Raw genomic sequence first — 72,089 nt, 5'->3', positions numbered from 1 at the left:
AGACTTGCTTGGCTTGTTTGAGCCAGCACAGCACCCGTAGCTGCCTGGTGATTGCTGCAGCTGAGTCTCAGCTGCTGCTGGGTTTATTAGCCATTTGGAAACTCTCTGCTTTGCCTTTGCATCGCCTAAGGCCCTGGTTTGTTGGTGCTTGTTGCTCTTCTGCCTAGTCCAGTTTATAGTCTGTAATTCTTGCATGATTCTAGTTTAGTCTTTGTGTAGCTTCTTGTTCTGTATTGCTAGTTTCCCAGTCTTGTTTCTTGTTTGTAGTTCTTAAGTTGTCTGTGTTTCCTGTTCAGTGGCTGCCTGGCAGCTTTCAGTTCTATCCCTTGTCTATCTGTGTTTTGTTCCCTGTTTCAGTGGCTGTTTGCAGTTTTCAGTTCAGTCCCTTGTCTGTCTGAGAATCCTAGTCTAATATTCTGCCTAGCCTCCCTGTGTGTTCTAGTCCCTGTGTGTATCCTGCTGGGGTCCAGTTCCGGCCCTGTCCGGCAAGTCCTGCCGGCCACCTGCACCCAGGGGCTCAACTCCTGAGGAAGGGCAACTAAGTGCAGGTGAAGTCTAGCCATCCCTGTTAGAGTTCTGTCTTAGTCCTGTGTGGGGTGGTTTTGCTCACGATCCGAATTCCTGCTTTTGAAAATGTGACAATAGTTAGTAATGCTTCTTGTGGCCTTGGGTATTGAGTTCTACCATTTGGAGCCCAGGTAGCTAAATCTGGCTGTGTAAATGGTTTTGTAGATTACGTTTCTGCACTTGGATAGGTGGAGAAGTAGGTATCCTCTGGTTTCGGGATTTGCATTTCTTTGGGGATAGTTCTGTCAGCTTTAGTATGTATTCAGGAGACATTCCAAATAGTATTTCGTAAATGAGGGTACTGATTTTGAAGCATAGGCTTGCCTTTATTGGCAACTAGTATAACATTTCGAGCAGTGGGGTAACTCTCTCATATTTCGACTTTTTATATATCAGCCTTGCTGTCGTGTTTTGGACTGTTTGCAACAATTTTAGTGTGTTTTCTTTTCATAAACCTTTCCCTATAGTGATTTTACACACAAGCCTCACTTTGTAGCATAAAATCTCCTTAGTACTAAAGGCATGCTTCTTTTCATTTTGCAGGATTGGCCTAGGCTGGGCCTTTAAGATCAAAGTAGGTTATACTGTTTTATTAGAATTACCCTATGAAGCCTTTTGGAGTCCTGTAAAGTGGGATGTGTTGTGTAATAGAGATTATTTTCTCAGTCATGTGATTAAGAGTTAATTGGAATCTGTACAAGGCAGCTGGATTGGAACTATGCTTTGTATTATGTATTTTTATCTGTTATCTGCTTTGTACTGGTTCCACTTGAAAACGCAGAATACAAGAGTCCCAGTAAATTTAATTAAACTCAGCCTTGTCTTTGTCAGGCAGATCTTGCCTGTGTTAGGGATGCAGTGTTGGCTCCAGGTTAAACTACTACATATTCTTTACTCATGGTTACCATGGAAAAATATTAAACAGCTACCAGGCTATTAGGAGGGATTTTTATTTTGTTAATTTTATGGGCAAAACAATATGATGACTGATATAAACACTTCGACTAGAGGTATATGATATCATTGGATCCAGGCAATATGTTATTTTTTGTGTTTGTAGTTTTATGTAAATTATGGATTTTTATCTTTTTTTATTTTCTGTTTTATGTAATTATGTATGCACGGAGTGTGATCCACCTAGTTTTAGGTAGAATATAAATTAATAAACTATAAACTATCCAGCCAATATTCAGCTGGCAGCAAACAGCGTTCTTTTGTCTGCCACCTGTGCTAAAATTGGGAAATTCAGCCAGGTCCTGTGCGGGCTTTCGGCATTGAATTTCCAATTTTTTTAAAGCCGGCTAGCGCATGACCAGTTAAGGGGGTCTTTTACAAAGGCACACTAGCGATTGTATTACAAAAGAAGTACTTACATATATATGAGCCTTGATTTATAAACTTCGAAGACCTCAGTCAAATGGAGTCGTGGAGCCTTATCATCACAGGCCTTCTTAGAGTTGTTTGCTTGAAATGTTTTCATTTAATTAATTTTTGTATTTTCTATGTGCTTCTAAACAACCCCAAAAGTGTTAGCAGGTATTCTTAACTGTAAAGTCCATACATTTATAGCAATGCCAATAATTTGACTTAGCTTAAATGTATCAGCCTCGGGGGGTAGCTTCTGTCCATAGAAATTTATGGACATCTCTAACATGTTCCGCAGGACACAAGGGGCTTCTTTTACAAAGCCGCAATAGCGATTCCTACGCACTAAATGAGAGGAAGTCCATTCAGTTTCTACGGGCTTCATCTTATGTACCGCGTAGAAATCGCTAGCACAGCTTTGTAAAGGAGGCCCAAAATACACCTTGGAAGGAATCCTTATAGACAGAAATTCCATGTGTAAAGGGGGAAAGGATAGTGATAGGATTATACTACCATCTGCATGGCCAGAACGGATGGATGTCGAAATGTTGGCAGAAACTAGGGAAGCGAACAAATTAGGTAACACAATAATAACGGGTGATTTCAATTGTGCCACTATTGACTGGATAAAAGTAACATCAGGGCATGAAAGGGAGGTAACGTTCCTAGATGAAATCAAAGGGCTGCTTTATGGAGCAGCTGGTTCAGGAACCAAAAAGAGAGGAAACATTCTAAATCTAGTCCTTAGTGGATCACCACAGTACTGGGCCAATTGACAACAAAGGTCATAAAATGATCCAGGGGTGTATCTGGACTTCAGCGGTAGGGGGGGCCAGAGCCGAGGTGAGGGGGCACATTTTAGTCCCCACCCGGCGCCGCTGACCCCCCCCCCCCCCCGGTGCCATCGCTGACACCCCCGCTGCCATCCCCGACACCCCCCGCCATTGCCGACACCCCCTGCCGCTGCCAGCACCACCTCCAACAAGTTTGACCCCCCCGCCATCTGTCGCCATCTGTACCTTTGCTGGCGGGGGACCCAACCCCCCACCAGCCAAAGTCTTCTTCCTGCGTTCGGTTTCTTCTGAGTCTGACGTCCTGCTGCACGTACAATGTGCAGGACGTCAGACTCACAGAAGCAGAATGAAGCCCTGCAGATCACAAGGCTTCGTTCTGCTTCTGTGAGTCTGATGTTCTGCACGTTGTACGTGCAGCAGGACGTCAGACTCAGAAGAAACCAAACGCAGGAAGAAGACTTTGGCTGGCAGGGGGTTGGGGTCCCCTGCCAGCAAAGGTACAGACAGCGATGGCGGGTTGACGGGGGGGTTGAGAGGGGTGTCGGTAGGGGGGTCCTGGGCCAATTTTAGGGGGGCCCAGGCCCCCGTGGCCCCATAGCAGCTACGCCCCTGAAATGATCAAATTTGATTTAATAACCAGAGTAAGTACACAATGGAAATCTAATGCTTTAGCATTTAACTTTCAAAAAGGAGACTATGATAAAATGAGGAAAATGGTCAAAAAACAAAAACTTAGAGGAGCAGCTGCAAAGGTCAAATATTCACATCAGGCATGGATGTTGCTCAAAAATACCATCCTGGAAACTCAGAATAGACATATTCCACATATTTAAAAAGTCAGAAGGAAGGCTAAATGACTGCCAGAATGGTTAAAAAGTGAGATGAAGGAGGCTATTAGAGCTAAAAGAGCATCCTTCAGAAAATGGAAGAAGAATCCAACTAAAGATAATGGGACACAGCATGAGAAACGGCAAATCAAATGCAAAGCTCTGATAAGGAAGGCAAAGAGAGATTTTGATAAGAAGCTTGCCTCAGAGGCAAAAACACATTTAAAGCAAGAAGGCAGTAAATGAATCAGCTGGACCACTTGATGATCAAGGGATAAAAGGGGCACTCAGGGAGGTTTTTTTTACTCAGCGTGTAGTTAGACTCTGGAACTCTGGAACTCGTTGCCGGAGAATGTAGTGACAGCAGCTGGCCTTACGGAATTAAGAGGGAGTTTGGATAGATTCCTGAGGGAAAAGTCCATTGAACATTATTTTTTTTTGGGGGGGGGAGGGGGGTGCCAGGTTCTTGAAGCCTGGATTGGCCGCTGTCGGAGACAGGATGCTGGGCTTGATGGACCCTTGGTCTTTTCCCAGTATGGTGGTGCTTATGTACTTATGTGATAGCCAACAGACTAAATTAATTCTTTGCTTTGGTATTCACTGAGGAAGATGTGGGAGACATACCCATGCCAGAAATGGTATGTAATGGTAATGAGTCAAAGGAACTGAAACAAATCTCTGTAAACCTGGAAGTTGTAATGGTCAATTTACAAACTAAACTAAAGAGCAGCAAATTACCTGGATCAGAAGGTATACATCCCAGAGTACTGATAGAACTAACAAATGAAATTGCAGATCTATTGTTAGTAATTAGTAATTTATGTTTAAAATCAAATATGGTACTGGAAGATTGGAGGGTGGCCAATGTAACACCAATTTTTAAAAAGGGTCCCAGAGGTGGCCCAGGAAATTATTGACTTGGAAGCCTGATGTTGGTGCCAGGTAAAATGGTACAAACAATTACAAAGAACAAAATTACTGAGCATATGCCTAGTGGTGAATTAATGGGACAAAGCTAATATGGATTTAGCCAAGGAAAATCTTGCTTCACCAATCTGAAATTTGTCTTTGAAGGGGTGAGTAAATATACAGATAAAGGTGAGCCAGTTGATAATTGTGTATCTGGATTTTCAGAAGGCAACTCAGTGGCGCTGGAGACTGGTGCTGGACAACGCTTCAGCTGGCGGGGGTTGAGGACCCCCGTCAGCCAAGGTATTTGTTGTGGCAGTGGGTGGGGAGTGGCAAGGTGCGGGGGGAGCAGCAGTGGGGCAGGAAACCAAAATGTGCCCCCCACCTTGGGCTCTGGCCCCCTTCCACTGCAAGGTCTGGCTAGGCCCCTGGTTCACGCGCTTGCCAACTCTTAGCATTTGACGATAGCCAATGTGATCGCTAGGCCGGTGCTAATGGCCTCTAGCACCCGCATTTGCTTCTGAGCATTGGAGCCTCAAAGCTAATGCTGGAAATGTTCAATACCCATCCTGAGTGAATTCACAGCTACACAATTCCTAGCACAAACTCTCTGAATAATCCTATTCTGTATCAATCATAGCTATTCTTGTTTCTGAAAAGGCTTACAGCTTGAAAAAGGTGTGAAGTGGGGAAGAGAGGGAAGAACATTCATCTTAAAATACCTTGATGCCTTTACTTCTTGAACTCAGTTTTGACTAATCTCATTGCTTTTGACCTGGATTCCTCATTCACTGCAAAGTAAGGGCTTTTCAAACCTGTCTACTGAGGCAAAGACCAGATGGGTTTTCATCCTGGGAATATGCAAAATATCTATATGCATATGCAGATTTATTTCAATGCATACCCATGGTGAATATCTTGACAAGCTAAGGGCAGATTTGGGACTCAGTACATGTGGAGGTAATTCTATTAAAGGCTGCCTATGATGAGAAGATAAGCAGACGCCTATTTCAAATCTGCCTTTCTTTAAAGAAAACATACCTGCATTTCAGGTGATTACTTATACAAGTCCTATATGTAATGTAAATCTCCAAGCCTAGCTGTTAGCCAGACCAAGCATAAATTATAGAACACTATAATTAGTGTACCAAAACCCGAAGGGGAGTGGAGATTCTGCATAGATTTCCGCCAGCTTAATAATATCTCGCAAGCCGATGCATATCCTATGCCCTATATTGAGGAGCTGGTGGACAGGCTAGGATCTGCACAATATCTCACCACCCTGGACTTGACAAAAGGGTACTGGCAGATTCCCCTTACGTCAGGGGCACAAGCTAAGACCGCCTTTAGTACGCCCATAGGCCTGTACCAGTTCAAAAGATTGCCCTTTGGCCTTAATTCAGCTGCTGCAAGGTGTATTTGAGTCAGTGTGTTTTTTCTAGTGAAAAAGGTGCCGGTATTCAAATGCCAGGCCACCCTTGAGGGGTGGGGTGATCACTGAGGGACCCACACCACAATAGCCAGGTCCCCTGCAACCAGTCACAGAATCTATGACAAGGCAGAATTGTTGTGTAGAGCCTGAGCTCTTTCATTAAAACTTGGGGACCATGGGTCAATTTTAGCAGACAATGGAAAAGGTGCCGGTACAGAGTGCCCCCTCAAAAAAGGCTCTGATTTGAGTACTCTGTCCATGCATACATCCACCAACAAAATATGTGCTATAAAATCATGGTGCATACTTTTCCACTAGTTGGTATGCTATAGGAGGACACTTACATGCAGAAGTAACCAGCCCACTGCCATTTATACATGTTCCCGACATTTAAAACTAGACAGCTTCTTATAGAATTGATAGGCTTATTTCCAAAACCTGCCAAGTCCATGTTAGTGACACTGGACTTGGCAGGTTTTGGAAATAAGCCCTTCAGTTACCTCCAATACGTTGGTTGAAACACACCTCAGTAGCCTTTAAATAAACATTCACAAGCCATTTCTATCGGTATGAATGAAGATTCTGCCCGTGTATTTTTCCACATCACTAAAACCACAACACCGAGTTCCAATTCACAAGATTTTTCCTTTTTTTTCTCTCATTGTTATTTTGTAAATTAGGACATGCTTTGATTTATTATTCTGAACACAGCATTTATCACTAAAAGGAAATTAATTTTGGAATCCGTTAGGGTAAATTACACTGGCCGGCAAAAGCTTTTAGTCTGCAGAAGATGGAGGCAAGGATGGGAAAATGTCACTCAGGAGCAATTAGAAAGAGACTGGGGCATAAAAGGCATTTCATATGAGAGCAAAACAGACTGAGAATGGATGTGGGTGAAAGATCCACCACCGCACCTGCTTAGGAAAGAGAATAGAGAGTGTTCTGACATCATATTGCAGAGCCTCCACAGATAGGAGGCAATCTTCAAAGCTGTTTGAATGGGTAAATAATTTACACTTGTAATATTGTTCTCTCAGTACAACATTGTTCTACAGTGCACTTAATTTTAGCTACATTCAGGGGAACCACTGCTAGAGATCATGGTGGCCATTTTGAGACTGGAGCAGGAACGAATGGGCATCACCCCTGCCTGTAGGACCCCCTAGACTGCCTAGAATATCCAAGGCAGTGGTGTAGCCAAGGGTGGGATTGGGTGGGCCCAGGCCCACCCACTTTGAGCTCAGGCCCACCAGTAGCAGCACACCTATGATGTGGCTGGCAGAGATTCCCAAGCTGAAAACTCCCAACAACTGTCCCTCCTGCATACCTTATAAATAGCAGATCTTTGCTTGCAGGAAGCAGCGACTGATACATACTGCTTACACTGGCCCCACAGCCTTCCCTCTGACGTATTCCCGCCTATGCGGAAACAGGAAGCTGCATCAGTGGGAAGGATGTGGGGCCTACATGAGTAGTGTGCATTAGTTGCTCCTCACTGCTGGTGAAAATCTGAAATTTAAAAGGTGTGCAGGAGAGGGGGGATAATTGAGAGACCATATGGCACGCAGGGGAGAGGAGAGACCAAATCACCTATGGGATGGGATGGGGTGGGGTTCTTCTGCCCACCCATCTTGGGCCCAGGCCCACTCAAAATTGGGTATCTGGCTACGCCCCTTCCAAGGTAGGCCTGAGGGGGGGGGGGCTACATGGGGTGAGGAGGCTTAGTCAGGGCCTTACTGTCTTCAGGTGTGGGAGGTGAGGGGGCTCACTCAGGGGCTTCCTGTCTTCAGGAGAGGGAGGGAGGAGTGATCCGGATCAGAGGGAGGAAGGGGTACAGAAACCTTGATGATATTATCTGGAAGTTAACTGGGCACCTGCCAATATTCAGACTGGTGCCCAGTTAGCTCAGTGCCTTTTGGCTATTCTAACCTTAGCCCCTTACTTAACCAGTTAGCCACTAACCAGTTAAGTACTGGCTCCACCCAAGCTCCACTCATGCAGTGCCCCAGCACTAACTGGATCAGTGCTGGCATTCAGCAGCACTGTCCAGTTAAGTACTGCTGAATGGTAGGAGTTAGGCAGGCAAAAGCAATTTAACAGGGCAGGAAGCTGTCCTGCCCAGTTAAATTGCTTTGAATATTGAGCAGACTATTTATGAAGGCCACTTATATGAATATAGGGGTAATTCCATAAAGTATGGGCTTACATTTTTACGCACTGATCACACATAAGTAATTAGAATAATGGTATATGCATGAGTATGCACCAAGGGTCTCCGGGATAGGGATAGCAGAACTTTATTAAAAGACCCAACACGGGCCCTGTTTTGGCATCAATGCCTGCGTCAGGAATCGATGTAGTACCATCCATACACACAATACCAGAATGCTATCCAAAAGCAAAGCCACAGCGATGTAGATTCAAAATGCACCAAAAAGTTATCACTAGAGCGTTTATCAGTCCAAACCACACCAAAACTAAAAAGCATATCTTACATAGCGCATATTTTATAGGTAGGCGGAGTCTGGGTGCAATATGGGCGGGACTTAGACATGTGTAACATATAGACTAAGTTACAGGCATACCTCTCTTATTTAGATACGAACACATGCCAGCACTATACAGGAAAGTAGGCACATTGATAGAATTACCTCTTATCTTCATAACTTTTGATTCCACCCACAGAATGTTCTGGCCCCTTCTCAACTTACATGGACAAATTTTGGCTGTATATGATCTTATAAAGAAAAAATAAGTCAATTCTCCAAGGACAAATTTTAAAAGCAAAGCACTTATACAATTTCCCCCTGATATTCAGCTAGTGTTGGGCTGTGCAGTGACTGCCCGACGCCAGCGGTCAGACTGGATATTCAATGGCAGCCCATATCCAGCAACTGGCATTGAATATCCAGTTGCATTTTCAACCACTGCAACTTAACTGATTAAGTGCTGAGCAATTAAAGATAGGCCTGATATTTCTGTGGCCTATTTTAACCGCTAAATATAGCTGGTTTGGCACAGAATATTTACACCTAACTGGCTATTTATTTATTACATTTGTACCCCACGCTTTCCCACACATTGCGCTCAATGCAGCTTACATAGTTAATACAATTACAATTCCAATTAGAATAGCAAGGTCTTAGAGGAGAATATTATAAGCAGTGAAAGTGAGGTTTTGAGAATGAGTAAGTTGAATATGTAAAGGAAAACAAAGGTAGGATAAGGAAAAGGAAAAGAGATTGGGAGGGGTGAGGAGAGAAAGGATGGAGAGGGAAAGATAAAAGCAAAAGGAGATTGGGAAATATAGTCTAAGGTATAGTAAACATCAGGATTAAGAGGAAGGGTTTAAAAGTTAAGTAGAGTAATTCGATATAGCTGGTTAGTTTCACTAACTGCAGATATTCAGTTATCTCCCACTGACTATCCACAGTTAGGTGCCAAAACCTTGTTTAACTGGTGAGGAGCTGTTCCTGGCCAGTTAAATTGTTTTGAATATTTTTTTCCTCTTAGTGGTCCTTTTACTAAGGTGCGCCAAAAAATGGCCCGCGCTAGTGTAGACGTGTGTATTGGATGCACGCAGGTCCATTTTTCAGAGCGCCTGCAAAAAAGGCCTTTTTTGGGAGCTGAAAATGGATGTGCGGCAAAATAAAAATTGGCGTCCATTTTGGGCCTGAGACCTTACCGCCACCCATAGGCCTAGTGGTAAGGTCTGATGCGTTAACCGGGCGGTAATGGTCTATGCACATACAATGTCAATTACCGCTCGCTTAATGTCGCACACAGGAAAATTTCCACCGCGCTTAGTGGACGGGTATAAAAAACAAAATCACTGCCCGGGCCACATGGTAGCCAGGCAGTAGTTCAAAACTGACGTAAGTAGGATGCACGTACGTGCCTATGCAGCTTAGTAAAAGGGCCCCTTATTTCTTTGAATTGTGCCTTGTCCCCCTTCCTTGCTTTTAGTGGACTTGAGATAGGATTATCACTTTACTGATTTCCTCATAAATGTGGAGAAGATTATGACTCTTATTCCTCTGTTCATTTCTTTAATGTATGTAATATTCTCTCTAATATGATCTTGTTTCTTTTCACATCAAGAGTTTTCTTGTAAAATTGTTAAACTGCCTAAATAAAATAATTTTTAAAAATTGTTTTGAACATCAGCCAGTTAGTACCTAATGCTGAGCACGTAAGTGCTTTTAAATATTAACCAGGATTCTTTTCCTACCAATTTAACAATGAAAATAAATTGGAATGAGTTGACAATAAAGGTTTTGCTTGTTGGCCTGTATTTGCATAACTTATTCTTTTGTTGAATTCCGACACAATAAAGCAGCTTTTCCAAAACTAAACATTAAATAGAATGCAAAACAATGTATTTCGGCTAAAATATCTCATGTACTTATACGTAAGAACTTTTCAAGATCTCAGCGTTTTGTTCCGAAAATCCTATTACTCAGCATATCTCTCCGCAGCTGAAACAATATGGCAGGGGCCATTCTAGCTGGTCTTTTCCTGTCTTCATTTTCTAACCCAAACAGAAAACAAGACAATAAAACAATGAAGGCCCTGTTCTCCAAAAGGTTTTGCCAAGAACATGGAATGGGAGAAGACCTTTTGAACACTGGGACCTCTGTGAATGTGTGGTAGCAACAGAGACGAAGCCCCTCAGAGCTCTCTGTTTGAGGGAATGCTGTATTAGGCACTTTCCCAGTTTCTCCTCTGCTCTATCACTGCCACCCATTCCTACTAGGGACGGAGAAAAATCAGCTACCTTTAGATCTCTGCTCAAAGCGTATCCTCTGGCTTCAATTAATCACAGGTGGGTGGTATTCCGCACTCCAGAAAACATTTATTTCTGAAGCCTTTCTTTCTTCCAAATTTATTTACAGTGTAAACGGAGACTTTGCTATGGAAGTCTACCATAGACCTATAATCAGTCATTCTCAAAATTAGGGAAAGAGAGAGAACTGTAGGAGAGCTTTTGGAAAGTGTGTTTTCATTTTACAGTTGATATACAGCCAGTTCCTCATGTATGCATTGCCGATAATAATAATAATTTTGACTTTTCTATGATGCCCTGCCAAGGACAACTTAAAATAAATATCCCATGTAAAGTAAATGCATATCAGTAGAAAAATAAATTATGTCATGGTCCACCGTACATAATGCAGCGCTAAGCTCAAGCAGATCCACAACTGAATCGGAAAATAGGGTAATTTTATAACAGGGAGCCTGGTTTAAGAGGTCATTAAGTGCCTTCTTAGTCCTTATTTTATAACGACATATAAGTATCTATCCAGCTTATTTTCGAAGGAGATCGCCGGCCATCTTCCGATACAAATCGGGAGATGGCCAGCGATCTCCTGAACCCGCCCAAATCGGTATAATTGAAAGCCAATTTTGGCCGGCGCAAACTGCTTTCCGTCGTGGAGCTAGCCAAACTTCAAGGGGGCATTTCGGTAGGGTAGTGAAGGCGGGACAGGGGCATGGTTTGAGATGGTCAGCTTTGCCCGATAATGGAAAAAAGAAAGACGGCCATGACGAGCATTTCGCCAGCTTTACTTGGTCCCTTTTTTTTCAGAATCAAGCTTCAAAAAGGTGCCCCAACTGACCACTGTATATATATATATATATATATATATATATATATATAAATATATATATATATATTTTTTTTTTGCCAGCCTCTATGCCAGCTCAAATGTCATACCCAGCTTCCTGATAGCAGTATGCAGGTCCCTGGACCAGTATTTAGTGGGTGCAGTGCACTTCAGGCAGGTGGACCCAGGCCCCCTACCTGTTACACTTGTGGTGGTAAAGGTTAAGCCCTCCAAAACCCCCCAAAACCCACTGTACCCACATGTAGGTGCCCCCTTCATCCCTAAGGGCTATGGTAGTGGTGTACAGTTGTGGGTAGTGGGTTTGGGGGGGGGGATTTGGGGGGCTCAGCACCCAAGGTAAGGGAGCTATGCACCTGAGAGCAATTTTTGAAGTCCATTTCAGTGCCCCCTAGGGTGCCCGGTTGGTGTCCTGGCATGTCAGGGGGACCAATGCACTACAAATGCTGGCTCCTCCCATGACCAAATGCCTTGGATTTGGCCGGGTCTGAGATCGCCTGCATTAGTTTCCATTATTGGCGAAAACTGATGACGGCTATCTCAAATCCGGCCATCTCTGACATTTGGCCAGCCCCAACCGTATTATCAAAACGAAAGATGGCCGGCCATCTTTTTCGATAATACGGTTTGGGACTGCTCTTTGCGGCGCTGGCCAAATAGATGGCCAACCATCTATTTGGCCGGTGCCATTCGATTATGCCCCTCCACGTATCTTTATAAAATACTAGCATAAGCAGGGGCCAAGATGGTAGCATGATGCTGCCTGCTGTACGATGTGTTTCTTACCTGTTTGATATTCTTCTTTTTCAAAGCCATATACAAAGCATAAGGGGACTGTGAGGGCAGTTCCCCCAACCACTAGATTGTTGTCCCCAGTACAGCAATCCATCATGCCCTATGCAGCCAGGACGCCCTTGATCAACTCGGAGTGGAATTCCCGGCTTTGGCCATGGGTGAAGGAGAACCCGCATTCCTCAGGTTGGACATCACCTTATCTCCTTCGGCTCTCTTTCTGCCTCTATATCCCACTGACCTGGATGCAAAGGGGGAACAACCTCTCACAGTGATGACGCGAAAGAAAGCTCCAGTTGGGGGCGAAGCTGCTGCTGGGGTCAGCGGTGAGAGTCCTTTGGGAGTGAGCCAGTTGGGAGCATTTGCAACAATGGAGCCCCCCATGGAGGCAACTCGGAAGAACATTTAGGAAGTTCTCCGGAAGCTGGATGCAAAAGTTGAGAAGTCTTCAAAAAAGGTGACTTATTTAACTAATAAGACTGAAGGTTTATCACAAAGCTCGGAAGGAATTAAGTCTGATTTTACAACTCAGCTAACTGTGGTTAAGGAAGAGGTGAGAGATTTGCAATGTGTTACTACAACTAATATGAAGGATAAGAGTTTTCTATACAGAAAAATGGAACAGACTGAGAACTATATAATAAGAGGTTTAATCTCCACTTTATGAATTTTCCAAAGTCTCCTGGAATTCAACCTGTTCATGTCTTGAGAAAATATTGCCTTGAAGTTTTTAAAATTTCTTCTGAAGCTATCCCTCCTTTAAACAAAGCTTACTATTCTTTCTGTTAAAAGTTCATGGAGTTATTCGAAGACATCGGGTCAAGAACTAGAGCAAGGGAATATTTGAGCTATATTGGAAACATCTTTGAATGAGAACTCTGAGAGAACAACTTTGCATCTTTTGTTTTTGAGCACGATTATAATGCTATTTTGAAATTCTGTTTTCGTAATTCTCAAGCTCATTTCTATGATAAAAGAATCTGGGTTTACTTGGACGTGACTAAACAGACGCAGGATCGTAAGAAAGCCTTTTTGGCTTTAAGGCAAGATGTTTTAGCTTTGCGAGCTTCTTTCTTGTTAGCTTACCCTTGTTAGTGCTTAATAAAATATTTGGGTGTTAGGTACGTTTATTTTCAACCAGAACAACTGAAGGTTTTTGTGGATCTTAAGAAGATTGGGATTGTTTCATCTAAGTCAGATTTGAGAGTATAAAAATACCCAGTGTACCTGAATGTAACTCACCTTGAGCTACTACTGAAAAAGGTGTGAGCAAAGTCCAAATAAATAAATATGCTATTATTGGGGTTTTGTTAATGTTAAATGCCTTTTCTTATTATTAGTGATTTTCCATTCATGTAGACCTCCTTGTCTTTGAGCCTCCCCCCTCTATTTTAGTGTTCTAAGAAAGGATTGTGTTAGTTTTCCTTCATAATTATTTCTTCATACTTGAATTGTTCCGTATTGCTGTATCAACTGGTTGATTTGTATTTTAATTTGAAATTTGCACAAATAAAAAAATAATTTAAAAATATTAGCATAAGCAGCAGAAATCACACCTACCTTGCAGGGGTGAACACTGACACCTGCTTTCAAACCATACAATGCATATACCCCTGGATTTACATGCGCAAAATTGCATGCTATTCCGAGATGCGTGTGCAATTAAATTGGCTAATGAGCCAATTAGCGCCAATAATTGGGTGCTAACAATCAATTATTGATGCTAATTGGCAGCAATTTGGATTTGCATGTGCATCTTGCTAAGTGCTATTCTATAAAGATCTGCATGCAAATCTTATAGCGTGCAACTCAAAAGGGGGCAGGGCCATGGGAGGGGCATGGGTGGGTCAGGGGTGTTCACTAAAAATGCATGTGTTATTATTGGATACTGGGGTTCCATGCCTAACTTACATGCCAGGATTTACACTAGGTTTAGTTAGTGTAAATACTCACGGCCAAAGTTTGGCGTGGAAATCGGCTCTAAGCGCTATTCCATAAATGGCACACAACTTAGAGTGTCATTTTTAAAATAGTGCTCTGCACGGATTTTTTGGCGACAATTTTTGAGCACCATTTACTGAATCCAGTCCATAGAGCCAGATTCAACAAATGGTGTCCACAGATCCTGGAAAGATCATAAGTACATAAGTAATGCCACACTGGGAAAAGACCAAGGGTCCATCGAGCCCAGCATCCTGTCCATGACAGCGGCCAATCCAGGCCAAGGGCACCTGGCAAGCTTCCCAAACGTACAAACATTCTATACATGTTATTCCTGGAATTGTGGATTTTTCCCAAGTCCATTTAGTAGCGGTTTATGGACTTGTCCTTTAGGAAACCATCTAACTCCTTTTTAAATTCTGCCAAGCTAACCGCCTTCACCACACTCTCCGACAACAAATTCCAGAGTTTAATTACACGTTGGGTGAAGAAAAATTTTCTCCAATTTGTTTTAAATTTACTACACTATAGTTTCATCGCATGCCCCCTAGTCCTAGTATTTTTGGAAAGCGTGAACAGATGCTTCACATCCACCTGTTCCACTCCACTCATTATTTTATATACCTCTATCATGTCTCCCCTCAGCCATCTCGTCTCCAAGCTGAAAAGCCCTAGCCTCCTTAGTCTCTTCATAGGGAAGTCGTGCCATCCCAGCTATCATTTTAGTCGCCCTTCGCTGCACCTTTTCCATTTCTACTATATCTTTCTTGAGATGCGGCAACCAGAATTGAACACAATACTCAAGGTGCGGTCGCACCATGGAGCGATACAACGGCATTATAACATCCTCACACCTGCTTTCCATACCTTTCCTAATAATACCCAACATTCTATTCGCTTTCCTAGCCGCAGCAGCACACTGAGCAGAAGGTTTCAGAGTATTATCGACGACAACACCCAGATCCCTTTCTTGGTCCGTAACTCCTAACGTGGAACCTTGCATGACGTAGCTATAATTCAGGTTCTTTTTTCCCACATGCATCACCTTGCATTTGGTCACATCAAACGTCATCTGCCATTGAGCTGCCCAGTCTCCCAGGTCCTTCTGTAATTTTTCACAATCCTGTCGCGAGTTAAGGACTTTGAATAACTTTGTGCCATCAGCAAATTTAAATACCTCGCTAGTTACTCCCATCTCTAAATCATTTATGAATATATTAAAAAGCAGCAGTCCTAGCACTGACCCCTGAGGAACCCCACTAACTACCCTTCTCCATTGTGAATACTGCCCATTTAACCCCACTCTCTGTTTCCTATCCTTCAACCAGTTTTTAATCCACAATAGGACATTTCCTCCTATCCCATGACCCTCCAATTTCCTCTGTAGCCTTTCATGAGGTACCTTGTCAAATGCCTTTTGACAATCCAGATACAAAATATCAACCAGCTCCCCTTTATCCACATGTTTGTTTACTCCTTCAAAGAATTGAAGTAAATTGGTCAGGCAAGATTTCCCCACACAAAAGCCGTGCTGACTTGGTCTAAGTAATCCATGTCCTTGGGTGTGCTCTGTAATTTTGTTTTTGATAATAGCCTACATTAGTATTCTATAAAGGGGAGTTACATTCAGGTACTCTGGATATTGCTCTGTCCCAGGAGGGCTCACAATCTAAGTTTGTACCTGAGACAATGGAGGGTTAAGTAACTTACCCAAGATCACAAGGAGCAACAGTGGGATTTGAACTGGCTACCTCTGGATTGTAAGACCAGTGCTCTAACCACTAGGCCACTCCTCCTTTATAAGATTTTAGCTTAACATGGATTTTGCACCTAACTTTTGGCACCAGCATTTCTGCCTGCCAAAACCTGGTGTAACTGCTGCTACCCAATTTATAAACATTGTGCCCAATTTCTGGGAAAGCCCACTGATCTGCCCATGCTCCCCACATTGCCATGCCCCAAGTTCCACACTTAAGCTTGGAGAAGAGACGGCTAAGGGGAGATATGATAGAGGTCTATAAAATACTAAGTAGAGTGGAACAGGTAGACGTGAATCACTTGTTTACTTTTTCCAAAAATACTAGGACTAAGGGGCACGCAAAGAAGCTACTAAGTAGTAAATTTAAAATGGAGAAATATTTCTTCACTCAGAGGATCTTTTACAAAGAGGGGCAGAATTGAACGAAAACGTCTATCTCCATGGGCGTTTATCTCCGAGAACGGGTCCGTGAAGGGGCGGACCGAACTGTATTTTCGCAAAAAATAGACGTCCATATTTTATTCGACAATTTGTGAGCTGGGCGTTTTTGTTTTTCAGCGATAATGGAAAATGAAAGCGCCCAGCTCAAAAACGAATAAATCCAAGGCATTTGTTCATGGGAGGGGCCAGGATTCATAGTGCACTGGTCCCCCTCACATGCCAGGACACCAACCGGGCACCCTAGGGGGCACTTTTACAAAAACAAAAAAAAGGTAAAAGAGCTCCCAGGTGCATAGCACCCTTCCCTTGTGTGTTGAGCCCCCCAAATCCCCCTCAAAACCCACTGCCCACAAGTCTACACCATTATTATAGCTCTAAGGGGTGAAGGGGGGCACCTATATGTGGGTACAGTGGGTTTGGGGGGGTTGGACGACTAATAAGCATTAAGCAGCACAATTGTAACAGGTAGGGGGGAATGGGCCTGGGTCCACCTGTCTGAAGTCCACTGCACCCCCTAACAACTGCTTCAGGGACCTGCATACTGCTGCCAGGGAGGTGGGTATGACATTTGATGGTGAAAATAAAAAGTTGTGAAACATCATTTTTTTGTGGTGGGAGGGGGTTAGTGAACACTGGGGGAGTCAGGGGAGGTCATCCCCGATTCCCTCCGATGGTCATCTGGTCATTTAGAGCACTTTTTTGGGACCTGTTCGTGTGAAAAAAGGGTCCAACAAAAGTGGCGTAAATGTTCGCTAAAAACGCCTTTATTTTTTCGATTATCACCCTAACGCGTACATCTCTCCTTGGCCGATAACCACGCCCCAGTTCCACCTTCGCCACACCCCCATCAACTTTGTCCGCATACGCGACGGAGTGCAGTTGAAAATGTCCAAAATCAGCATTCGATTATACCGATTTATTTGTTTTTGTGAGATAAACGTCTATCTCCCGATTTGGGTCGAAATCTAGGCGTTTTTCTCTTTCGATTATAAGGTGAAAAGCGTCAGTAAGCCCAACTCGGTTTTACCAAATGCTAAATCAGGACTACTGTCAGCCCAATGTGGCCACCAGCGGTATTTCCACCCTGAGCATTCGCCATTTGTGCGGCGGTAACCCAGCGGTAATCGGGCATCACTTATCGCCATCTCAATAGTTGGTCGTAAGGGCTCCCCACCACATGACAAACAGTCACAACAAGGGTGACCAAAGAAAGAGCAGCAAACGATGACCGAACCAACATCTTTATTATATCATCCAAGACTCCAACGTCTTATTATATCATCCAAGACTTGAAGTGAATCGTGTTTCGGTCCGCATGGGCCTTCCTCAGGAATCTTTGTATGGATGTCTGCTGTAATCAAGCTAAGCTTAAAGCAATGCAGATGGTGTTCAGTATCTTGCTGTTTGTTACGGAGTAAATCGCTTTGCATGTTTTGTACTCTTGGAAGTCCAAGCAATATACTCCGTAACAAGCAGTAAGATACTGAACACCATCTGTTACTGTTTTGATGACTGTAAATTCCCTCTGAAATTGTACTGGAATTTATTCAACATATGAAATTCTTCTGGACATTCTTGCAGCTGTAGTTTGCTTCAGAATGGTAGAACTGCACACAAAGAGGGGCTTCTTCGATATGACGTCTAAGTTGGACTTTGGACGTTTTGCACTAAACATCTAAAATCCGAATAGGAAATATGGCCATTTTCGAAGCTGCAAAACGTCTTCTTTTTTTTTTTCAAAAATACCATTTGTAACAAGGTTTTGTGCTTTGTGAATTTATCTTTTCAGTACAATACAACAAAGCAGTGGGTAAAAAACCAGGAGTCCCAGAGTGGAGATGAACAAAATTTTATTAATATGTACAAGTGGAGGGGCCAGCATTTTTAGCAGACTGGTCCTCCAGACATACCAGGAAAGCAATGGGACACCCTAGAAGACACTGCTGTGGACTTTATATAAATGCTCCCATCTCACCATTGCTCCCTTATTTTGACTGCTGAGCCCTCCAAAACCCATTCAAAACCCACTACCCCCAACTGTACACCACTAGAATAGCCTTTATGGGTGAAGGGGGCACCTACAGTGGGGGAAATAAGTATTTGATCCCTTGCTGATTTTGTAAGTTTGCCCACTGACAAAGACATGAGCAGCCCATAATTGAAGGGTAGGTTATTGGTAACAGTGAGAGATAGCACATCACAAATTAAATCCGGAAAATCACATTGTGGAAAGTATATGAATTTATTTGCATTCTGCAGAGGGAAATAAGTATTTGATCCCCCACCAACCAGTAAGAGATCTGGCCCCTACAGACCAGGTAGATGCTCCAAATCAACTCGTTACCTGCATGACAGACAGCTGTCGGCAATGGTCACCTGTATGAAAGACACCTGTCCACAGACTCAGTGAATCAGTCAGACTCTAACCTCTACAAAATGGCCAAGAGCAAGGAGCTGTCTAAGGATGTCAGGGACAAGATCATACACCTGCACAAGGCTGGAATGGGCTACAAAACCATCAGTAAGATGCTGGGCGAGAAGGAGACAACTGTTGGTGCCATAGTAAGAAAATGGAAGAAGTACAAAATGACTGTCAATCGACAAAGATCTGGGGCTCCACGCAAAATCTCACCTCGTGGGGTATCCTTGATCATGAGGAAGGTTAGAAATCAGCCTACAACTACAAGGGGGGAACTTGTCAATGATCTCAAGGCAGCTGGGACCACTGTCACCACGAAAACCATTGGTAACACATTACGACATAACAGATTGCAATCCTGCAGTGCCCGCAAGGTCCCCCTGCTCCGGAAGGCACATGTGACGGCCCGTCTGAAGTTTGCCAGTGAACACCTGGATGATGCCGAGAGTGATTGGGAGAAGGTGCTGTGGTCAGATGAGACAAAAATTGAGCTCTTTGGCATGAACTCAACTCGCCGTGTTTGGAGGAAGAGAAATGCTGCCTATGACCCAAAGAACACCGTCCCCACTGTCAAGCATGGAGGTGGAAATGTTATGATTTGGGGGTGTTTCTCTGCTAAGGGCACAGGACTACTTCACCGCATCAATGGGAGAATGGATGGGGCCATGTACCGTACAATTCTGAGTGACAACCTCCTTCCCTCCGCCAGGGCCTTAAAAATGGGTCGTGGCTGGGTCTTCCAGCACGACAATGACCCAAAACATACAGCCAAGGCAACAAAGGAGTGGCTCAGGAAGAAGCACATTAGGGTCATGGAGTGGCCTAGCCAGTCACCAGACCTTAATCCCATTGAAAACTTATGGAGGGAGCTGAAGATGCGAGTTGCCAAGCGACAGCCCAGAACTCTTAATGATTTAGAGATGATCTGCAAAGAGGAGTGGACCAAAATTCCTCCTGACATGTGTGCAAACCTCATCATCAACTACAGAAGACGTCTGACCGCTGTGCTTGCCAACAAGGGTTTTGCCACCAAGTATTAGGTCTTGTTTGCCAGAGGGATCAAATACTTATTTCCCTCTGCAGAATGCAAATAAATTCATATACTTTCCACAATGTGATTTTCCGGATTTAATTTGTGATGTGCTATCTCTCACTGTTACCAATAACCTACCCTTCAATTATGGGCTGCTCATGTCTTTGTCAGTGGGCAAACTTACAAAATCAGCAAGGGATCAAATACTTATTTCCCCCACTGTATATGTGGGTACAGTGGGTTTCTGGTGAGTTTTGGAGGGCTCACAGTTTCAACCACAAGTGTAACAGGTAAGGGGACGTATGGGCCTATGTCCACCTGTCTACAGTGCACTGCACCCACCACTACACTACTCCAGGGACCTGCATGCTGCTCTAATAGACCTGGCTATAACATTTGAAGCTGTAAGGGGGAGGGGGTCAGTAACCACTGGGATAGTAGTCATTTACAGCATCTTTTTGTGACTTATTTATTCTAAAAACAGGTCTAGACCAATTCTTTTAAATTTTTGCCCTGGACATTTTTGTTTTGTTTCATTATATATGACTGTAAAAAGTCCAAGTGTTAGGCATGCCCTAAGCCCACAATAATCCTGCCTTCAAAATGCCCCCTTGTGATTTGGACACAGTGCAAACAAATTGCACAGATAGACATTTGCAAAACATGTTTTGGAAGATACAGATTTTGACATTTTGAGAAGAAATTTGTCCAAATGGTGCTTTATGACACTTTGGACATTTTTCTCATTCAAAAATGACCCCCAAAGTGGACACTTTTTTGGAGTCAAAGATAGGCTTCTATAAAAGAGGAATAACTAAGAGAAAATGTGTGTCTTGTAGAGATGTACTAATCATAGACCCAGCAGGTTCCATAGTAAAGCCAAGGGATGTTCTCCACAGCTTGTATTTTTATTAAATTTATTTAAAAATTAATACACCTCCTTCCTGAAAAACATCCAAAGCTTACACGGAATAAAAAAATATGGCCATTCAATTTACAATAAACACATAGCCACAGAGGCTGCTGAGAGAGAGCTCAAAGCTACTGAAATCTAAGCCACTGAATGCTATCAAAAGCACTGGGCTATGGTAGTAAAGTACTCTGATGGACATAAAAGCCCTGACACAGCTAGTTTCCACTTGATCTCAGTAATCTTATTCCTAAAAATGTAAGAAAAGTCCTCACAAGCCTAGTTACTTAGGAAAGGGAGTTGTACTCCCAAAAGCACAGCTTGAAAAAGCTCTACAGTTGTAAAAAAGCTCTCTAGGCCTGTTGTGAGCCTTACTGAAGGGGTTAGGGAAGTATTGTATCTTCATAGTAGGGATGTGCATTCATTAGAGCACATTCAGATCATTAGTGTGCCTTAAAAATGTTACAGCACATGCTAAAAATTGTTATTACACAAATAACTAACCAAAATGGACACCTGAAAATAGGAAAATGTTTGCAAAACATCAAAAGCTAATCATATTTTTTTTTTGCATGTACACGTCCCTACTTCATAGCAAGAATACTAAACTTAGGGCCTCTTTTACTAAACTGCACAAGCAATTCCCAGCACGGCAAATGCGTCACAGCCTATTGGCCAGTGTTGCGTCTGCCATGCAGGAATCGCTAGCGTGGTTTAGCAAAAGAGGCCCTTAAACTTTTTCCACTCGTTTGGAGTGGGCAATCCCAAACTTTTTTGTTTCATTTCATTTCCCATGTCATTTGCAGCATTGTTTAGTTTGGCTTGGTTAATATTTATTTTCGTAAACGTTGTTAAGAGTTTGCCCTGTTTGCAAAGAGGTTGCACTATTATCAGCAAACCAAAAAATGCAAAATGTCTTCTTTTATCTGCTCACTTTTGTTTATTAACAACATGGGAGATCCCATATCATCATAAACAAATGCACATCCCTACTGATCATTACCTATGGTGCTTTGGGATTTGCATATTCCGAACTATAAGCCTGTGATTGATCTTGTACTGCTGTTCTGAAACCAAGAGGCTGATTTTCAAAGAAAGAGACAAGAAATCTCAAAGGTGCTCTTTTATCAACAGCCACTATTAAGGGGGCCGTAAAACATGGCCTTAGCACATCCTTACATGGGCCTTTCCCATGTGTTAAGGCCATTTTTACTGCCAGGGTAAAATGGCCCGATTATTCTATTTTCCCCATTAATGGCCATGTGCTAATTTTGCTGTTGGCTATGGCAAGTAGAGGGCATGCCTTGCCAAAGAAAGGCCACTAGAGAGAGCTCTGACAGTAAAGGGCCTACTTGGCTATGAAGGCTGTAGGAAGTAGTCTTTTTTTAGTTAAGGGTAGGAGGGCCCATCAAAGAGTGGAAGAGATATTTCCCTCTTAAGAATATCAATAGAAATCAAACAAAATAAAACATGGAAAAGAAAATAAGATGATACCTTTTTTATTGGACATAACTTAATACATTTCTTGATTAGCTTTCGAAGGTTGCCCTTCTTCGTCAGATCGGAAATAAGCAAATGTGCTAGCTGACAGTGTATATACACCCCTCTTAAGAAGAAAGCCCCAGCTAGGAAAGTTCTGGACCCATTTGGAATTAGGAGGAGGGGCCCAGAAAGGGTGTCATTGGGTATTAGAAGCCCCATAAAGCACCCTAGAGAGAAGCAGTCAGAAGGAAGAGGCCTCTGAAGAAGGATGGAGGCTTTTCTGTAAACTGAGAAGCTGACCAGAGTGGACTGAGAATCCCATGCCACAGACCCCTAAGGAGAAGCCAGGAAAGCTGGACCTATAACAAGAAGGTATTTACCTTAATGACTTTAATAAAGAGAAGTTTTTCTAATGTGGTGTTGTTGAGGCAGTGTTACGAAAACAATGAGTTAGTTTGAGAATTAGACTAACAGCCATGGAATGAAGAACAGGACTGTAAGGTCACAGTGCGATATAGTCCTGTCCAAGGGGAGGTGGCTGTTAGACTGAGACCCCAGCAGTCTACTAAGAGGGCCTCACTTCAATATTGCTTGCTAAAAGAAAGCTGTATTCATGGGCAAAGTATTCCACAGTCTTGGTTGGAAGGAGACTGTGCTGGCCGATAGGCATGTCTGGGCCCAGGAGGGAGGCCTAATTTGCATATCACCAAGAGCCTCATAGACAAGGTTGTTTTGTTGCCCAAATAGTCTAAGGGCTTAAAGAAGTACCAGAACTCATGATTGCTTGAGGAAAGGAGAGTCCTGCCCAAAGGAAAGCCCGAGAAGGGGTTGTTGATCAAAGTCACCCTAAGTAAGAGGGGGTTCAGTATTCAAGACCCTGAGGGTAAGGAGGACCTTTTGAAAATATTTTGTTTCTGAGCTATTTTTCTTAGAGATAAGTTCTAAAGTATGTGCTAGAGGACTACAGACTGAGACCCTGTTCATAACCAAGGCTGAGTTTTATTGCTGTTTGTCAGAGTCTCTGTGACATAGTACGTGGTTATTAATGCAGGAGTCTCTGTCACCACCCATTATGTAGGCGATAAGGGCCAGTGGTATAGCTATGGAGAACCATAGAAGCTTGGGCCTCTGGTTTGGCTGGTGGGGGACCCCAACCCCTGCCAGCTGAAGTGTTTGTCCACGCTGGTCGCCACCACACTGCCTGCCCTGCTCTTCTCCTCATATTGCTGCATGCTTGTTTTACTGAAAGTGAGTATGTGCGCCAGTGGCGTAGCTACATGGGGGCCTGGGCCCCCTGTAGATTTGGCCCTGGACCCCTTGCCAACGACCCTCTCAACCCCCCCCCCACCGCCGCCGCTGCCGCTGTCACCTACCTTTGCTGGTAGGGAACCCCCAACCCCCGCCAGCCGAAGTCCTCTTCTTCTGGCGCAAGGCTTCGTTCAGGAAGTCAAACTCACAGAAACAGAACGAAGCCTTGCGCCGGAAGAAGACAACCTCAGCTGGTGGGGGTTGGGGTCCCCCGCCAGCAAAGCTAGACAACAGCAGCGGCGCGGCGGGGGAGGGTTGGCGGCGGGAGGGGGTCGAGAGGGTTGTCGGCAGGGGGTGTCAAAGTTGGTGGTGGTGGTGGTGGTGGTGGTGGCGGTGGCACCAAGGGGCGGCAATGGCAGGGGGGTCGGCGGCGCCGGGGGGGGGGCTAAAATGTGCCCCCTCACCTCGGGCTCTGGACCCCCCTCCCGCCGAAGTCTGGCTATGCTCCTGATGCGCACACATGCCCATTTCATTAAAATGAGCAAGCAGGACATGAGGGGAAGAGAGAGCAGCACAGGCAATATGGCAGGGACCAGAGCTGGACAAACATTTCAGGTGGCATGGGTTGGGGACCCCCACCACGCAAGGTACGTGCAACAGCAGTGCTTCAGTTGGCGGGGATTGGGGACCCCCCCCCCCCCCCACCAGCCAAGGTATGTGCAGTGGTGGCAGTGGGTGGGGAGAGGCAGTAGTGACTGTGGGGGGGGGGGGGGGGGCGGTAGAGAGGCAGACCAAAATGTGCCCCCCCCCAACTTTGGGCTCTAGCTTCCTCCCACTTCAAGGTCTGGCTACACCCCTGATAAGGTCTCAAGCGCTAAGTATATATTGATCGGTTATTGCAAAGCAATGTATCTGCACTGATTAGCACAGAACATGCTCACTCTGGATACCAAATGCATGTGCAAAAATTACCATAGGACACCTGAGTATGCCCTGCAGCTTTGTAAAAGAACCCCTAAATCTTTATTTCAGGCATGCACCATAGAATATGATAATGGTACATTGAAGTGTGTATTTTTCTGTTTTTTGTTTTTATTAGTTTTACCGGCTTTTGATTATGTATGTAATTCCGTTATCCACTTTGGTTCAGGTGGGCTATAAATTTAGGAGCCCCAATCATTTTGAAAAGTTGGCTTCTATGAATCTACCTCATGCTAATTCATTGTGGATATCCTGAAAACCTGATTGTCTGGGTGTGCCCTGAGGACAAGGTTGAGAAGCACTGTACAGTACAGTAATGCTGGAAAAATGAAAAATATGATTATTATAAAACAAAAAGGAATGGAAAAAACTAACAAGACAAATCAGATACATAAACTATGAAATTAACATGGCAATAAGAAAAAAGGTACAAGGAATCAAAAAGAAGACAAAGGGACGATGTGTGCCAAACCTCAAGATTTACAATTGTCATCTTTGCACGGCCACAAAAAAAAACCCCAGCTGCATTCAAATAGAGAAGCCTATACACCATACAAATTCCTCTTTCCCAGCATGGTTTCCTTTCCTTTTATGAAATATTTTAAAACAGCTGGAACTGCCTTGGCGGGAGGGGAGGGGGGGGGGGGGGGGACAGTGAAAAGAAGGATTTATATACAGGGTTCTGCATTTCATTAGGGCCTCCGGTTCTCCAGCATTCCACCCCTGCAGGGTAGAAATCTGACTCAATGCTTTATCTATGTTCCATTTTACTGAACTTACAGCTCTTCTGCAGCAACCAGACATATTGTAAACATTTAATTCCAGATCCCACACGATGGAAAATGTTGGAAGAGTGGATTGTTTACAGTATTTCGGGCATCAGTTCATGCTGCCCACATAGCTGGAAAGTTCACGAGTACTTTGTACCTGTAGACTTTGTCCCGGTTTTGAAAGTGAAAATAAGCGAACACTTTTCACATTGAAAATTGCTGAATGAAAATGTGCCCGCAAATATTTATAGCTCCCTTTTCTTTCAAGAAATCTATGGAGTCTTTTTACTAAGCTGTGGTAAGCAGTAACATGTGTTTACTACTGCGGGGTGCACTAAGGTGTCCAGCAGTAGTTTTGGGATCAGCACACAGTTCCTACATGCTAAAAAATTGAATTTATTTTTTAGCGCTGGGGGGCCTGTCTGGTGGCAGCGAGTAGGCTAATCAGTTAGCGCAGCTACATCACCGTAGATAACTGATTAGCGCAGAATTAGTGTGTGAGCCCTTACCGCCTAGAAAATAGGTGTCAGTAAGAGCTCACACGCTAGTGGCACACACTAATGGGGAAATTAGCGCGTGGACATTAATGGGAATAATGGAAAATGGAGCCATTTTACTGCCACGCTAAAAATGGCCTCAGCAAGTTAGAAACACCTGCTCTGGGGATAGCGCTGGACACTTTTTAGGGCAAAGGGCTCCTATCAGGCTTATTTTCGAAAGAGAAGGACGCCCATCTTTTGACACAAATCGGGAGATGGGCGTCCTTCTCTCAGGGTCGCCCAAATTGGCATAATCGAAAGCCAATTTTGGGCGTCCTCAACTGCTTTCCGTCGCGGGGACGACCAAAGTTCCCGGGGGCGTGTCAGAGGCATAGCAAAGGCGGGACTGGGGCGTGCTTAACAGATGGGAGTCCTCGGCTGATAATGGAAAAAAGAAGGACGTTCCTGATGAGCACTTGGCCGACTTTACTTGGTCCATTTTTCTTACGACCAAGCTGTGAAAAAGTGTCTGAACTGACCAGATGACCACCAGAGGAAATCGGGGATTATCTCCCCTTACTCCCCCCAGTGGTCATCAACCCCCAACCACCCTAAAAATTTTTTTTGCTAGCCGCAAATGTCATACCCAGTTCCCTGAGAGCAGTCTGCAGGTCCCTGGAGCAGTTTTAGTGGGTACAGTGCACTTCAGACAGGCGGACCCAGACCTATTCCCCCCTACCTGTTACACTTGTGGTGGTAAATGGGAGCCCTTCAGAACCCACCCAAAACCCACTGTACCCACATGTAGGTGCCCCCCTTCACCCCTTAGGGCTATGGTAGTGTTCTACAGTTGTGGGGAGTGGATTTTAGGGGGGTTGGGGGGCTCAGCACTCAAGGTAAGGGAGCTATGCACCTGGGAGCAATTTATGAAGTCCACTGCAGTGCCCCCTAGGGTGCCCGGTTGGTGTCCTGGCATGTGAGGGGGATCAGTGCACTACAAATGCTGGCTTTTCCCATGACCAAATGGCTTGGATTTGGTAGTTTCTGAGATGGGCGTCCTCGGTTTCCATTATCGCCGAAAACCGGAGACGACCATCTCTAAGGACGACCATCTCTAAGGTCGAACTAAATGTTGGGATTTGGGTGTCCCAGACCATATTATCGAAATGAAAGATGGACGCCCATCTTGTTTCGATAATATGGGTTTCCCCGCCCCTTTGCCAGAACGTCCTTAGAGATGGGCGCCCTTAGAGATGGTCGTCCCCGTTCGATTATGCCCCTCCACGTGTGTTAGTTCAATCCCTGCCTTAACCTCACCCCCAGAAGGTCTCCACTAAATGTAAGTAGAAGGATAAGCAGACCTACACCCACACACAGGGCCGGAAATTTTCAAATCGCTCTGTTATCTAGAGGAGTTGGCTTTGAAAAATGTCCTCTGTATATATGACAGATATAGCAAATGATTATGTCAAGGACAACTAATCTGTGAATGAATAAAAACATTTCCAAATTTAAAAAAAACTGCTGAAAAATGTCATATATTAAATTAATCATAGGGATCCACAAATAATACTTACGTTGGGAAGCATTAGGTTGAAGATTTCGAACTTCTTTTAAAAAAAAGGTTTACAAACTAATTTGTTAGGCCCATGGAAAACCAGTGCTTTTGTGAATTAGGGGCCTCTTTTGCTAAGCTGTGCTAAAATGTGGCCTGTGCTATTTTTAGCTCGTGGGTTTGCGCGCTGAGGCCACTTTTAGCATGGCTGTAAAATGGCTGCAATTTCTTTTTTTTTTTCCATTAATGGCCATACACTAATTTCCCAATTAGCATGTGGCTATTAGCACGGGAGCCCTTGTCACTATCTATCTTGTAGGCAGTAGGAACTCCTGCACTAATTGGTCATCACCTGCCAATGCCCATGCGCTAACTGATTAGCCTACTATCCGCCTCTGAACATGCCCCCTTTGCTAAAATAAATAGAGGGCTCTTTTTACAAAGCTGAGCTGCCGATTAGCTGCGCACTGAAAGCAAAGAAGCCCATTCTATTCCCGTGGCTTCTTTGTATTCAGCATGTCGTTAATGTTAGCGCAGGTTTGTAAAAGACATCCAAGATCTATTTTTTAGTGCTTGGGAAGTGAGTACCAATTCCAAAACTACCACGGGACACCTGCGTGCTTCCTGTGGTAGTGTCTTTTTAACCAGCGTTAAGCATACATTTAGCGCTTACTGCAGCTCAGCAAAAGGACCCCTAGTTGCAAACCTTTTTTCTCAAGAGGCATCCATCAGCAGCCTTGTGGAAATTATCAGCAGATTGTAGCACAATAATTCAGCATAACAGGGGCGGTTGTACACCTTTCTAGTTGGAGGGGTCAAAGAAACCAATCCATGACCCCGTGTCCACGTATCCAGTTACCATTGCTGTGATGGGGAAAATATTGAGGGCGGGGGCCCATGGCCCCAGTGGCTCACCCCATTCTATTTTTCAGTTAGACCATTTCATCTGAATAAATATGTTTGAAAGCTGTTCTCTGAATCTGTGTGCACTTCAGTGTTTTGGTTTCTGCATGATTATACCCTGATGAAGATTTTGCATAGAAAAAAAATGTATTTGTGAATTGCATTTGAATTACAAAATTGTCTTCCTTTAAATATGTTTGGTGTGTCTGGTCTTGGAGTTTCACTTGAATAGATTTGTCAAGTAATTACAGAATGGTAAAAACTCCTACAATCCCTACTGTTTGTAAAGCAGGTTAACCAAACTGCTCCTCAGGCTTGCAGTTTAGTTCCAGAAACCCTCAATAAATATGCTAATTTATGTGCATTTGTTGACAGAGCCTTGACTGGGGAACTGTCATAATGCACTGAAATAAAATTTAGTAACACCAGACCAGCAATGCAGATGAAATGACATCCAGCATTCTGGCATCATTTTTAATATTTTCATGGCAGATATACAGATGTCTTCAGAGTCAGGGGAATTCACACACCTAATTCCTTTTCCTTTGTTTACATACATATAAAGCTTATTACACAAAATTGCCAGTATGATTTCAAACCTAGAGATGCTTTATCTGCTAGGCCATTTTACTTGTGGGGTTAGTTAAACTCCAAGGTTCAATTCCCATTGCCGTTTTTTGTGATTCTGAGTAAGTCACTTAAACCATCTATCACCCAAAGTACAAAATAAGTACCTGTATATAATATGTAAACCGTTTTGATTGTAACCATAAAAAGGCAGTATATCAAATCACTTCCTCTTTCCCTTGTTTTAAAAACCAACTGTACCATTTAAATATTTTATGTATATTCAATAGAAGTGGCAACCAGAACAAACGTAATGGTCATTAACATCTTGAAACTTCTGGGAGTCATCCTAGATAGCAAGTTAACTTATCTATCTCACTTTTCTTCCTTTGTCTAGAAATGTTTTTTTCAAACTAAAAATGACCAAAAAACCCTTTGTACTTTACTATACACTAATATTAAGTCATTTAAACTACTGTAATGCTCTCTTTCAAGGATTTCACATAGTAGACATAAACGCCTACAAGGAATCCAAAATGTTGCAATTAAGCTCATCAAAGGGGCAAAGAAATGGGACCATGTAGCTCCATTGCTCAAAAAAGAACAATGGCTGGCCATCTCATCCAGGATACCTTTCCAGATACTATCTTTGGTGTGCAAAATACATAATACAGGTCTCCCTTTATTTGCATTGCATCTAGTAATTCTCTACACACCCTCTAGGACATAACAATCTGCTCAGCATAGTCTTCTAATAGTTCCATCATTTCAGCAAATTCTTCTATATCCACAGTTTCATCGTCAGCATCATCGGACTATCATTATGGAACAATCTACCACCTTACCACCTTGAAATTCAAGACTGGTCTAAAGGCATGCTTTTATGAATAATCCTCCAGGAATGAATACCTGCCCTCTCATTATTGGGGAGCAGTGGGGGGGGGGGGGGGGGGGGGGGACTTCAGCCTGGAATATAGAGCACCTAACCCTTCTTTCCTCTCCTTTCTCCATGCCTAATTTTTCCCCTTCCTATTACATTCTCCTCCCCCAAATGATTATATTGTACCACATATTGTAAACTGCCTAGATAGAATCCCTTTCAGGTGGTATATTAAGATATTAATAAACATGGAAACTTGGCCCTGAATACATGTAGAGAGCACTGACTGTTGCTACTGTACAGCTAGTAGAGATATTCAGACACTATTGATATAGATAACTGTTTTTTATTTAGGACTGCTTTTTTTCAGGCCTCAATTAAACCATTTAGCCAAATAGATAGCAGCTGGATATCACCAACTATCTGTACAATTAGGCACAACACTGTCACTCTGCCCCAGCAATATCCGGATGGTGCCAGAGTGGTGTATAAGAATTTTCAGGGGCATCATCTATACAGTGCTGCAAAAAATTCACTGATGGGGAGCATCCATATAGAGATGGGCGGAGACTGATAAGTCCTTTTGAATATCCAGTCATGTATTTATAATGGGTAAGGCCTAGAGCTTTGAACAACAGTCGCATATATGGAGCATTGTGTTTCACAGTCAAGAGTGCTTATTACGAGAATAAACCTCATTTGGATCTATTTTTGGATTTCTCTGTACTTCATGCTGTGTTTTTTTCCCTCTATTGCCAGTATGTGATCATACATGCTGGGTGGGGGGGGGGGGGGGGGGGGGGGGGAGTTGTTGACCTCCCCCTTCCCCTCCTTCCATCATTTGCTTGCATTTGAACTTTGTTGAACCCAAATGAAATATTCCACCAGAGGCAGAAAAGGGTTTCCAGAGGTGGCCCAAGTCAAGTTACTCCATTATCAGCAGGGGTGAAAGTCCTCATCATGGCTGGTCTACCGCAAGATAAGAAACCTGAACGGGGAAGTTTAGATGTTACCATGGTCTGAAAATTAAAGGGTGAATCTTAATAATGGCATTTAATCATAATATCAGTCAGTTTGGTAAAAAGAGGGATATATGAGCATGCTATTTCATCCACTGGACACACTAAGAGGGGCAATTCTATAAACTGGCACTGAGATTTTTTTTTTTGTTACATTTGTACCCTGCACTTTCCCACTCATGGCAGGCTCAATGCGGCAGGCAATGGAGGGTTAAGTGACTTGCCCAGAGTCACAAGGAGCTGCCTGTGCCAGGAATCAAACTCAGTTCCTCAGGACCAAAGTCCACCACCCTAACCACTAGGCCACTCCTCCACAGTTTTATAACTGCTGCTGGGTGCACATAAGTCATTATAGAATCCTATTACAAAGTCACTTGGGCATACCGAAAATTAGATAAGCCAACTTATGTCAGGCTGGTGTAAACTGACACACCTAAGAGCACCATACAACTTGTGGAACTGATAGCATTCTATATGTTGTGCATGTCACGTGATGGCACGCCCATGTCATGCCAATGCTTTGCTCACATGTATGCCCCCTTGTGACTTACACACACTGGTTATAGAACAGAGGTTAGTAGTTATGCACATTTTGATAGGTACTGGTGGTGTCCTATCACAGAGTGGCCTCAGGAGGGAGTTCTGCATCCTTTTGCCCCATGCCAAGCCTAGAACAGATAAAACGAATGACATTCCCCCTTTACGAATTCTCAGACGCAGAAACTGTTAAGTAAGAAGGAAGGTCATTACCCTTTTAAGAAAAGAGTAGAGCCCAGCATCCCTATGGATGGAGAGTTAAGTAGGGGGTGAGGCTTAGAGCCTCTAGACCTTTAGAAGTACTTCCTAGGATGAAGCAGAAAGAAGGGGACCTGGAGGAGAAGGAAGGAGTCCTACCTGCAACCACAGACAGATGGAATGGACTGAAAATCCTGGGGCATGGACCCTTAAGCAAAGGAAGAAGTACTTACCTTAAAGTGTTACTGTGTGGGAAAGTTGTTTCTCTGTTTTGGTCTAAAAAGTTTTGAAGTGAAAACTTTGGGGCTGTTTTGGAATTCAGAGTAACAGCAAGGTATGGAGGACATGACTGTAAGGTTATGGTGAAGTACTGTCCTGTCCAAGGGGTGGAGGCTGTTTAACGAGTTCCTAGTACTCCAGAGAAAGGGCTCAGTTCAACTTTGCTATTTAGACGAAGGTGTTAAAAAGGAGAATTACCCCCACAGAGTTGGTTGGAGGAGGCTAAATATAGGGCTGATTTGCATAAGGTTGGGCCCTGAGAGCCTAATTTGCATATTGCCCAAACCCTCTAACCAAGTATGTTTTGTTGCATGGGAAGAGCCTCAATGATCTAGAAGTACCAGAGCCTGTGTTATATCTAAGGAAAGGGGGTGTTGGGTGGAATGAATGCCTGCGCATGGGTATTTGGAAAAGTCAACCTGAGTATGAGAAGGCCAAACACAAAGGACTAATAAAATTATCCCCAGTGCTAAAATTGATTGTTTCTGAGTTATCTTGCTATATGTAAAGTCTCTCAGTTTGTTCTACTGGATTGTTGGCTAAGACTTTGGTCATAAGAAGAAGGTTGAGACTGCTATTGACCACAAGACCTCTATGACAACATAAATTAGTTATTGGTCCCAATCATGCATGTAAGTACTGAAATTACATGATAAATAAAGTTGTTGGTGCCTAAACTTAGGTGCCACTTTATGGAATTGTATTTTAAGAATATTAGTAGGGCAAGATGTTTGATAGAAACTCAAGCCAAACTAGGTTAAAATGTCTTGGTTGCAATATGAGAGATACTATCCAATCACATGGAGGGGCATAATTGAATGGGGCGCCCAAGTTTTCCTGAGGGCATCCTCGCAGGACATCCCCGTGAAGGGATGGGGAAACCCATATTATCGAAACAAAATGGCCGTCCATCTTTCGTTTCGATAATACGGTCGGGGATGCCTAAATCTCAACATTTAGGTCGACCTTAGAGATGGTCGACATAAATGCTGAGATGGTCGACCTTAGAGATAATCGTCCCCGGTTTTTGGCGATAATGGAAACCGAGGACGCCCATCTCAAAAATGACCAAATCCAACTCATCTGGTCATGGGAGTAGCCAGCATTCATAGTGCACTGGTCCCCCTGACATGCCAGGCCACCAACCAGGCACCCTAGGGGGCACTGCAGTGGACTAGCTGATGCACTAACCGAATGGAAAAAGCCCTTCCCTTACCGATTCCTTAGCGATTTGGAAAGGAACGGGCATGCATGAAGGAAATCGCATGCAAATAAGCTGCTCGCTGTTAGCTCATTTGCACACGATTTCCTTCCTAAAGAGGTTATCAAACGGCTACCACACTCCTCTACTTCCTAAAGAGGGAAAGCCAGTGCAGAGCAGCCAAGCGTTATGCGTGGCTGCTCTGCGCATGCCAAAGACGGCTTCATACACGCAGACAAGCTGCGTGTATAATAGCCTTCTACAACCTTAAATAAATTGCCGTCTACAACCTTAAAAGAACACAAATCCAGGCGAAGACATCCAATTGCTCATCAGGGATGTCTTTTTTTTCCATTATGGGTCAAGGACATCCAAGTGTTAGGCGCCTTCACTATGCCTCTGTCCCTTTGACGGCAGTTGAGGATGTCCAAAATGTGGATGTTTCTGTAAGAAGGATGTCCATGCCTTTGCTATGCCTCTGACACCCCCTTTATTTATTTATTTATTTATTTATTTATTTATTTATTTGGATTTTGGATCACAAGTAGCAGCAGTGGGATTTGAACCAGCCACCTCTGGATTGCAAGCATAGGAGCCGACTCTGTGGGTGCTTGAGCACCCCCAATATTGAGAAAATTCCTTGTATGTGTCTAGGAAAGGGTTATTTCCACTGGGTTTAGCACCCCCAATAATTTTGAAAAGTTAGCTCCTATGATTGCAAGACCACTGCTCTAACCACTAGGCCACTCCTCCACTTCACTCCCTTGAAATTTGGTGGTGGGGGGACAGTTGTGGAAGTCCAAAATGTTTGAAAGAAGGACGTCCACGCCTTCACTATGCCTCCGCTGACACACACACACACACACACACCTTCCCCCCCCCCCCCCCCCCCCCAGGGGCCTGCATACTGCTGCGATGGACCTGAGTATGATATTTGAGGCTAGCAAAAAAAGTTGAAGTTGTTTTTCAGGGTAGGAGGGGGTTAATCACCACTGGGGGAGTCAGGGGAGGTCATCCCTGATTCCCTCTGGTGGTCATCTGGTCAGTTCGGTACCTTTTCACGGCTTGGTCGTAACAAAAAATGGACCAAATAAAGTCGGCCAAGTGCTCGTCAGGAACGCCCTTCTTTTTTCCATTATCACTCAAGGATGCCCATCTGTTAGGCACGCCCCAGTCCCGCCTTCACTACGCCTCCAACGTGCCCCCAGGAACTTTGGTCGTCCCCGCGACTGGAAGCAGTTGAGGACGCCCAAAATTGACTTTCGATTATGCCAATTTGGGCGACCCTGAGAGAAGGACGCCCATCTCCTGATTTGTGTCGAAAGATGGGCGCCCTTCTCTTTCAAAAATAAGCTTGATAGTGTTCAGTCTCATAAGCCCAAAAAGTGATGCACTTGTGCAGGCAATGTCAGCCCTGAAGTAACTAGTGATGATGTTGTCCACAAATATCTGGACTCCCCATTCTCAGTAAAGTTGAGGCTTTTAACTATGGTACCTTCATGCAGCTCCCTAAAAGCTCTATGTAATCATATCCCCACTGCTAGAACTGTAATCATAAAAGATTCAAACAGAGAACTAACAGAAGCTACTGGCCTAATAATTCCTGTTTCTTACAATGATAGAAAAAGAAAATGATGGCAGTTGGTCTATTCAGTCTGCCTATCCATACCAGCCACTATCTCTTCCTCCCCCTAAGAGATCCCACATGCTTGTGTCACACTGTCCTGAACTCAGATACAATCTTTGTCTCCAGCACCTCCATCAGGAGACCTTTCTATCATCTACCACCCTTTCTGTAAAGAAGTATTTCCTTAGATTGCTCCTGAATCTATCCCTTTCACCCTGTGCAACCGCTTTTGCCATCACCCGACTGGATGGACCGTGCAGGTCTTTTTCTGCCGTCATCTACTATGTTACTATCTGATAGACCACCTTAGGATCATCAGATATGATCACCTCCTACACAGACGTACTTCCCCCTCTATACTGTACCACTCCTTCAGAGTTTTGCAGCCCAAATGCAAGACCCTATATTTTTGTGTTAAATCTTAGCTGACAAATTCTAGACCAGTGATGGGCAACCTTTTGAGCTTGGTGTGTCAAAATTCGCCAAAAAACCGAGCATAACTCGGGTGGTGCGTCACTTCGAGAAAAAAAACATAATTTCGCGATATTTATAGTTTAAATAACAAAAATGTATAATTGTAATATATAACTGTATTTAATAAACCAAAACCTAATTATTTAACTTACCTGCTTAGTGACTTCTTTGTTCATCTGTCAGTCGGTTTCTTTTGTTGGTCTTGATATTATTTAACTTGTGTGGGGTGCCGTGAACTAAGATAAGTGAAGGGGAGGGGGAATTCTTTAACTAATCTGCCTATTAGTGACTTTTTTGTTGCTGAATTTCATTGGCTAAATCTTCAATTGAAGGTTGGTATTTTGTACACTTCAAGCCCAAGCAAGCGCTACTAACTTCATCTTTCAATCTGTTTCTTTTGTTGGTTTTGATATTATTTAACGCTGAGAATAAGGTTTCACAAAAGTACGTAGAGGGAAAAATTGTGAGTAAAGCCATTGCTATATTTTTCAGGGTGCTAAAAGTGTCTGGTAATCAGATCCAGGCACTCCAAATTTCCTGGTAACTCAGTTATTCTCTTAATAATTGCATCTTTATTCTGCATATCGTGAAATAGAACTGGTGTGTTGGAATGTATTGTATTTTAACATGCATTGCCTGTCAGCAATCTTTTCTCTGTGATTACTCTGTGACCTCTGATGTGAATTACTTAGAGAGGTCACACAGCTATGCAACAGCAACTTCCTGTGGGGTTTAGATGCAGCAGATGCAGCACATGGAGCACATGGAGCTCATGATCTCTCCTAACCTGAGAGGATCTATGGTGGTGTGAGCATCCATTACCATCTAAGCACATGGAAGGAGCTGATAATACAAATGTATAATAATATGTATATATAAGCCTGTCTGATTATAATCTAACTGCAAACTGTGAGTAAACAGATGTTTTGTTACTTCAACTTTAAAGTGACTCAGCAGTGAATTATTCAGGGGTGAATGAGAGAGAGATGAAGAAAGAAATTAACATTTCTAAAGCTGAAGCTGTGTGTACTAAAATCTGCTAATTATTTACTACAAATAATCCAACAAAAGGGTTACGGGCCCAGGGCTCAGGAATTGAAAAAGAAGAGAAATATTACCAGGCAGAAAAAAAAGGCCACATTTTTCTCTTAAGTTTTAAAGGAAAGATTCAGTCTGTCTCTCTCTCCCCCCACACAGCAGACAGAAGGCTAAGAAAATGGCTGAGGGAAGAAATTCACCATTGTTCTATTCTCTCAAGGTGCCTAAATTAACTGAGTTTAATTATCGGCAGTGGGAATTAAGATTCATATGTCTCCTTCGAGCAAAAAGATTAGATATATGCTTAGACCAAGACAGAACAGATGAAAATATGGCTGAATGGGACAATGCAAACTATTATGTGAAGTGCATGCTTTTGGAAGTTCTCTCAGAGAAACAAGCCATATTAGTGGAGGGAAAAGATACACCAAAGGACATTTTACATAAACTGAGAACTATGTATGCAACTACATATGCAAAGCAGCAACCAATTTGGCTGGCAGAGTTGAATGAAACCAAATTAAGGGATAAAAGTAAATGTAATGATCACATTATGCATCTTATGTCTTCATTTCAAAAGCTAGAACTTTCTGGAATTCCCATGTGTGATGCATTGAAAAGAGCATTTCTTTTTACCTCACTATCAAAGAAGTTTGATGTTTTTAGGTCTGTAAATGAGGCCATTGAAGGGCAATCTTTTGAACAGACAACATCAAAACTAAGGCAGGAATGCATAATAAATGATTCTGAGGAGATGTGTTCTCAAAGCAGTCAGAGAGAAATGAAACAAATTTCTTGGCAAAGAACAGAGGAAGGCGGAGCTATGGGAAAACTCCACCCAAGGGCAAGCTGATTTGCTACTCATGTGGAAAGGAGGGACATGTATCTAAATGGTGTAAGGAAACACAAAACACTCCCTCTAGCTCACCTAAGCCAATGGAACTAAAGAATTTTCAAACCAGGAAATGTATGAAGGACAAAGATAAACACAAGGGCTTTCTAATGGCAGAAAAAATCTTTGACTATGGTAAATAATAATTCAAATGAAAGTACTTGGATTTTGGATTCGGGGAGCACATGCCATTTAACCAATTGTAAGGATTTCTTTCAGGAAATGTGTCCAGAGGAAGGTATTCTTAAAACTGCAAACGCAGGGACTGCTAAGATCCAAGCAAAAGGTATTGGATTCTTAAAATGCAAAGTGTCTAATGAAGTTAAAGAAATTCCTGTAAGTGATGTCTTGTATATTCCCCAAGCAGTTTGTAATATGCTTAGTGTATCTACATTAGATAAGAAGGGATTTGTGATTCATTTTGAAAACAGTAAGTGCACAATCTCTAAAAATGATGAAGTGTATGCTGAAGCTTTTATGCATAATGATGTTTATAAGCTGAACATTTCAGGTGAAGCCTCACATATGGCGCAAGTAAGGAAGAATGATGGTAAATGTAGTCTGGAAATCTGGCACCGCCGCCTGGGACATCGTGATTCTAAGGTGATCCAGGATCTTTACAGTAAGCAACTAGCCACCGGCATTCAGATAAGTGCAGATGCTGGTAAAATGGAGAAATGCATAGACTGTGTTACTCAAAAAGGTGTGAGACCCTCATTTCCTGCATACACAGGAAATAGGAGTAATAAAGTGCTGGACTTAATACACAGTGACTTATGTGGACCGTTTAATATCCCATCATTGGGAAATAACAGATTTGTGCTAATATTCTTGGATGATTTCTCTAGATATTGTGTGGCCTATTTGCTGAAAGAAAAAAGTCAAGTCACAGACATGCTGAAGAAATACGTAGCCATGGTGAGCAATAAATTTGAAAGAAAACCAAAGGTTCTTCAGACCGACAATGGTGGTGAGTTCATTTCACAAAGCATGCGCACATTTCTAGAACAAGAAGGCATTCAACATATCACAACAGTAGCTTATACACCAGAGCAAAATTCTGTTGCAGAGAGAAAATTTAGGTCACTTGTGGAAATGACCAGATGTATGCTGTCAGATAGCAATCTCCCTAAAAGACTATGGGGGGAAGCAATTCTCACAGCAGTGTACCTACAAAACAGAATGCCAACTAAAGGCGCTGAGCGCACACCACATGAGACATGGCATGGTAGGAAGCCAAACCTGTCACACATAAGAACATTTGGAAGTACAGCATATGCTCATATACCAAAGCAAAGAAGGCATAAGCTGGATTCCACAACAGAAAGGGGCATTTTAGTTGGCTATGCTCCAGGACACAAAGGATATAGAATTTTGAATCTGAAAACTGGCATTGTTGGCATAAGACATGTTACATATTTTGATGAAAACAAAAGGGTTGATAAAGGCTGGATTATCCCAGATGAGCCTTATCATCCAGAATATGAAACTAGAACCATAATAGACATGCCAGTGTATATAAATGCCATACCAAGGCAGATGTCTGAAAGCAACTCACCTGTATCTAACGAGGAACAGGCAGAGGAAGCAGACACAGAAAGGATCATTGAAGAAGACAGTACAGTTGGAGAAGGGGAATCAATTGGAGAAGAACTCTCAGATTTAGAGGATGCGGAAAGGTCAGACCAACCTGTTGTCAGACGCTCATCCAGGGAAAACAAAGGTGTTCCACCCCCAAGACTGTCTTACCTAACAAAGTCAGCAGAAGCTCAAGAGCCCTTAACATGGGATGAGATTGAGAAAATGCCAGCAGAAGAAGCTGCTGAATGGCATAAAGCTGCACAAGAAGAAATTGATGCATTGGATAAAAATAATACTTGGATTCTTACAAAATTACCTCCTGGCAAGAAAGCTATAGGATGCAAATGGGTATTCAAGTTAAAAAGGAATGCACAAGGAAAAGTGGAAAGGTATAAAGCCAGATTAGTGGCAAAGGGATATCTTCAAAATTATGGAGAAGATTTTGATGAAGTGTTTGCACCTGTAGTGAAACACACGACAATTAGAACACTTCTGAGCATTGCAGTCTCAAAAGGCATGCAAGTCAAACACATTGATGTGAAAACAGCGTTCCTTCATGGAGATATAACTGAAGACTTGTACATGGAACAACCAACAGGTTTCATAAATACAAAACAAAGACAGCTAGTGTGTAAATTAAACAAAGGTCTTTATGGATTAAAGCAAAGTGCAAAATGTTGGAATGAAAAATTGCATGAAATATTGACAAATTTAGGATTTAAGCAAGGTGAAGCAGATAAATGCTTGTACACTAGGTGCACAAATGGACAATATGCATACATTTTAGCTTTTGTTGATGATCTGCTCATTGCAAGCAAAAGTGAGCAAGAGTACAAGGACATTGTAAAGTGTTTAAACCTCAATGTTGAGATAAAAGAACTGGGTAATGTGTCATACTATCTTGGTATAGAAATTGAGAAACAAAATGATGGTTCTTATCTTCTAAGCCAGAAGCAGAAAATAAATGAGCTTATTGAAAGTTTAGGTATGCAAGATGCCCAAGTTGTAAGCACTCCCATGATCACTGATTTTCTGAAGGATGAAACAGTAAGAGAACCTTTACCAGATAACATCCAATATAGATCAGCCATAGGTAAGCTTTTATATCTAGCTACCACATACAGGGCTGATATAGCAAATGCAGTAGGAATTTTGAGCAGAAGGGTCAGCTCACCTACCAAATCAGATTGGACTGCAGTTAAAAGGATGGTAAGGTATTTAAAGGGTACCATTGATTGTAAATTAAAGATTTCAGCCAATAGTAATCCAAAACTAATATGTTACTGTGATTCAGATTGGGCAGGGGATCATTCTGATTATAAATCCACAAGTGGATATGTGTTTATGTATGGAAATGTACAAATTTCATGGGCCAGTCATAAACAAAGTATTGTGAGTTTGTCTTCTACAGAAGCTGAATATGTGGCCGTATCGGAAGCGTGCAGAGAACTGATGTGGATTGAAAAACTTATGCTGGATTTCGGAATAGCTGAACAGAGACCAATCCAGATAATGGAAGATAATCAGAGCTGCATCCGACTGTCACAGAATGACAAGGTTCAGTCACGCACCAAGCACATCGCAACGAAATACCACAACGTGCGAGAGTTGGCGAAAGAAGGGGTCATCAGTCTACACTATTGTCACACCAGTGAGATGACAGCTGACATCATGACCAAACCGTTACACAGAGAACATTTTGTGAATCTGCGTATAAAGCTTGGACTTTGTATGAATAAATAATTGCATGACAGTTATGCATGAGAAGGGGTTTGTTGGAATGTATTGTATTTTAACATGCATTGCCTGTCAGCAATCTTTTCTCTGTGATTACTCTGTGACCTCTGATGTGAATTACTTAGAGAGGTCACACAGCTATGCAACTTCCTGTGGGGTTTAGATGCAGCAGATGCAGCACATGGAGCACATGGAGCTCATGATCTCTCCTAACCTGAGAGGATCTATGGTGGTGTGAGCATCCATTACCATCTAAGCACATGGAAGGAGCTGATAATACAAATGTATAATAATATGTATATATAAGCCTGTCTGATTATAATCTAACTGCAAACTGTGAGTAAACAGATGTTTTGTTACTTCAACTTTAAAGTGACTCAGCAGTGAATTATTCAGGGGTGAATGAGAGAGAGATGAAGAAAGAAATTAACATTTCTAAAGCTGAAGCTGTGTGTACTAAAATCTGCTAATTATTTACTACAAATAATCCAACATGGTGCACATCTTAGGAGAGTTTCTTTAATATATTCTCCCTCACTGAGTGCTTTTGCATGCTGAGCTATGGAGTGAGCAATGCTCAAACTTGCAGATGTTAAATTTGTAGAACCTTTTACAAATTTAAGGATGGACTTAGATTGGCTCTTATAGAAGTGTAGCTGCCTGGAAATGTATTCCTTCCTTTCATCCTCACTTTTTTTCAAGAGCTGGGAATGATTAGTTTCAAAATGTTTATTTATATTCCACGTTCTGCTTACTACCGTTTCAGTACATAGAACGCAAAATGATCTGCCATTTTTTTCTATAATGCCATACATCTCGGTCCATGTCTCTTGAAAGGGTCAGCTACTGCTACTACCACTTCCTTTACTTAACCTTGGTTTATTATTTTTTGGGTTCTCCATCAGGGGGGCAGTGACAGAAGATAGAATTATAGATAGCCTGTTAGCCCTGCAGGCAATTAGGGGTTAACTAGCCTAACTGACCACCTTATGTAAATTAAGATGGCTGCCGCTATTTCTAATGGCGGGAAACGGCACCCATAGCACATGCCCTCGCCTCTCCCAGCCTCCCCCTCACCTATCTCAGTAATGATGGTCAATTAGAAATCCACGACACCCCAGAACAGTAGAATGGATGATGGTTGCTGTGGTTATGTGGTAATGGCGATCACAGGGCCCCCAGAGATGCGTCCCCCACGGCATTCCGCTGCTCTCTGCTCCGCCGGCCGGAAGTGAGATCAAAGATCCCCTAACGGCCGTGCAGGAGCCGGGGCAGAGGGAGCAGCAGGGAGGGAACAAGCGGAGGACTCGGAGGGAGCCAATAGGAGCGCACACGGCACCCCCCCCAGCGGGTAAACATGCACCGGGGGGGGGGTGATTTCGCCGGAGGGGGAGGTCGCGCTGCACCTGGGGGGGGCGCATCGGCGATCCGCCCCGGGGAACGCCGCTGCTTCTCTGTATGCGGCCACATGCGGCCGCGTGTCACCGAAAATGGCTACGCGTGTCAGTACTGACACGCGTGTCATAGGTTCGCCATCAGGGTTCTAGACCATTCTTCCAAGTTTCACTATATCCCTCCTCATGTTATCCACACCATCAGAGGTTCCTACCCTATTGTTGATTTTGATATCATGATGTCAACAGTTTGTAGTAATTAGTATCACCCTGTTATATCATGTGCATGAAACTAGTACAAATATATGTATACACGTTAGTTGTACAATAAATGTACAATAAACACTAAAATCCTGTAAGCAATATACTAGATTTGGTTAGAGAGAAAGAAGAAGCAGAATGAAGAACTGAGCCAAGATCATGGCCATTAGTATTTTGAGACCAATATTGTATCCAGAGTCTCTCAGGTAACACCTGTAGTGCTGAGATTATTCAACAATTCTTCTCCCCTACCACCATCACCATCATTCTAGGGGGCATTCCTAATGTGTCTTATCCCAGACTAAAAAAAAAAGAAAAGAAAAAAAAAACAGTTATGGCAATAAGAAAAATCATAAAGCAAACAAAGCTTAAGATCACTTCAGCAAGACTTGCAAAATATATGCCATTTTAAGAACTATCCCATAAATAAAGAGGATGAAAGCTTCTGTTTAGACATAAAATACATACCAGTATAATGAAGCAAATCTTATTAATAATATATAATTTGTAAGTGAATAGATGGATAATACACAGCATATTTCAAATTTATTCTACAGCAATTTAATGCTCCTTGTTTACTTGAATCACTGGCTTTTTTGTTCATTAAATTGTATTTAATCAATATTTGGCTAGACTTGTTTTCGCAGAAAACATCTGGAGGGAAGCAGGCAAACTCCAAAAGAGCCATCACAGTCGCAATGGCTGCACACAGATAATAGCTGCAGGGAGGGTCAGCAGAGGCAGCTGTGGAATCCAGGATCCTCTCAGCTGACACATTCCTAGAAAAAAGGTGGGTGTAATTGATAGAGACACCCCGTATGAATAAAACAGAGACTCCTGCAGTCTCTCGGACTGCCTTTCAATCAATAAAAGCTAGAAAACTGCATTAGCCACTGTACCCCCAAAACTCTTCCTTCCCTACTAACTATATTGGAAGCAAAATTCATAGGAAGACATTTCTGTGGAGGCTTTCTGTCACTTTTTTTTCCTCCTCTCTTGATTGGGAGGAATTCTCACTGTCTTATCACATATGACTGAACTCTAGTGCAGGGGCATATCTGCGTGGGGCCTCAGGGGCCTGGGCCCCCGCAGATTTCGCCCTGGACCCCCCTACCGCTGCCAACCCTCCCCCTCCGTTGTTGTCGCCTACCTTCGCTGGCGGGGGACCCCAATCCCCGCCAGCCGAGGTCCGCGTCCTCCTGCCGCTGCCGGCTGCCGTTAAAAGAATTCCGTCAGCTGGCGGGGGACCCCCAACCCCCACCAACCAAGCCGAGGTCCTTTCATTTCTTCTTCCAGTAAAGCTGGTGCCGAAAGTTTCTTCTGAGTCTGACGTCGCTGCACGTTGTACGTGCAGGACGTCAGACTCAGAAACAGAATGAAGCTCATTCTGTTTCTGAGTCTGACGTCGCTGCACGTACGTCAGACTCAGAAGAAACTTTCGGCGCCAGCTTTACTGGAAGAAGAAATGAAAGGACCTCGGCTTGGCTGGCGGGGGTTGGGGGTCCCCCGCCAGCTGACGGAATTCTTTTAACGGCAGCCGGCAGCGGCAGGAGGACGCGGACCTCGGCTGGCGGGGGTTGGGGTCCCCCGCCAGCGAAGGTAGGCGACAACAACGGAGATTGGCAATGGCAGCGGCTGGGGGGAGGGGGATCGGCAATGGCGGCGGCGGGCTATAATGTGCCCCTCACTCTGGCCCTGGCCCCCCCTACCGCCGCAGTTCAGATACGCCCCTGCTCTAGTGTACTTTCTCCAGTTTACAGTTCCCAGCATACTCTGACAGGTAGAGCACAAGAGTAGACTATGTTAATCCAAAGTGGAATTTCATCATGGATTAAGCACCAACACCCCATCTTTCCCCTGCCCCCCCCCCCCCACAACATATTCATACTTTTTTTCATACAAGATATTTTTTTTTTGTTACATTTGTACCCCGCACTTTCCCACTTATGGCAAGCTCAATGCGGCTTACATGGGGCAATGGAGGGTTAAGTGACTTGCCCAGAGTCACAAGGAGCTGCCTGTGCCTGAGGTGGGAATCAAACTCAGTTCCTCAGTTCCCCAGGACCAAAGTCCACCACCCTAACCACTAGGCCACTCCTCAACTCCTGAAGATATTAAGGAGAAAGTTAACAACTTGGGTTACCATTAAGAAATGCTAAAATAGCATGAGTAACCCACGTTGATAACATTCCCCCTTAATGGTAACCCACATTAATATCTTCCTCCTTTAGTCTCTGGTAACCAAAGCTGATATTGTGATGTCAAAATGCCTCATTCCACCAGTGCCTAAGAGCCAACCTCATTAGTGATGTCAAAATGGCATCGTGATTACATACCCTGACAGAAAGCTCTCTTACCTCCTTACCCAGTTCTTTTTGACTTACTGTCTTCGACCTGTTCTTGATGGAGAAGAGGACAGGAAAAGTTCAGCAAGTTCCTCCAGAGCCAACCTCTACCCTGACAATGAGACAGATGACAATGCAGGAGTTTGGAACTCCGTTTGGACCAGAAATGTTATTCCTTCAGCTCAGCCGGGGGCAGGTTTCAACAGCAGCAGTGCTAGAGGGGTCTCTTTGAGCCCTGAATGGGGGCCGAAGCCTATGCAACCCAGAAGCTCTTTGCAGTGCTGAGAGTTTGGCCTCGAGGGAGAAATTAGAGGAATTTTGCCCTCGCTGCCGTTGTTGGATGGTTCTCTCGACTCTGCCTCTACCTTGATGTTGGAACAGCCTTGTGCAGGTCACAAACATCGAGGGCAGCAAATTGTTGGAGTGCCAGCGCAAATGGAGGTAATTGGAAACCCGGGCGCCGTGGCTCTGCTGCCCAGGCTGAGTAAAATGAGTTTGGTGTCTCTATGGGTCAGTATGCAAATTCTTAATCAATGGTTAATTTGTCACCTAAGATGGTGAATGAAGTGACTTTGATTTCCAAAACTGTGACAGACCAGGCTCAAATGCAGGAACATCATTCCAAGAGAAAGGGGAATTTGGAAACAAGAGTGAGTGCGTAACAGAGTGGCCTAATGGTTAGTGCAGTGGGCTTTGATCCTGCCAACCTGGGTTCAATTCCCACTGCAGCTCCTTGTGACCTTGGGCAAGTCACCTAATCTTCCATTACCCCAGGTACAAAAGATGGATTGTGAGCTCTCTAGGGACAGGGAAAGTACCTGCATATAATGTGTACAGTGCTGTGTACAACTAATAGCACTGTAGAAATGAGTACTAGTAGTAGTAACATGTTGCTCCTTGGTTAAAGGTAAATTGGTATTACATCAAAATTGGAATAGTGCATAAGCACCGCCATACTGGGAAAAGACCAAGGGTCCATCAAGCCCAGCATCCTGTCTCCAACAGTGGCCAATATTTAGAAAACTAAGAAAAACACCCTAAGATTTCTGAACATCCCCAAATCACCTCTTGTGGTACCACTAGATATGGCTCAGAAATATAGGCAAGAGAATCTTAAGATGCCAATAGATTCTTTACCACCAGGAAGAACTGGCAGCTACAGTGCAGGGAGAAACATCTGCTATGAACTTGACAGACCTTTTGGAATCTTCTTTGGAAATTATAATGCAAAGAACAACATTGGTGGTAATATTTGCACTAGAGATGGACCGTAACGTGGTTCTTATAGTTTCATTTTATGGATGATTTGTTTTTTGGGTTCTAAAGTTATATTTCAAGATTTGTCTAGAGTAACCCAGAAATGTTGTCATGGGTTCTTGGTTTTAGGCCTGAGAGATATGGCACCGAGTCTAGGTTTTTTTCTTTGTTTCTTTTGTACGTGTGTTAAAGACCCATCTCTTCGACAAGACTTATCACAAAGACCAAGTCATGTGAAACTCACACTTATACCATGAATGTAAATCAATGCCTTCTGTCTCTTACTTTTATGCATTCCATTACCATCCAACACAAACACTGCTGTAACTCCAAATGCTTAACCTCTTCTCATTTCTACTATCCATGATGTATTGTAAGCCACATTGAGCCTGCAAAGAGGTGGGATAATGTGGGATACAAATGCAATAAATAAATAAAAAAAAATAAATCTTTGAAAGGAAGTCTCACATGTTTCTTCATCCTAAACAATTATTAGAATTTATAATATCCAAGGAAGAATTAAGAATTGTTGCATGATTGCTCAATAGATTTCACTGAAGCAGCTGGCTAGGTTGGTAATATTCTGGGTTTGGCATTTAGGGGCCTTTTTAATAAGCCACAGCAAAAAGTGAGCTGCGGCAGTGTGAATGCGTCTTTTGGGCGTGTGCCAGGCCAGTTTTTACTGTATCTGGAAAAGGGCCTTTTAAGGGGCCGTAAAATGGAGATGCGGCAAAAAACAAAACCCAGTGTGCATCCATTTTCGGCCTGAGACCTACTTTCACCCATTGACTTAGCAGTAAGGCATCACACACTACCCGGGTGGTAGGCATGCAGCGTGTACCCACTGCTATTTACCGCTGGGTACGCGCCATATGGTAGAAAATAGAAAATATTTTCTACCGTGAGTTTTCGGCGCACGCCAAATTCAGAATTACCACCCTTGGCACGCGGTAGCTGAGCGGTAATGCCAATTTAGCTTGCGCTGGATGCAAGTAGGCCGTTACGAACCTTTTCAAATGGGCTCCATAATTAATTGTTTTATTTCCTTTTTTAATATTTCCTGACTCTTGGTTCCAAGTTTACCTTATGATTTCTGATCGAGAAAGTATTTTTTCTAATGTATTAAAGTTTCATTTCCTTATTGGTTTGTAATTGCCTTATCACAATAGTATTTGTGATTGTACCAGTGGTGTAGCTACTATGGGGCCATGGGGGCCCGGAACCCCTTAGATTTGGCCCTGGACCCCCCTCCCCACGACCCTCTCAACCCCCCCTCCCGCCGCCAACCCACCGTTGCCGTCTGCTACCTTTGCTGGCGGGGGACCCCAACCCCCGCCAGCCGAAGTCTTCTTCCTTCATTTGGTTTCTGAGTCTGACTTCCTGCACGTACAATGTGCAGGACGTCAGACTCACAGAAACAGAACGAAGCCTTGCGGGGGGGGGGGGGGGGGGTCAAAGTTGTCAAAGTTGTTCGTGGTGGTGCTGGTGGCGGCAGGGGGTATCGGCAATGGCGGCAAGGGGGGGGGGTCATAAAATGTGCCCCCTCACCTCAGGCTCTGGACTCCCCTCCTGCCGAAGTCTGGCTACGCCCCTGGATTGTACTACATAAAATCTGAATGAAGACTGAAATTAGACGTTTCTTATGTCTTAAAGTGATGAATTTATCAACATGGGCTACTGTTCAGATGTGCTGTTTTACTGTTAACCCCAGTAATTAGTATTTAGGTCTCGTTGCATAAAATGGGACCTGAGCTAAAATAGCACAAGTTAGTGGTAAAATAACATATCTCAAAACAGTAGCCCACATTGATAAATATGCCCCTAAGGGAGGTAATTTCACATTATGACACCTATGAGAAATGTCCGAAAAGGCACCCAATTTGTTTCTATTTTAAAAGAGCAACTTAGGCGCCCAGATCCTCACTGCTCTGAAGAAATGTAAATACATACAAGTACTCTATGCATCTGCATACATCATTTTTAAAATACACGCACATATCACAACTCCGCCTTAATCCTGACCCCTGCACAGACTGTGCAACAGTAGGTGAAATCTGCAGTGTCCAAGTGCAGTTTCATAAATTAGCCTTCACGTTTTATAAAATGAGTGATCTGTGTATTGCACAATTCCACGTAGAAAATCATGCAAACGGGCAATTTTCATACAACTTATCTCAAGGAGGTGGAGTTTAGGTTTTTATTAATATCACAGTCTGCACACATTACTGTGGTTTGTTATGTTCTTCATAAAGCTTGATAGATGCGTCATTTTTTAGTGATTTTATACACTGTGGCGCTCCATCCAGGAAACATAGCTTGCGACACAACAGCTTGCCAAGCAAGTTCTGCAAAGACGACAAGAAGAGCCACTGGCATCAATACTAACATGCTTTTTGATCTCTGATACTCCAAAGCAATTAATCCCCCAAAAACCACAGCAAAGAAACCTCAAACATTATTTTTAGCTTTTCGCATTGAATGAAGTAACAAAATGGAAGGAAAACTTTGAAGGCTGCTGAAACATATGGATGAGTTTCTAAGTGAAGTGAAGCCATGGGTCTCCAAAAAAATTACAGTTAATGATACTTGGAGAAATATGATGACAAGATGAAGAGGATACTGAGTGATTAGGCCTTATGCAGAACATATGCACAGGATGTATTACCCTAAATCTACTTCAATATTTTTCAATGAAAGGAGACAGAATAATAAACAAGAACTGAAAAACAAATAAACTCATGGAAAACTGAAATAAGGTCCACTAATTATGGGATTTTAGCTTTGGTACGTTCACATAAATCCTTTAGAAATGTTTATTGAAGTCGGTTTTGGGCGTGAACTGGTTTCATTTTTACCACAGACCCTTTTCCCATCCCTTTTTTTAAAAAAAAAGCCATTTTTTTTGTAGATGTGGTAAAAACTGGCCCAGCACACACCTAATACACACGCCTACACTACTGCAGCCCACCTTTTACCACAGCTTAGTAAAAGGACCCCCCCTAACTGCTGATATTTGGCACTTAACTGTGTTACGATAACTGCATTAATAAGACCATATAAAATGCAGTCCTATCTTTGGGGTCTGTTTACTAAACCACGCTAGCAGCTTCCGTGTGGCATTGCCAACGCAGCCCATTTAAAGCGAATGGGCTGTATCGGTACTAGCGCACAGTCAGCAGTGCTAGGGGCTTAGTAAACCCTAACGTTTATGTGGTTCTTCATAGCCAGTTAAGGACTGACTATAACACTTAACTGGCTACGTTTGAGCCAGCTCCCTATACCCGGAATTTCAATGCCAGAGCCCGGACGTGGCCTGGCATTGAATTTCTGGGTTTCTGTTTTCTCCAGGGCAAACTTAGCTACTGGGGCCCACCCATATAGGGCTCAGGCCCACCCAACAGTAGCATACATTTAGCGGTAGCTGGTGGGGAGCCAAAGCTCCGCCAGCTGAAGACTTCCCCCGGATGGTAACAAAACGCTATTCTCCGTGATACCGGCACCTGCATATGCTAAGATTTCAGCGCATGCCTGCTGCAGACTGTTTTATTTATTTATTTATTTATTTATTTATTTATTTATTTATAGCATTTATATCCCACATTTTCCCACCCATAGGCAGGTTCAATGTGGCTTACATCAGTCTGCAAAAAACATACATCAATGTAGCTAAATGGACTTGGGAAAAATCCACAATTCTAGGAATAATATGTATAGAATGTTTGTACATTTGGGAAGCTCGCCGGGTGCCCTTGGCCTGTATTGGCCGCTGTCGTGGACAGGATGCTGGGCTCGATGGACCTTTGGTCTTTTCCCAGTGTGGCATTACTTATGTACTTATGTAGCTAACAATCAAAATCAATGAAGTAAAGAGAAGCAAGTAACAGCAAAGGAGTGGAAAAGGAGAAAGTGTAATAGAATTCAATATGTAGTAACATCTGCAGCAGTTCAGAAGTTAGAGATGCTAGGCAGGTCTGCAGCGTAAGCTTTCCCAAATAATAGGGTCTTTAGAGATTTTCGGAAGGCCAAATGATCTTGAATAGATTTTACAGATTTTGGTAATCCATTCCACAAGTGAGCGCTAACATAAGGAAAGGCACCTTGCCTAGGCCCACCCAAAATCTGTTTTCTGGCTACGCCTCTGCTAGAAGCCTAAACCAGTGGTTCCCAAACTATGTGCCATGGTGCCCCAAAGCACTGTAGCAAACTCACAGAGGAACTGCAGCATATTTTAAGACCCCTACAAAATTATGGCTGGTTGGGATGCCCAAGCCCACTAGCTGAAGTGCTCCATGCTGCTTGAGCAGCAAGAAAGTCGGCAGCATGCTTCAGCCACCGATGAGGGCACTCCCATGCATACTCAGTTCATGTTGAATTGAGCATGAGTGGAAGAGCTGGCATCGGCAGCTAAAGAATGCCACTGATTTCCTTACTGTTCAGGTACCATGGAGCTTGGGGCTGGGGCAACGAACCACTTCAGCTGGCAGGGCTTGGCCATCCCCGTTACTGCCATGTGGGGGGGGAGGGGGGGGCGGGAGAACACCTGAGAGAAAATGTATAGTCTATGGGCATTGTGAAAAAAATTACTTACAGTCTAAGGATGCCGTGAACCGAGAAAGTTTAGAAATTATTGCCCTAGACTATGGACCTGATTTAATAGACTTTTTTTTCCTCATAGACAAGTAGAGGGTAAATTTTGATTGGCTGCTTATCGAACTATGATTTATTTTGGCTGAAGTCATTGATTATTGTGTGTGTTTTTGGTTATGTTTTGATATTGTAAGCTTTTTTATGTTTTGTTTTGTTTTGTTTTATGTATGTTTTATCTCCTGCGTATGGGCGGATTATAAATATTAATAAATAGAAATAGAAATTTATAACAGGGTATTTAGGTTAATAGGCCAAGTAGGTGCCTACTTAGGCATTCTTTTGTAAATGTAGGCATCCATGTGGCTTTATAAATACTAGCATACGTGGCAAAAATCACTCCTTGAATGCAAGCACAGAGATGTGCACCTGTCTGACAGCATGTGTCACTGTTCACATATACAGTTCACAAGAACTCTCATTGATTACAATATTTTACAACTGACACGCATACTTGCAAATTCTGTCCATACTCTGCCCAGACAGCGCCAGGGCCGCCAAGAGACTGAGCCCAGCCTGGGGCAAGGCCGCCCCCAGGGGCCCTTGCCATCACTGCCGCCACCCCCTCTGGGGCCCCCGCTGCCGCTGCCACCACAGTCCCCAGTCTCTACCCGCCCACCCCCAGCCCCGTCGACAGCCCCCCTCCATCCACCACCGGGCCCCCTGGATTCAAATCGGTAGCGCCTCACCTCCGTGTGAAAGCGGCAGATCGCCTCCCTTCGGGCCTTCCCTCACTGTGCCCCGCCCTCGCAGAAACAGGAAGTTACATCAGACGAGGGCGGGATACAGTGAGGGAGGGCCCGAAGGGAGGCGATCTGCAGCTTTCACACGGAGGTGAGGCGCTGCCGATTTGTATGTAGGGGGCCCGGTGGCAGACGGAAGGGGGCTGTCGACGGAGCCAAGGGCAAGCAGGTGAGACCGGGGACTGCAGCGCCAGCGGCCTGGGAGCAGAAGGAGAGAGACCCCGGCGCCAGGTCCCCCTTGGAGGCTCGGGGAATTTTGTCTCCCCTGCCTCCCCCCCCCCCCCCTCGGCAGCCCTGGACAGTGCCCCTGGCAACCCCTATTGGCACAGTATACACCTTCTTGATATTTACACTTACATCACTCAATATTTTATAAAAGGCTTTTTTTGCACATATGTAGCCACATACATATGAAAAAAAATCATTAGAAAATTACTTTATAATGGAAAAAAGTCTTAATGAGTCAGGCCCTATGTGATTAACAGTCACAAATAAAACAACTTATGTTTCTACTAAGTCTCTAAGATATGGTCCCTAACTTGCAAAACCTTTAAATTGGATGAGGTTCTTGTAGGCGCAGGGCAGCCTTGCTGACTGCATCATTTTACTGTTCAGTGATTTTTCTTGTATTGTTTTCTTGACAGTTGATAAAGCAGCTCCTTTGAATCGGGGCTCACAGCTTAGGACTGTGAGCTAACATCAGCTGAGCTTAGCCCTGCTGATGTTAATGGGATCTGTCCTTGGACCCCTTCTCTTCTCAATTTACACCTCTTCCCTAGGCTCACTGATCTCATCTCATGGTTTTCAGTATCATCTTTATGCAGACGACACCCAGCTATATCTCTCCAACCAGACATCACCGCGGAGACCCAGGCCAAGATATCGGCCTGCTTATCCGACATTGCTACCTGGATGTCCAACCACCACCTGAAGCTGAACATATCCAAAACCGAACTCCTCGTCTTTCCACCTAAACCCACTTCTCCTCTTCCTCCTCTCTCTATCTCAGTTGATAACACCCTCATCCTCCCCGTCCCATCTGTCCGCAACCTCGGAGTCATCTTTGACTCCTCCCTCTCCTTCTCTGCGCATATCCAACAGGCTTCCAAGACCTGTCGCTTCTTTCTCTTCAACATCAGCAAAATTCGCCCTTTCCTATCTGAGCACACCACACAAACTCTCGTCCACGCCCTCATTACCTCTCGCCTTGACTACTGCAACTTACTCCTCACCGGCCTCCCACTTAGCCATCTATCCCCCCTTCAATCCGTTCAGAACGCTGCCGCATGTCTTATATTCTGCCAGAACTGATATACTCATATCACCCCTCTCCTCAAGTCACTTCACTGGCTTCCAATCAGATACCGCATACAATTCAAGCTTCTCCTCCTTACCTACAAATGCACCCGGTCTGCGGCTCCTCACTACCTCTCTACCCTCATCTCCCCCTATGTTCCCGCCCGTAACCTCCGCTCAGAGGACAAATCCCTCCTTTCAGTCCCCTTCTCCACCACTGCCAACTCCAGGCTCCGCTCATTCTGCCTTGCCTCACCCTATGCCTGGAACAATCTTCCTCAACCGCTACGCCAAGCCCCCTCCCTACCCATCTTCAAATCTCTGCTTAAAACTCACCTCTTCAATGCTGCTTTCGGCACCTAACCTTTCGTGAAATATAGTATGCCCTATCAGACTGACTCTACACTTGTCTTTTGACTGTACACTTGTCTTTAGATTTACACCTGTCTTTTAGATCGTACACTTGTCTTTAGATTGTACACCTGTCTTTTAGATTGTAAGCTCCTTGAGCAGGGACTGTCCTTCCATGTTAAATTGTACAGCGCTGCGTAACCCTAGTAGCGCTTTAGAAATGTTAAGTAGTAGTAGTAGGTTAAGGGGAAGGGGAGGAAGTAGGGGCAGACATGGTGACAGGTTTAAGGTGTGAGGAAAGGTGATGAGGTGGCAGGTTGGGATTGGTGGGCATGGTTGCTAGGAAAGATGAGGGACTTGTTTATAAGGGGGTTTTTTGGTGGGAAAATGCTGGTTTTGGGAGGGCAGTGAGGCAGAAGCGGGTGTAGTGAGCTGAGGTGGTCACCCGCCCTTCCCTCTCTTCTCCGGTTTTAGAGATTGTTTCGGTGGGGGGAGAATTGGTCACAGCTTGTGGTGGGCGCAATTTATGGGGGGATTGTGATATTGTTTAGGAAGCCTTTGTGAAGTGGGGAACTGGATGAAGGAAAGAATATGCTTTATTTTATTTTGCAGGTCCTGCGTCACCGCAGATTTGTGTGAGATATGGGGGGTATATGTACTGTCAAGTGGGCTAGTTCAGCATTGACTGGCTTCAGGTGTGGGGAAAAGGCCTCTATATTGGATTTTGGGGTATTGCTGTTATGTGTTATTGAATTGACAGTGTTACTTTGATGGTGAAGCAGTATTTGTTAATAAAGATGTGGCCCCTTATTCTCCCAGACATGTAGTGCTGTGTATTTATGGTGTGAGTTTGAGGCTGAGAGCACGGTGTGGTGCGAATGCTGATAGTAGGCATTTTTTCCCCCCTTGAAATGTTTATGGCCCATTGCTATTGTTGAAAGTCACTTTGTGAAGGTGAAATGTTAAACCTCACATGCGTGTCTGTTTTCTCTCTTACAGGTCAGTTCTTTCCCTGCTCAATCAAAAGGCAGGACTTGACTTAGCTTCTGTTTTCCTTACTCATCAGGACTTTAAATGGCTAATAAGTCATTTTATGAGGACATCATCAGTGGAGGGGTCACCATTTGAGCTTCACAATCCATTTTACTGAGCTCCCTAAACATGAGGAAGCAAGGATGAGAGAGCAGTGTTCTTTCCCACTAGAAGTCATGATCTGATTCTGCGAGTAGAGGGCTTATACAATAAAGCCCATACTGAAAATATGTTAGCATGCAAAATTGTAAAACTTTTGCTTGCCTGTTAAACCCTACTTATGGGCCTACTTGCTACAGCGCGTTAAGCGGCTAACTGCCTAACACAGCATGTGCTGTCAGAAAAGCAGTGCACACTGCAGCAATAATTCAGAGCTCATTGCTAAAATGTCCCTGTCAATGTGTGAGCGTGATTGGTTCATGCATTAACAAGAAAGGGTACATTAAAAGAAACCAATACATAGGGTCTACATTAGGGTTACCATATTTGTCCCCCAAAAAGGAGGACACATGCCCCGCCCCCTTTTACGCCCCACCCCTCCCCCTTTGATGCCCTCTCTCCGCCCCCTGTCACATTTTCCCCTCCCCCCTGTCACACACCCCATCATTCCCCCTCCCTGTCACCCCCCTCCCCTTACTTTACTACTGCCCTGGTAGTCTAGAGACCTCTTCGGGGCAGGAAAGAGCCCCCTCTTTCCTGCCCGGAGCGCTGCCCTGCATGTATCCTTCCTGTTCGTGATTTTGGCACCAATTCAAAATGGCTGCCAAGAGTTGAAGTCTCGTGAGGTCACTTCAACTCTTGGCGGCCATTTGAATCGGCACCGAGATCATGAACAGGAAGTATGCACGCAGGGCAGCGCTCCGGGCAGGATAGAGGGGGCTCTTTCCTGCCCCGAAGATGGAAGAGGTCACTAGACCACCAGGGCAGTAGTAAGTAAGAGGAGGGGAGGCTAGCAGTCTGCCCGGTTGTCCAGAAATCCGGACAAACGGGCAGATTGGCAAAACCCATCCGGTTGCCCGGACATGTCCTCAAAAAGAGGATATGTCCGGGTAAATCTGGACATATAGTAACCCTAGTCTACATCCCCTTATCAAAAGGCCTGGTAGTCTAGAGACCCCCCACCTGACCCACTTTGACCTGATACACCTACCCCTAAAACAAAAAAAGCCCTAGTAGTCTACTTGGACCTTCCCTTCCTTTACTTCTCCCTCCCCCCAACATAAAAAAATATATCTCTGGTAATCTAGCGGCCCCTTTCCCTCTCCCCAAACCCAACCCAACCCCCTGACCCCCCCCCCCCCCCAAACATTAAAAAAAATCCCTGGTAGTCTAGTATACTCCCTTCCCTGAGCCCACAGGATCTTCCCCACCCGCCTCAAAAAGTCAAGACAGGAGCAATGCCCACTCATTCCTCCCTCCAGCACCACCATCATTCAAAATGGTGGCACCCAACCCCTAGTGTGCATTCCAATGCACTACTATGAGATCAGTCTACCAAATAAGGTAAATATTGCCTTTTTGAGATTATAATAAATCTAATGAAGAGGAGAAAGGCATTATTTAAGCAACTCCTTAAATATTAATTCAGGCAATGTGGTCTGTCTGGAAATCTTTTTCATATCAAGGAAGGATCCTAGTTGTTCAGAAACAAAGAATGTATATCTAACATTAAGAAAATTTACAAGACATTTACAAAGGTAGTATAAAAGAAAAGAAGCACCCATAGATAAAGTCTCTTGGCGCATTTAAAGAGAATTTATGTCTTTTCTGAGTGGCGTGAACTACATCAGAATATATCCATATCCTTTGACCTAAAAAAGAAACTGAGGTTTTCCTGAAATATTGTCTCATCAGCATAGAAAAGTTTTGTTCAAATATGAAACTAATCAGTGAAGTAGCTTGTTCCTGAATTTCTTCCATAGAGCTTTCCAAAATTACTGAAACATCCAAAGATTGCTGACTAAGAGCTTCCTTTCGATCTTTTTCTAAAGACAAAAAATATACCTTATTAAAAGGAGGCAGTGAAGTTTCTGGCATTCCTAGAATGTCCAGACACCCACAGGAGCAGAGGACCGTATGTCACTTCCTAGAGTGCCCAACATATATCTTTTCCAAGTATCCAAAGGTGTCCAAAAACTTTTGGAAAGTTGAGGACTTTCAAATGTCTTATATAATTTTCTATCTGCTCCACTTTCCTGTGCATAATGATTTTATCCTTTACCAATGCATCAACAGTTGTTTGAGTTTCAGCTATTCTTTGATTAAAATTTTTAAACTTATCATTAAACCCTTAAGCAAGACCTTCCTGCCTTTGAGACAAAACGTCTCCAATTCGTACCAATGAAGAAACATCTGAAGCACATTTAGATACTACTACTACTACTATTTAGCATTTCTATAGTGCTACAAGGCGTACGCAGCGCTGCACAAACATAGAAGAAAGACAGTCCCTGCTCAAAGAGCTTACAATCTAATACACAAAAAAATAAATAAAGTAAGCAAATCAAATCAATTAATGTGAACGGGAAGGAAGAGAGGAGGGTAGGTGGAGGCGAGTGGTTACAAGTGGTTATGAGTCAAAAGCAATGTTAAGAGGTGGGCTTTCAGTCTAGATTTAAAGGTGGCCAAGGATGGGGCAAGACGTAGGGGCTCAGGAAGTTTATTCCAGGCGTAGGGTGCAGCGAGACAGAAGGCGCAAAGTCTGGAGTTGGCAGTAGTGGAGAAGGGAACAGATAAGAAGGATTTATCCATGGAGCGGAGTGCACGGGAAGGGGTGTAGGGAAGGACGAGTGTGGAGAGATACTGGGGAGCAGCAGAGTGAGTACATTTATAGGTTAGTAGAAGAAGTTTGAACAGGATGCGAAAACGGATAGGGAGCCAGTGAAGGGTCTTGAAGAGAGGGGTAGTATGAGTAAAGCGACCCTGGCGGAAGACGAGACGGGCAGCAGAGTTTTGAACCGACTGGAGAGGGGAGAGGTGACTAAGTGGGAGGCCAGCAAGAAGCAGATTGCAGTAGTCTAAACAAGAGGTGACAAGGGTGTGGATGAGGGTTTTGGTAGAGTGCTCGGAAAGAAAGGGGCAGATTTTACGGATGTTGTAAAGAAAGAAACGACAGGTCTTGGCAATCTGCTGGATATGAGCAGAGAAGGAGAGAGAAGAGTCAAAGATGACCCCAAGGTTTCGAGCTGAGGAGACAGGGCGAATGAGAGAGCCATCAACAGAAATAGAAAACGGGGGGAGCGGAGAGGTGGGTTTGGGGATTCCATTTTGACCAACATCTACCAAATAATATTCAATGAAACTTTGGTGCCTGACAAAGATGACACAGAACCTAAAACAGCTGAACTTCCAGAAACCCCTTCCACAGAAGCCACCTCTTGTTTCTTAATCAAGGAACCTCTTCCTCGGTTCAAAGGCTGCTGGGTTCCCATCTTTGTTGCTTCCATCTCGACCTTCTGAATATCTGGGGAAGTCACAGCAACTGCAGCCATACCCGATGCTTCTCTAGCTGGACTAGCTTTCTCTAGCTGCAACCCCACTTGTTTTTCTGGAGTCATCAAGGAAGGACCAGGAGAGGAGCACAATCTCAAGCTAGAGTGCTCCTCCTCGAAGCAGCTCCGGGTCTCCAACCCCATCAACCACAGCAGAGAGCTGGCTCACGGTTTGTTTGAGAAGAGGCTGAGCAAACTTAATGATGGCCTGTTGAGAAGCCATTGATAACGGGTCAACAAATGAAAACACTTGGAATTTACCTCTTCACTTAGGAGCCATCAAAAGTAACAGAAATGAGGTAATAGAGAGTGCTTCTCAGGTCTGCTTCAGCCTACCACCGCCATCTTGACTCCGCCCCTATGCAGTTTTCAATAAGTATTGTCTTATTTGGAAGACCGCCCCTGACAATGTATCAAGATGACTCACTAGAGGTGAGTCATCCTGATACATTGATACATTGAGGATGTTATAATGCCTTTATATTGTTCCATGGTGCTACCGCACCTCGTGTACTGTGTGCAATTCTGGTCACCACATCTCAAAAAAGATATAGTAGAATTAGAAAGGGTACAGAGAAGGGCGACAAAAATGATAAAGGGGATGGGAAAGGCTAAAGCGGCTAGGGCTGTTCAGCTTGGAGAAAAGACGGCTGAGGGGAGATACGATAGAGGTCTACAAAATAATGAGTGGAGTGGAGTGGAACGGGTAGACATGAATCGCTTGTGTACTTTTTCAAAAATGCTAGGACTAGGGGGTATGCAATGAAGTAATTTTAAAACAAATCAGAGAAAATATTTCTTCGCACAACGTATAATTAAACTCTGGAATTTGTTGCCAGAAAATGTTGTAAAAGCAGTTAGCAGGGTTTTAAAAAGGTTTGGATAGCTTCCTAAAAAAAAAGTCCATAAGCCATTATTAACATGCTTATTTCTAGGATATGCACCATGAAATGTATTCTACTGTTTTAGGATCTTGCCAGGTACTTGTGACCTCTGTTGGCCACTGTTGGAAAAAGGATACTGGGCTTGATGGGCCTTTGATCTGTCCCAGTATAGCAAATACTTATGTTTTTATGGTTTTATGTCAGTCTACCAAACAAGTTAAATATTGCCTTATTATGTTAGGACCTAGCAGTGTGTCGGAATGCACCACTGGGGCTCAGGCACCATCATTTTGAAAGATGGTGGTGCTAGAGGCAGGAAGGAGCAAGTGGCCATTATTCCTGCATTTTGACTTTTTGAGGTGGGTGATGAGGGTCTGGGGGAAATGGGGATGGGAGACAGGATTACTTTTTTTTACGTTAGGACTGAACCCCTTTCTGCATCATGCACTTGCTAACATGCACATTGAGTTCTCATTAACCACATGTTTCTATCCATGCTAGCTTTCAGCATCAGCTTGTTTGGAAGTGCGGACAAATGCTTGTTTATAACCATGCAGAAATCTAACAGCTGTATTATTTTTAAAATGACCTGCAACATCAGGGACCAAATGCAATTTCCCTGTGTAACCCAGAGAATTCCCACCTCCCTAATAACACTGTGATGCCCCCCCAAGGGGCTGAGATAAGAAATTCTTCAGCTTATGCCAACCCCCTATTCCCTACCCCACCCCACCTCACCTCCCAGCCCAGGACCAGAGGAGCCGACTCCAGTTTGCCCATGTTCCTCTATTTGCAGTTTTAAGGAGCTTTGCAGAATCTGTACATCAGTGAAATGACCTACATTTTCGAGGAAAGAACATCCAGGGAGAGGGAGCACAGGCAGTGGAAGGCAAAACTCCAGTTTAATTAGCAGACCGGCTGCCTGCTGAGAAACGGAAGGGGGGGGGGGGGGAGAGGCAGCTTGAATCCTAGGTCTGTCTAGACAGACGCACCCAACTGTCTGAAAAAAGGGGGGGAGGGGGAAACAGCTTATCGCAGCCTCTCTGCAGTGCATCACTCAGCCTGGGTTTTACCACGGTTGCTGCAGCCCAGAAAATTGAACAAAGGTGAGTTTGTGTTACCAAGGACCACTGTCCTGTCGTCCAGGTGGGGTACCCTTGAACTAATCCCACCAACATTTCAGCAAAACATCCTCATTTCCTCCCACTCCCCCCCCCCCCCCCTCCAAAAAAAAAAAAAGATACACTCCCCTGAGTACTGCAGTCATTAACTAGATGGAGCTATCCAGAATAAGATACCTACACAAACGGGAGACAAAGGCTGGCTCATTTATTTCCCTCGATTAAAATTATTGTCTGACACAGTTTATTATCTCCCGAGACCGCTAGGAAATGTCAAATGGTTGTTTATACGCTTGTCTGAAAGAATCAGACATTCTCTATTACTTGTGTCTAAGCAAAGCCGACAGCCGTATGACAATCCAAATCGAAAAGCTAGTGAGCAGCAGCTCCTGCACTCGGCAGTAACCTAATTATTTAAATAGACTCTCTCCTCCTTTCGGTTCTGTGGGGGACGGGGGTATCAGTACGGATTCTGAAAATGAGAACTACGCTGCTTTATTTTACAAGTACGAAAAGACAAAGTGCTATCTCATATTTCAGCTTGCATTTTGCACCTTTAAAAGAACTGGCATCACCTCGGCTCTTGGAATACATCTTCAATTACTGTACGCATAGTCGAGCAGAGAAGTCAACGCTATAAACAAATTAATGATCTCTAATTAGGCTGTTCTGGATAGGGACTGAGCTATATAACTAGTGACTTGCTAATTGGATCTCCTGCCACGTGTGGTCCGTTCCTGATAAGATTAAAAATGTCATCTTTTTCTCCGGGACACCAAAATCCCTTTGCCAACATGGTCACAAACCTCCAAATTCTATAAAGTTAGGCAAAATTGCACGTGTGATTTATAGAGTAAGGTCAGTTGTGCCTCTAACTTTAATTAGATGCTAATTGGCTTTTACAATCAATTGCCAGTTATTGGTGTCAGGTGATGCTAATTGGCAATTAGCAGTTAGGTGTGGACCTGGGAGGGGCATAGGAGAGTCAGGAGTGTGCTTAGGAGTTATGCGCATGAGTTATAGAATGTTAGCAGTTGCACACCTAACAGACTACAATTAGGAGTAACTAAAGTAACTAATTAAGTAATTAAGAAGTAACTAACTTGTTAGTCTCACTCACACACACAAGGATTGACTCGGGCTGCACATACTGCAGCGGGACATGTTTATCCACTCCTACCCTAGCTGAGATAATATTTAACCATCTCTCTGACCTCACGGGCAACTTTCTTCAAATCAATCACCTTACTTTCTAATTCTTCCTACTTTCTTACTCATCTATATGTTACAAATTTGCCTTACCCCTCACTACCAATTATAATGTTCTAGTACATGTAAGTGTTGTCATTGCAAGTAGTATACCATGCCATACTTTGTATTGTTGTTCGAATATTTTTACTGCTCTAATTGCCTACTGCTCATGTTTGATCTATTCTTACTGTACACTGCCTTGAGTGAATTACTTCATAAAGGTGGTAAATAAATCCTAATAAAAATAAAATAAATAACTTTTCAAATCACTTCATGACATGCACAGAGATAACGAGGAACAACAAAAATTGCTGTATAAATATTGATGGCGAGAAAAGTAGACTCAGAGGGCCAGATGCACAAAATCTAATGAGTTAGCAATGTGGTTTTACATTGGTTCTAGCCAGTTTAGCGAGAAAGGAGTACAGCGAGACATGCACAAAAAGGTTCTCTGAGCTCTTTTCCTGTCACGGTAGCAGCTAACGAAAATTGTATGCAAAGCTGTTATAATGAGCTTATTAGTATACAAATGTGCGTGCAAAGCAATGCACAGCCATTTTCCGAACAATGTACAGAAACAGCTTCTACCTTTACTGTGGAAAATTTAACGGGTGGTCAGGAGCTGCTGGTACTGCCTAGAATGACAGCTGAAGTGGAGGGAAAAATCAACTGCCTGTCAAAGCTGTGAAAATTATTATAGTTTTCCATTTGATGTATTATTAGACTTTTTTTATTTTGCTTTTTCTAGGAAGATATCTGCAAGATATGAATACAAACTAGACAGCAGTCTCCTTACAAAAGGGTCTAATTTTCACCTGTTCTGGTGGGTGCCCGCCAAATGTGATCAGGAAACAGGGAACGGTAGAAGGGTTAAAGCACAGCGAAAAAATAGAAACTTATCTGATCAAGCAAACACTGCAGGCTCAGAGGGACTCCATCGGCGGGCACCTCCGCCCTGGTGCCCTCCCTGCCAGTGCTGGTCCACCCACTGCCATTGTCTACATGCTGTCTCCCGTATACAAAAAAAACCCAGTGCTTGTGCTTGCAAAAAAAACAAACAAACAAAAAAGGTTACCTCCACTGCTTTCATACACACAGCTTGTCTTAATTGCTACCACCGGGGTAATGCGGGAGCCCTTACTGCCACCTCAATGGGTGGTGGTAAGGGCTCCCTCTGAAATGCCCACACATTAAGTGCTTTAGAAACATAGAAACATGATGGCAGATAAAGGCCATATGACCCATCCAATCTGCCCATCCTCTGTAACACCCAATTCTAACTGTTCCTAAGCGATCCCACATGCTTATCCCATGCCTTTTTAAGTTCTGGAACAGTCCACGACTCCACCACCTCCACCGGGAGACCATTCCATACCTCCACCACCCTTTCTGTGAAATAATACTTCCTTAGGTTACTCCTAAGTCTATTCCCTCTTAACTTTGTCATATGCCCCTTCATTCCAGAGCTCTCCTTCATTTGAAAAAGGCTCTCTTCCTATACATAAATGCCCTTGAGATATTTAAACATATCTATCATGTCTCCTCTCTCCCTCCTTTCTTCCAGCGTATACATGTTGAGGTTCATAAGCCTGTCCTTATAATTTTTGCATTCAAGACCGCTTACTAATTTCGTAGCCGCCCTCTGGACCGAATCCATCCCGTTTATATCTTTCCGTAGGTGTGGTCTCCAGAACTGCACGCAGTACTCCAAATGGGGCCTCACTAGAGACTTACATAATGGCACTATCACCTCCTTTTTCCTGCTGGTCATGCCTCTCTTTATGCACCCAAGCATCCTTCTGGCTTTGACCGTCGCTTTTTCTACCTGTTTGGAAGCTTTAAGGTCATCAGGCACAATCACCCCCAAGACCCGCTCTTCCTTCACACACTGAAGCACTTCACCCCCTATACTGTACCGTTCCCTCGGATTTTTGCAACCCAAGTGCATGACCCTGCATTTTTTGGGATTAAACTTTAGTTGCCAAATATGGCTTTAGTATAGTTTAGCCTTAGTTTAGTACACTTGAAGACTTATGTAATCTACTGCTGTAAATGGGCACTTATTGAAAGAATTCCAGGTTTTATAGCATTTGTACTCCGCATTATCCCAAACAAGTTCGGGTTCAATGTGGCTTACATCAAACTTTTAAAGCAAATTACAATAAGAGAACGATAATGAAAATATAAAACAAAAATAAGTAAACACATCCAAGAAGTAAGATGAATCAGTTTGAAATAACAAATTAACTAAAAGAATAACAATCACCAACAGTAGCGTGGAATTCTTTCAACAATATATGAAATTTCAAGTAGTCAGTAACATATCTGAGTGACTTTGGTAGGGAATGCCATTTCCTAGTAGCTTGGTATGTGAAGCAAGAAAATTGCATTAGGTTTTTTGGATTTATTAGATTGCCCTTTTCTTCATTGGATTCCTTCCCTCCTTACTAAGCTATATTTTCTGTATTGTTTTCCTTTAATCGGTTTTATTTATTTATTTGTTTGTTTGTTTGTTTTCTTGGTTTCTTACAGATAAATATTTAAAAATAAAAAAAGTTAATGACAGAAACATGGCCATGTTGTGTTTTGTTTTTTATGTGTTGTGAGGGACCCTTTTACTAAAGTTTAGTGAGCACTAACGGACATTAGCATGTGCCAAGTGCCACATGACCTATTATTATAAAATGGTCTGTGAAGCATTTAGGACTAGATTCTATAAATGACAGCTAAAAAAATCAGTGCCAAAAAAACAGTGCTTCACTCTATTCTATAAACCATGCTTACAGCTTAATGCCCAGGAACCACAACTAAATTTTGGCATGAACGTTTACTCCAATGAAAACCTGGTATAAATCCCCATGTGTAAATTAGGTGTGGATCCTGCTAATTCTGTATCGATGTGCATACATTTTAGGAACACCCTCGACCCGTCAATGCCCCTCCCATGGTCGTGCCCCCTTTTTAGATCAAACACTAGAATTTACGCGCCGAGGGGGAAAGGCTGAGGGACTCCACCATTGAGCAATAGCTGGGCCTCAGGGGGCTTATATAACACCCACAGCCAGTGCAGAAAATCCTCATCGATCCCGAACTGCCCTAGCACCCAATGCATGTAATCCCAATTCACCTGATCAAAGGCCTTTTCAGTGTCCAGGCTGATCAGCACCACCCCCTCACCCAGAGCTGCTCAACTCTGAAGTGCCAACAAAGCACAATAATGTTGGTGGACAAGTACTGAAGCAAAAAGGGTTGGGAGAGTCCTTCCACAACAGTCAAACGATCATCAAACAGGGTGGAGGAATGTTCCAAGGAACGAACAGATTTCTTCCGAAAGGTTTCTTCTCCTCAAAAAATCACATGTATAACCTGGACCCGACACAGTCCGTTTTTCAGCTGTATGCCTTCTTCAGGGATCACAGCTAGGAATATGTGACCATGGCTACTTGGAGAAAGCACCTCATCAAGGACAAAAAGTACAGCATAATCCTTAAAAATGATGAATTGCGCTTAATGATTACAGCAGCTTAAAGTTTCTGTAGGACAGGCTGAAAAAAGGTGTCGATAATTGTGTATGATGATTTGTAAGGGAGAAAACAGAGCCAGAACTTGTGTTAATCAGGTTTCTTGAAACAGCTGGGTTGTGAAACATGGTCCGTGTCGGGACCCGCAAGGGTTATAAAGCTAAGTGCTGTGATTCTTTGATTTAAATTTAAAGTTTGAGTTTTTCACATGGGGGTTGAAGTTTGACACAAAAAAGTGTGTGATGATTACAATTACAGGACTATAGTTTAGACCTGTTTGGTCTGTGAGTGTCCGGAAATATATGAGCACACAAAACACATTTTTCTGGATATTTCTATATTTGTTTGTATGCTTTAAATAAAGCAGAAAAGTGACCATTATTTCTCTGTGCAACATTATTGAATTGTCATTTCCCAGAGATAGTGCAACGTTGTTCCTCTCATTTTGATTTGGTTTGACCTAAAATTAGGTGCCAAAGATATAGAGTGTTACTACTACTACTAATCATTTCTATAGCACTACTAGATGTACCCAGTGCTGAACACATTATATGCAGATACTTTGTCCGTAAAGGGATCACAATCTAAGTTTTTGAACCTGGGGCAATGGAGGGTTAAGTGACTTGCCCAAGGTCACAAGGAGCTACAGTGGGAATTGAACCCAAGTTACCAGGATCAAAGCCTGCTGCACTAACCATTAGACCACTCCTCCACTCCAAAAAAAAATCTTCATAAGCCAATTGCAACTTTTAACAACTAGTTTCCAAGCTCTGTCATGACAAGTTTATTAACATTCTAGCTAGGTAAATGTAATCTCCTATACAAAAGTACCAAATTGTAAACAACTTACGGAGACTGCCAATTCCACGACAGTTTCTTGGTAGACTATTAAGCATGGTTTGCCATTGATCATCATTAAGCACAAATTCTGGAGTAAATGCTTGTGCCTACCTACTGGCATTTCCCAAATCGAATCCCACAGTCTATGGTAACAAATGACAAAGTAGTAAACTAGAACCAAGACTAGTCGCTACTACATAAGTAGGACTAGCAGCAATACAGACCCAAATATTTCTTTAATATGCGTAAAGATGTTACTCAACAATTTCTACTAATTACACTTCTCCTTTCTTTTTTTCTTTTCCTATTACTTTTTTATATATTAAAGAGATCCCTCAGCAAAAAAAAAACAAACACTTTTTTTAGGCAATACATTTCTTTGCCAGGGGGTATAGCACTTCTTTCATCGGGCAACTCTTAATTTTCTGTATGTGCTATTGCCTATCTCAATAGTGCCCCAATTCCAAATAAATAAATCAAAACATGAACTTATCTCAAAAGGTCGCTTCACTCTCCTGAAATCGCTATCTTTGACCGATTGACTGGCTTCCCCTAGAAACACCCAACACCGCGGGTTTCAAAAGTCTTTCCTCAGGGACTTGGGTTAAAGCCATCCACAAAGTTGGTGTGAAGCCATCTTGTCTGGACAACATAGTTTTTTTATGCACAATCTGTGCCTACCTACTGGCATTTAGGTGTGTAAATGCAAGTATGATATAAAACAGCATCTAAATGTGTGTAAATGCCCCTGGCCTGCCCATGTCCCTCACACGGCCACACCCGCTTAGGACACGTGCGCTATAAAAATTAGGCGCACTGTTTACAGAATAGGGGCATAGATCAGTTTCATGCGTAACTCCCAATTAGTGTTTGTTAAGGCCAATTATTGATAGCTATTGCCAATTAAGCACATACTAAGTCAATTAATTTACACACGCAAGTGACCCTAATCTATAACCTTGGGAACCATTTCTAAAATCAAGGGGTTGGTGCCAAGTTATAGAATGAAGGGATAGTGCACAGGTGGCCTGGAATGAAATTCAGAGCCACTATCTGGATTCTGACTCTGAATATCCCGGTCAGCAACACTTATTCAGATAACAGGTGCTGGTATCCAAATACTGCCTCTGAAAATCCTGTTCAGCAACATTTATCCAGATAGCAGGTACTGGTATCCGGATACTGCCTTTCAATATCCCAGTCAACAATATTTATCCGGATAGCAGGTGCTCATATCTGGATACTGCAGTGGCGTAGCTACGTGGAGGGCCTGGGCCCCTTCAGATTCCCTGTGGGCCCCTGGGTTTGCTGGTGGAGATCCCCAACCCCCACCAGCTGAAGCCTTGTCCAGTGCTGGTCTCCGGTGCCACCACATTGCCTGCACTGCTCTGTCTTCCCATCACATCCAGCACGCTCCTTTTAGTGAAACTGAGCATGCTCAATTTCTCTAAAAGGAATATGCAGGATATGAGGGGGAAGGCAGAGCAGGGCAGGCAACATGGCGACGCAGGAGACCAGCGCTGGACAAGGCTTCAGCTGGTGGGGGTTGGGGACCCCCGCCAGTCAAGGTATTTGCTGCAGCAGTGGGTGGGGAGCGGCAGGGCGGTGGGGAGGGCAGACCAAAATGTGCCCCCCCCCCCCCCCACCTTGGGCTCTGCCCCCCTCCCACCACAAGGTCTGGCTACACCCCTGGGATACTGCCTCTGAAAATCCCGTTCAGCAACACTTATCCAGATAGCAGGTGCTCATATCCGTATACTGCCTCTGAAAATCCTTTTTAGCAACATTTACTGGGATAGCAGTTGCTCAAATCCAGATACTGTCTCTGAAAATCCTGTTCAGCAACACTTATCCAGATAGCAGGTATTGGTATCTGGATACTGCCTCTGAATATCACGGTGAGTAGCACTTATCCAGATAGCAGGTGCTCGTATCCAGATACTGCCTCTGAATATCACAATGGGCAGCACTTATCCAAATAGCAGGTACTCGTATCTGGATACTGCCTCTGAAAATCCTGTTCAGCAACACTTATCTAGGGAACGGGTGCTGTTATCTAGTAAGTGCTTTTGAATATTGACCACAAAGTTTGTACCTGAGGCAATGGAGGGGAAAGTGACTTGCTCAGTGACACAAGGAGCATTAATGAGATTTCAACCCCTGGCCTCCCTGGTTGACAGACAATTACTTTAACCACTAGACTGTTCCTCCAGTCGATATAGCTTGTAGAAAGGAGCAAAAGAAGGCCTGCATGTGTGCATGTGGAATCAGGACAAAAGGAGCTGTTTTATTATCTAGGTAAATAATTTTTTGATGTAGCAGCATAATAGGAAACATGACCTGGAAGTGTGCACCCGTTTATACTCTCTGTCCTGCAAAGTAATCCTTCATAGCATATTTTCATTAATTCATAACAAATAGGACCCTACTTTTGTGTCACAACTATAACATTAAAGTTATTAAGAGAATTGCACAGGAAAAAAAAAGTTCTTGGAAACACAGAAACTGCTTGTGTCTTTAATTTGCACTGTGCTCACCAGTTAGACCTAGGAGCTGACTGAGAACTGGTGAGTTTCAGAAGAGAAGAAACGTACTCCGCCTCTGATCCAAGCTGTCACTTCCCCACACATAAGATTTGGCACTCACCGAAACCTTCAAAGAGCACATGGAATTCTGTAGCTCCGTGCGACCTGAGAGGCTGACAGAAAATAATGATTTTTACTAGGGATACTAAGACTCTAATAAAAGTTTACAGCGTTAAAGTGTAAATTATGTGACAAGACTAATGAGTGATGCTAACCTGTTTTTTTAAAATCCTTCATATATTTTAGATTACAATTGATTACCCTTCCAAATAAGAAGATTAATTGCTCGAAGGATAATTGCACACTGAGTTTTCCCATAAAACAATATGAATCTATTGATCAGAGTTCTGCATGATATAAACAGCCACATTTCAATGTTTTCAGTACTGGTTTCCGTTAAATCTCCTGCAGCAGAAATTTAAGTCCAAGACATGAAATTCTTCCACAAACCTTCCTGGGCCTGACTTCTGAAAACAGTTACAAGCTAACCACTTTTGTACTAATAATTAGAGGAACCATCAAGTCAGAGTTACTTGAGAGAAGAATCATTGAAGTGGGTTAATCACAGCCATAGTACCTTCTCTGGCTCCACTGTACCAATCTAGATGTACCAGTGACGATGCATCAAGTTCTATAGTGTCCTGAGAATAACGCCATTGATCCAGATTCCACACAATGAGTAGATTTAAGCTGTTTCTACTGGTAAGATGACAAGAGAAGAGCTCTCACTGCGAAGTTTCCTAGCATTATAGTTCTCAAACAGGTCTAGTTTTCAGCCTACCCACAATATGCAAATTACGGAAGATTCCAAGCCAAATCCATGCAAGTATGTCTTATATAGATGCATAGTGGATACCCTGAAAATGGCAACCACTCAGTGGAGGAACACTCAATCCCTACGAGCATCAGCAAAGAGAAATCCAAGAAGTAGGGTAGACTGGCTCTTCCAAAAACCAAGGGAGACGCTTGCTCAAGAAAGTGATCTTTATTGAAAATCAAACGACTCGACACAGCTTCTGTGTTTTGGCACCAAAGCGCCTGCCTCAGGAGTCTTGAGTTGCTTTACACTTTGGACCAACTTTATTCGCTAGGGTTCAATGTGATCTTGGAAATATTGTTCACCATTACACAACGAACTCCACAAGACACCTGAAGCAGGCGCTTTGGTGCCGAAACACAGCAGCTGTGTCGAGTCATTAGATTTTCAATAATGATCACCTTTATGAGCAAGCGTCTCCCTTGGTTTTTGGAAGAGCCAGTCTACCCGACTTCTTGGATTCTCTACCCTGAAAATGGGACATGATGGCTAGATTTGGCAATCATCATCATACTGGAAAAGCAAAGTAGTTCTTGGCCTACAAGGGTTGTTGGCTCTATTCACTGGCTATAAGAGCGGATTTAACAACCCACATCCTGGGCTGGGAGATTTCACTACCATGCTGAGGTATTTGTTGTGTCAATCCGACCACCCAGATCTGAAAAATAACAATACAGGACTCTTTTGAGGCCCTGTAATTGGAATGAGTACACTTTAAATCCTTTAACAAGGATCCATTGGAGGGCAAGTCGGTACCAGCAGCCATGGTAATTCCAGCTCTAATAGTGTATATTAAAGTTGCTGCAGTTAAAAAGCTCATAGTTGGATCTGGGTGGTCGGATTGACACAACAAGACGGGCAAAGAATATTAAGATAAGTAAGATCAGTGGAAAAGTTTTTGCTTCACAAAATTGTTGAGAATATAAGGATAAGTGAAGGAAAACGATAAATCTACAGTGGGTTTTTTTGCCAATGAAGAGCAGTGACTCAGTGCATCTATGAAGAGAAAATATACAGAGCAGTGATATTCAGAGGCATTTTCCTGTGAGTAAATTCCATTCTCTAGAGAAGTCCATCTCATGAAAAACTTAATTTACCACCCTGAATTAGGATGGCTGTAGACAAGCCAGGCATGTAGGTCATATTATTCAAGTTAGGGGTTATTTTAGTGTTTGACCCTGAGATTCTAGAGCATATGCAAATTGTGTTACGTTCCATGCTAAGATCTGCCTGGTTGTTAGTGATAATAACCCTGGTGTTTTTCCATTGTGAAATGAAAGTTTACTAAGTTCAGCAGTTTGTTTAGAAGATGGCCTTGGGAATGGGAGTTTAAAGGAGCTTGGGAAGGAATGTCAAATAATCATTTCCCCATAACATGAATGCAGACCACAAGCCAATACGGTCTAAAAACACTAGGTATGCATTTTATTTGCAGCTAAGCTCATTTATTTTCTCCATTATTATTGTGCTGGAGAGTGATGCAATTTCTTTCCCAGGACCGATTTGGATCAACAATTTTCTGTAAATTTCTGGTCTTCCAGAGAAGCACCTTATTCAGAAGGAATTGCAAGCCTAACTTTAGCTACCAAAAAATCATTTAGATAGCTATTTTCAGACTGACATTTAAGAATTTAGGCACCCAAGATTGGCTCCTAAATTGGGAGGACAAGCACTGCTTACAGTAAATATTGGTCTATAATTTATTTAGGTTTTACTCACACCTTTTCAGTGGTAGATCAAGGTGAGTTATGTTCAGGTACATTGGGTATTTCTCTGTCCCTGGAGGGCTCACAACCTAATTTTGTACACGAGACAATGGAGGGTTAAATAACTTGCCCAAGATTAGAAGGAACAGTGGTGGGAGTTGGACCAGCCACCTCTGCATATTAAGGCTTGTGCTCTAGCCACTGACCCATTCCTCTACTCCACCACTAGGCCCCACCTTCACTCCAATATGGGTGAACAAATGCTTCAATTGAGCAATAGGGACTGCGAGTGAGATAAAACACTGTTGTGTATTATCTATATATATAAAAGGCACTTTGAAGCCTCAAGCCGGAAACTTGAGGCGCCCGAGATATCCGGTTTGGCCTGCAGGCTCCAGTCACTGTAGCTCCGCCCTCACGTCAAAACGCGATGATGTTGAGGGTGGGGCGGCCCTCGCGTCAAGACGCGATGACGTTGAGGGCGGGGCGGCCCTCGCAACCACGTCACTGAGGGACGAAGGGACAAAGAGGAGAGGTGTGCAACTCGGCACGGAGGCACGGAGGGGGTGTCTGCAACTCGGGAGGGAGGACGGGGGGGGTGGGATTACCCTGCTAGCGCCCGTTTCATTTTTGCCAGAAACGGGCAATTCTTCCTAGTATTAAATATTTTGAGTAGATTGATAGTACATCTTGGAAGGATAATATAAAGAGGGCAACAGAATATATATGAACTTACAAAGAAAGATGTAGGTTATCCAAACATCAGCATTTACATCCCACATTTTCCAATATTACTTTGTTTCAGTGTGACTTACAATTTAATCATAAAACAAATTCTAACAATTGATCTCCACCATTTTAAAATATCAACGAGATAAGATCAATTTTATCCTGAAAATAGCTTAAACCTCATTTGCTGTCTTCATAAAGAAATGTCCAGAAAAAGAAAGCTTGTGGATGTTTGCAAACGTTTAGATAGTTGTTCATACATTTTATATCTTTTGGTAAAGAATTCCAGCTTTTTGTACATAGATAAGGAAATCCTGAAGAATGCAATGATCTATACATCAGACCCTGACAACTCGGAAAATGAAAAGTGAGGTAAATTTTGTGTTCCCATGACTGCAATATGTATTGGTAATTCAATTAGACCCACCTTGTATCCAGGAGTGAGACCAAAGATTATCTGATAAACCAAAGACAATACATGCTCTGTTTGGGAGCCAATGTAATTTTTGCAATAATGGACTGGCTTTTTCAAATCATATCTTCCCATAAATCAGCCTTATAGCTGTGTTTTATGTGGTTTGTAGTTTCTTCAGAATTTGCAACCTGCATACACTCCATTGCAATAGTCAACGTGGGCTAATACCATCGTTTGAACAAGCATGTGAAAAACCTCTCTGGGGAAGTAACCTCTTACTCTCTTCAATTTCCACATTATTCAAAATGTTGTTATATTTGCAGCCTGTTTTTCAAAAGTCAATTTTTGATCTACCTTAACCCCTAAAAGTTTCTAACTTTCTGCTAGCAGATACATAACCCCATCTATATTAATAAAGAAAAAGTTTTCATTACGGTAAGTTGATGTTACCACCAAAAACTGTGTTTTCTCTCTGTTTAGTTTCAGTTTGAATGCTATAGCCCAGGACTCCATAATGTCCACTACAAATCTGAGCAAATCCACGATTTAAGAAAACCTCCAGAGAGCATAGAAGAGGTCTAAAAGTAAGCGAGATCATGGAAATGCTGGGAGGAATAGCCCTTGGGAGTGTTGAACTGACAGTATATGAGCTCATATTGGAGACAAGCCGTCTGGAAGATGTAGTGAAAAAGTGCCAGGTGTTCAGGACACAGGTGAAGGAAATTAAATACCTGGAACCAATTACCAGTGTGTTGAAGACAATAAAAGCCCAAACTGTTTGCAGAGAGAGAAGAAAAGATGACAAGCTGCAGGATAGTTCAGAAGAGGGTGGGATGCAGAGGGTATTATTTCTCAGACTGCTGAAGTAAGATAAGAAATTTCTGGAAAGAATGATGCTACTAGGAAATTGTCTGAATTTTGGGATATTGACAAGAAATCAATGTGAAAGGTCCTGAGTAGAAGCCATAACAAAGCATTCACCTAGTATTTAAAGTACGAGAAGTCCTGGCGGGGCCTCTTAAAGATTTATTTAATAGATCTTTAGAGACAGGAGAGGTTCCGTGGGATTGGAGACGAGTGGATGTGGTCCTTCTTCACAAAAGCAGGGACAGGGAAGAAGTGGGAAAGTATAGGCCAGTAAG

This window comes from Microcaecilia unicolor, chromosome 8 (assembly GCF_901765095.1).
Source record: "Microcaecilia unicolor chromosome 8, aMicUni1.1, whole genome shotgun sequence".
Lineage (NCBI taxonomy): Eukaryota > Metazoa > Chordata > Amphibia > Gymnophiona > Siphonopidae > Microcaecilia > Microcaecilia unicolor.
The sequence above is the reverse complement of the archived record's forward strand: the minus strand, read 5'-3'. Positions refer to the sequence as shown.